Consider the following 70,948-nt stretch of genomic DNA (forward strand, 5'->3'; position numbering starts at 1 on the left):
TAGAGGTGCTGCTTTCCAGACCCCCATGGGATGGAAGGTGACCTTCTGCTGACATGCTCTCATGGACAGCTGTCCCCACCACAGACTTATACAGCTATTTCAAAGGTTGCTGCAGCTGCTGCAAGAGGAGGAAGAGGCAGGCACTACGCAGGAGTTGGGCTTGAGGGATGGTTCCTCTCCCCAAGGTGATGTGCCAGCCAAGGAACCTTCTCCAATGGCACTGGACAGACCATGGAGGCAAACTGCATGCAGCCAGCCTTAGCACTGACCTCAGCATGGGCTGAATCGCAGACTTCCTGGTGCTGAAGTCTCCTTGAGAGATATCTGCTGCAGGGAACAGGCCTTCCCACACTTTACCCCCAGCACTTCCCAGAAGGACCATGCCCTCACTGGGTTCTAATGATACCGTGAGTGGTGAGTGCTGACCAGGGCTGCCCTTTCCCCGGGGCCTCCCTCACCTCCCTGTGCCTCAGGCTGTAGAAAAGGGGGTTGTCCAAGGGCATCACGGTGTAGAAGATGACCACTTTGTTGAGCTACCTCAGAGGGTCTGTTCTGGGCAGCAGGTAGAAAAGGATGGGGGTGCCACAAAAAACAGTGATGATGGTGAGGTCGGAGGGTGACATGACCCTGACCAGAAGACCTTTGAACATCCAGAGGTCAGCGATCCCCATCACCGTCAACCTGAGCAGGCGCCAGCCTGTGCTGAGCTGTGCTGCACAGCACAGCGTGACCGTCACGCTTGAGCTGTCTTGCACGGATCTCCTGGCCGCAGGATAAACTCAGCCACCTCATTGCACCAGAGGAGCCTGCAGGCAGGGGAGGAACCTCAGCTCCCAGGATACTGTGGGGTGAGGGACTACAGCTGTGAGTGGGGTGAAAGACTACAGCTCGCAGCATGCCACAGGGCCATGCCTTCCTTCATCTGGTGATGTTCATGTACAAATCTTCCCCCTGTCCCTTCATGTCCCTCCCCAGACCAACTCCAGGTCGGCCTTGGCTTTCGTAGCCCTATCCCTCACCATCAGACCGCACCTCTCAACTTCTCCTGGGTCACATCCCTCTGCCCACATCCTTTGTACCTTCCTTTCCATGCCTCAGCTCAGTGAGGAGCTCCTCACTCATCCATGCTGGCCTCCTGCTGCCTTGGCTCGACTTCCTGCTTCTTGGGAGGGCCCTTCCTTGAGCTTGGAGGAGGTAGTCTGTGAATATCAAGTAGCTCTCCAGGACCACCTTTTCTCTCCAAGGCCATATCCCATGGGGTTCTTCCAAACACATCTCTGACAAGCTTGAAGTCTGCTGTCCTGAAAGCCAGGCCTGTGGTCCTGCTCTTTGTCCTGCTCCCTCCCTTCTGCATCCCCAACTCCACTATCTCATGGTCACTGCAGCCAGGGTGCCGCTGACTTCCAAACCCCCAACCAGTTCTCCCTTGTTCACCAGTGCCAGGTCCAGCAGAGCACCTCTCCTTCATGGTTCCTCCATCACCCGTGCCAGGAAATGCACTCTGCAAGTCTCCCAGATTGCTTGAGCCCTCCTGGATTGTCCTTCCAGCAGGTACCAGGGTGGTTCAGGTTCCCTGTAAGGACCAGGGCCTGTGAACGTGAGGCTTCTTTCACTCGTTTGAAGAAGGCCTCATCCACATCTTCCTCCTGAACAGGAGGTCTCTAGCAGATACCTGCTAACACGGCACCCGCCTTGGTCTGCCTGCTGATCCTGACCCATAAGCTGGCTCCTGTCCCACCCCGAGCAGGAGGCAAGTCCACCTCCTCGCCTTCCCAGATGGTCCTTCCTGAAGAGCCCGTCTCCCTCCACGGCAGCCCTCCCACTGTGCCGTCTACCCACCACACCTCCGTGGTCCCAGTGTGGTCACAGCCCTGTAATCACACACAGACTTCTGGCCCTGCTAGTGGTTCTCCACGCTGCGTGCATGAGCGTGCAGGCACTTCAGGTGGGCACCAGCTGTGCTGCTTTCCCAGGAACAGTGTGGGAGCCTCCTCCATTGTGCTGCCTGTGTGTTGGGATGCGCAGGAGTGGGGCTGCAGGTGTTGGAGCTGGGGGGGGTGTGCGGATTTCATTTCCTCCTGCCCCTACGAGCAGTTCTGGGATCATACATGGGATGTGTGTGATCCCTTTAGACCAATCCATCACCAGGCACAGGCCAGTCAGTCCGGCTGAGAATAGCCCCAGAGCTTTTATTTTGTGTTTTATAGGTGGATCTTGGCAGCTGAGAAGCCTCCCAGCCCCTCTGCTAACAGCCACTGCTACAGCCGCCGCTCCCGGCACCTTTCCCTCTGCTGCGGTACCAGCATCTAGTGCTAGGGAGGAAGAAAGAGAAATGTATGATTGTATGGACAGGCAGAAGGCAAAGAAATCCTGCAGGCATAGCTCGGGCCACCTGTGATGGGATCTGCTTGCGATGAAGCCTCAAGGTGTCTGTGAAGGAGGAGAGGCCCCTTGTGCCCAAGCCCATGAGAAGGTCCCAGGTGCAGCTGATCAGCCTGGGGCTGAGTCAGGTGGGGCCAAGACCTTGGGTCTCCTGTACAGGTGTCCCCCCTCGGGGCATGGTGTCTTGGGGCAGGACTCTGCAAGGGAAGGACATGCTCTCTGGTTTGGAACGGGGAGAGCCAGCCGCCAGAGGGATCCCTCTGTCTTCAGCCAGGACTTTTACGTCCCACGTGGAAAGCTAATTGTGGGTGCTCAGGCAGTCCCCTTGGGTGTCAGGGAGCTCCAGGCCAAAGCCAGCCTCCAGAACCTGCTTCTGTCTCGCGAGGGGTGTCAGAGAAATGCCCTCTTTCCCCCAGGGCTGCCCTCAGTGGAGGGATGGGCCTTGGAGCTGGGAAAAGCACCACCCCTTTTTGGAGATAGTTACCAGGGGAGCTGCCTCTGCTGCTCTTGACGCCGCCTGTTGTTCTCAGCGACGTGCTGGAAGATGTTCCTCCGTGCTTGATGCGGCTCCAGCCTTCTGAGGACCTGGACCGCTCGTGGAGAAAGGTGGCTGCAACAACAGGGAAACATCATCCCTCAGCCTCTGCCGGAGATCCCCTCTGCCTCTCCCCTCATGCAGCCCCTGCACCCACCCATTCCCGCGTGTACCCACCCTTTCACCTTGCGGTGAGTTTTGGGCCTTGGCTCTGGGGGTAACCCAGCTCATGCCTGTGTTAGGAGACATCAGAGGGTGTCCTGTGCAACCCCAGGATGCAGGGGTGGGGGTCGTGGACATCTCTGTGGGGTCAGAGCTGCTCAACTACCCCAGGCTGTGCCCAGAACTGGCGCACACTTACTCAGGCTGGCGTCTCTCCAGCTGGGCTGCTATTGCCATCTCCTCTGCTGGGAGAGGGTTTTCAGCCCTCCTCCACCTCCTGCTGACCTCCTTTCTCCTGGGCTGGGCTGGAGGGTGGGGAGTCCAAGTGCTTCCAGTGCCGAGTGCCTGCCAAGGAGGAGATGCTCTCAGCAAACCAGATGTCAAACAGAGGTGCCCTTTCCCAGAGAACCTCTTGAAGGAGCCTGCAGCAGGACCTGGGAGCCAGGAGTCTCAGCACCGCGTGCCCGTCATCATGGCTGATGGCTGCTTTTACCCTCAGATCCTGCCACCAATCTCTCCCTCACGGGGAGGAGCAGGCAAAGCCCTGCCCTGCAGCTGGGTGTCAGTCCTGCTCCCACCCCCTGGACACCTGCTGCCCTGGGGGCCCCAACAGAGAGGGCTGCTGCTGCTCTCAGTGGTGTCAATCACTGCCTCTACCTGGGGTGGCTGTTGGTCCTCCCCTGCAGACCAGGCTTCCCATGCTGCCCATTCGGCCTTTGCTTGCTGTTGCCGCTCTTGCCACCGGGTCTTCACTTGCTCCCACTTTGCAGACAGCTGCCAGACCTCCTGGAGGGGACGGAAACGCAGCAGCAGGCAGGATTAGTCTCAGCTCCTGGAGGGGCTTCCTTCAGGTCTGACCCGTGTTGGTGCCCCTTGCCTCAGCCAGTCGGTGGGCAGCACTTTGCCCCTAACAGATCAGGGGCCCTGGAGTCATGCCAGGCACCTCAACTCATGGCAAAGACCGTTGAGTGACCAAAGACCTCCACTGTCAACGACCTAGAAAGGACCTGCACATTTTCCATAGCCCCTGGCCCGAATAAAGTGTTTCATGACAACCCACGAGGCAAGAACAGGCGGGAAGGCTGTGCAGCACCTTCCTTTTAGTGACAAAGTTCTCAAGGAGGTGACAGACAGGTTCCAATGAAGCACCTCAAGGCATCTTTCAGGATGGCTCTCTGCACAAAGAGGCTTTTGCTGAGTCTCAAACAGCACAGTAGTTACTGCAAGGCAGAGCACATACCTGCAGCGCTCTCTTGCAGCCTTCAGAGGATGGGAGTGCGGCGGTGGGCCTGGCCAGAGGAGCTGGCTCCTGCCTGCCTGCCTCCTTCGTCCTGGGAGAGCTGCCTGGACATGGTGGGAGCACACTGCAAAGAGACAGCAGGAGGAGTCGGCATGAGCACAGGGCAGGTTGGTCTCCCACTTTCATCGGGTATCAAAGCTCCCCAGGCTGGCAGAAGAAGCGGGGGAGGTGGGGCCGTTTCCCATGGCAAGGGGGAGCCTTTCCTGAGCCCCACCAGATGGACGGGAGAGCACTGCACCTCAGCTCTGTTGTAAGGGCAAGCAACGTGATGTGGGGTGCACTCAACATGCGCCATCTTCCCCACTAAGGGGCCTGCGATGGGGCAAAGAAGCTCATAAAAACTTTCGGGCATGTGTCAGGGACCTTCCCGAGTCCCTACAGCCGGAGTGTCCAAAGGGGATGCCTCTCCTACATGGCTGCAAGGCTCCCTTTCATCCATTCCCACAAGGGTCTCACCTGGCAGAAGGCTTCTTCCCCACGTCTTGCTGCCTGGTGCCTGGCTCCTGGTTTGGCAGCACGGGGAGGGAAAACTTCCCCCGCCTCTGCAGCAGCTTGTTGCCTGCCTCCTGGTTTGGCAGCACAGGGAGGGAAAACTTCCCCCGCCTCTGCAGCAGCTTGTTGCCTGGCTCCTGGTTTGGCAGCACGGGGAGGGAAAACTTCCCCCGCCTCTGCAGCAGCTTGTCAGGATGCCCCTCTGTACCTGGGAAAGGAGGAAGCTCTTCAGAGCAGGGCTGTGGGGAGTGCATTTTCACCAGGCTGTGCTCACCCAGCGTGAGGTAGGGCCCACCCTTAACAGTAGGGCCCCGTTCCCATACCTCTTCTGATCCTGTGCTTTTCTGTAACCTTCTTGTGCCAGGTGGAGAAAGCCTTGGCCACTGATCTGCTGATCACCAGGAACTGAAACCTGGAAAGCAAAGGATGACAGAGGCTTGAAGAAGGGTGACCCCCTACCTACTGCAGCTTCCCAGCACTAATCCTCCTGATTGTCGTGCGAGGCCTCGCATCCCTTTTCCTTTGTGGCCATGCACAGGTTTTGTTGGCAATCTCCCCCCAAACACCAGAAAATGTAGCTTAAAGTCCTCTCTGTGTGCAGTTGGTTCTCTCGGATGACGGCAGGCTGGGTGTGAGAAACATGATCACAATGCCCCGTCACTCCAGGAGAATACACATGTAGCCCCAACCCAGCATTAGTTAACCAGAAACTTCAAGATCGATCTGTGACTCAACGCTGAGTGTCGAGCCCTGACAACACGCGCTCCTGAGCAGGAGCTGGGAAGCCGCCCTCTCAGTCGGTCGAGGGCTGCAGAGGAAACACACTCACCTCGGGAACGCATGGGCAGGAGCAGCCTGCATCCCCCAAGTGGTGGTTGCTCCAGTGGAGACAGCTGCCGCTGGCATCCACAGTCTCTGCAAAGTGACACAGAGCTTTTAGAAAGTTTCCAAGGCAGTTTTGTCTTGGCTCCCAAAGGAAGCAGACTTGTCTCCTGCTCCAAGAAGAAGCCACTTCTGCAAACCCGTCTTCCAAATCCTCCTCCATGAACATTAACCCTTACTCTGCTCTGGAGAAGCTGCACGACAAACACTGAGACTGTGCAGTAACACTGCCGTGCTTTTTGTAGGGCAAGAAACCCAGAAACTCAGAAGAAACTTGCTTTGCTAATGCAGAAGTCAGTGGGGGCGAGCATGGGGAAAGGTTTTTGACTGGACTGCCATGTCCAGGCTAGCCAACGGCAGTTGGGTTGCTCACCCTTCAAGAGGCTTCCCAAAGATGCTGAAGCAGCCCTCAAAACCTGAGCAACTTACGGTGTGAAGCAATGCAATCCAGCTGGCCTTGCTCTCCAGCCCTGTGACGCAGTCGTAATAAAACCACATGCACAGGACATCATCTTTGCAGGACAGAACGCCAATGTCCTTGAAGGCAAAGGAGAGGTGCTGCCTGTTCCTCAGCTGGAAAGAGTACAAGAGTATGGTCTCTTGCACACAGTCTTCCACCACGTGCCGGGGGAAAGAGGTGGCTCGTGATAGCCAATTGTAGTTCAGCGGCTTGATCTTGACATCGTCTGTCCAGGAGGAGGAACATGGTCACTGCCATAGCAGGCCAAATTGCCATGTAAGATGCATAACAACATGCCAGAGAAAAGGTGGTTTATAGAAACAGCTCTTGGGGAGGGGTTTGTTTTGGGGGAGCTCAAGCTGTTCCCGACCTTTGGAGGCAATTCTCTACTTCTCCCAGGCCTTTCCACACAGCAGAGAGCACGCACCCTGCCCCCAGACAGGGAGGGGGAAAATGGAGGGTGGCCGCTGCCTTCTCACCAGGGATAACCACTGTGGGGAACGCGAGCTCCCGCAGACATGACGCATCAATGTCCAGCCGGAAGACAGGTCTCCGAACCACATACACCTCCTCTTTGCCGTGGAATTGCTCTTGGACCATAGCGAAGGTCCCAAGTCCTGTGAGCAGGACACCCTGCCCAGGAAAAAGACAAAAAGGCTGATGAGTGAGTACTTGAGAGATGGGAAAAGTGAAAGCTTTGGAAAAGACCGATGTTCTCCAATTGTTTTCTTCCCCTCCTCAAAATATTTGCTAACATCCCTTGGCTAGAGAAGATCCCAGGCAATTCCAGCACTGGGAATACCACACACACACACACACCCCCCCGGGACAATTCCCACATTATCCTTGGCATAGACCCAGCATAATCCCCTGCTTCTCTGCTTGGTCTCTCCGCTCCGACCACAGGGAAGAGTGAAGCCCTATGGTGTGCCGAATGCTTTCTCAGACTAGGTCTGGACTTGGTTTCTCTCCTGGTTGACCAAGAAGCAGCACCAGGCACACGGCCTTGTCTCGATGTGCCGCCACGATGCTCAGGAAGGGATCGCTCCCAGGGCTCAGGCTCTCCAGGGCAAAGGAGGACCAAGACGCCGGCCCACCTTGTCCAGCTTCAGCTGTCCCAGAATGTATGCAGACACAGCATCCCAGATATCTACAACCTCTGGAAAGTAAGGGAAAGAGTTGTCAGGCTCCGAGCCAGCCAGCTCACAGCCTTCACAGCCTCTCGGCAAGCTACTAGCCCAGGGGATGATAGATGCAGGTGTCCACAAACAGCCCAGACAAACACCGCAATGGCTGCGAGGCTGGGCTGCGCCCCAATTTCAGACTGCCAGCCCTAGTCTGCGCCCAGGGCAGGGCTGGGGCAGAAATGGGGACGTGGGAAGGGCTCCGGACCAGGGCTGTGACCATCTAACCCCCAGAAAGGGATGGCACCCCAGAGCCCAGGACATGATCTGCCAGCCTGGTGGCACAAGAGGATCCCGTGGGAAGGAACAGAGGTTCTCCCAAAGGAGACTAGTTCAAGGTAAAGGGATGATTTATGGCACAGGCATTTCCAGCTGGCTCATGAGAGCCCTATGGGAGCTGTAGGACACCCCCGCCCCTGGGACGCAGGACCCTTTTCATCCCAGAGCCAGAACCACAAGAGCTCCCAGGGAAAGCTGGTCCTCAATGGCCCCTCTCGTGAGGGGACCAACCCATGCCCACGGGAGCCTCAGGGCGGGCAGCTGGGAGTCCAGGTTGCCACATTGTCCTTCAAGCCCCGTGGGACCCTCAGGCAGGGCTCTCGTGGCAGCCCACAGCCCTGTCCAGCCACCACCACAGCCCAGCAGCTGTAGCTTTTGACAATGGACTGCCCTGGTGCAATCCCTCGGGAGGGAGCTCCCGAAACCCTTACCCTTGGTGGAGAGCTGCAGGAGTGTGGGGAACAAGCTGCTCAGCTTCAAGCTGACGGCCACGGTGCAGCAGCCCTCCATCGCGCTTGCCGCTTGCCCTCAGCTCAGGGAAAGGGATTCTTTTCGCAGCTCTTTGTCCAAAACTCCTCTCCGATGTGCCCCTGCTCTGCCTGTCAGCAAGGATCCTGCCTGTCAGCGAGGGTCCCCCAGCGCAGCCCTGCTGCTTCCCAACCCACTCCTGGCTGTGGAGCAGCTCTGAAGGGCAGCAGTGGAGAGCCCCTGAGCAGTGCCCAGCAGCACCCAGGCCTCGCCGGGAAGTGCCGGCACCACCGCGGTGCTGGGGAGACCTTCCTGTGGTGTGGGGCATCCCCCTGTGACATCAGCCCGCGTCATTTGAAGGTGCATTATGACACCAGCAGGGAGACAGCACAACTGGGGAGAGAGTCGATGGATTTCCCTTCGTGTCCTGGGAAACGGTCATCCCCTTTATCCCCAGTCCTTTTCCAAAAACCCCATCCGCCCCCTGCACCAACACGTCTCTGCTACTGGGAGTCCATCCAGGCAGGTGGGCTTTGGGGGTTGGCTGCGGTTGAGCAGTTGTAAGAGATGGGATCGAAGGCCTGTGGGATGCAACAGCCCCTCCAGTGTGCCCAAACACTCCTCTCTGCTGTGTGTTGCTTGCGTGGCAGGAGTAGCATGGGCTTTACTGCACTCATTTTCGCTGGGATGGAGTTAATTTTCTCCATAGCGGCCCACAGGGTGCCTTGTGTTGGATTTGTGACCAAAACAGTCTTCATAACACACCAATGTTTTAGCTATCGGTCAGCAGTGCTGGCACAGCATCAAGGCCGCCTTTGCTTCTCATGCTGACCCACCAGCAACTAGGCTGGGGGTGGGCAAGAAGATGGGAGGGGGCGTGGCTGGGACAGCTGACCCCAACTGACCAAAGGGATATTCCATACCATATGACGTCACGCTCAGCAATAAAAGTTGGGGAAAAAAGGAGCAAGGTGTTTGGGGGCTGTATGTTCGAGGCTACGGTGTTTGTCTTTCCAAGTTACTGTTATGGGTGATGAAGCCCTGAACATAATGAGTAGCAAAAGGTCCAATTGCCCTAAATTTTGGCATCTGCTGTCATTTCAGCTGGCCAAAGGAATTTTCCCAACAACCTCCAAGAATGTGCCCCCGGATGCTGCCCGGTCTCTCCGAGTTGCTCCATTAGAGCTTGTAGTTGCCTGCACATACCCTGGACCATCTCTAGTACCTTACAGGTCGCCAGGTGTTTGTGCCAGAGCAGCTCACTGCTGCCCTCCCTCTCCATTAATTAGCATCAGAGCTGAGATCAGGACCTCACATGCAGGTGGCCATTTTGTGCACACCTGAACTGAGGCAAAAGGAACTCCACCTCCTTTGTGGGATTTGTGGGTTTGTGGTCTGCATGGGAGGGAGCCGACTCCTTTTGTGTCTCCAAGACTGAAAACACAGGAGGAGGTGCCTCAACTGATTCAGCTGAATCCCTTTCCTCTGCAGGGGTAAAGGAGATCCCTCCCTGGCACTGTCTGGGTGTCCTGCCTAATGATGGGACAAGTAAAGGCAATTGCCATGCCCAGGCTTTTTTCCTGATATGAGAAATGACACTGCTGGAAAGAAGTCTCTATCCCTGGCTGAGGAAGGGGACATCAGTGATTCCTTCTGCCAGTTTCACAGCAGGTTCCCCCGGAGCCCCAGGGACACCTGAAGGGAGCCCAGAGGGGGAAGAAAAGGTGATGCCTTGGGCTGGTCCTCTGCTGCTGAGATCAGCCGGCTCCTGGGATGGAGGGAGCTCCTGGCAACTGGGCAGTGCTGGCAGAGGGACAACTCTGCCAAAGAGCAGCTTCTCTGCAAAGCGCAGAGGGCTGAGGGCACTGCCTGCAGGCACCGAAGGGAGGGAAGCGAGGCAGAGAGAAGTTAAAGGCAGTGTGGAGTAGGATGATACTGAGAGCTGACTGGGGGAGAAACGTAACCACAGAACTAGCTGAAGCTAGCAGATGCAAGCAGAATGAAGAAGAAAAGTATCAAGGACACAATTCCAAGAGAATGAGGAAACTTCAGAAGGCGGCCAGCCCAGAGACCAAGAAAAACAAGACGAAATCAAGAGACCATCGACCAGAATTAAATGATTGGACTTGGGGATTGGGTGATGGGTGGGACGTTCCGGGAAATCTGTCTGTAAATGTATAATTGGGGTGTGCGATCTGCCGTAGGTGTCCCTCCTTGGAGGCACCCAGCTTGAGGTGCTCCGCATGTCGGATAAATAAACCACTCATTTACTCAGCGGATTGGAGACTCGTCTTCTGGGAGCAGGAACCTAGGGCCGAGCACTGTTGAGGTGGCACCTGCATAATTCCTACCATGGCCTAGGTGGTGGCTGCATAATTCCTAAAACAACAAGCCAGGTGCCTGTTTCTGCCCTGTCACCTGCTCAGGCACATGTGGCATCACAAGAAGCTGCAGAAGCCAGCTGCCTGCTCCTGCCCTAAGAGCTACAGAGCCACCAGTGACATCACAAGCACCTGCACAAGCCAGGTGTTCATTCATACCCAAACAGCTACTTAGCCACCAGTGACATCAGAGGCAGCTCTACAAGCCAGGTGCCTGCTTCTGCCCTATGGCTACTCAGGCGCCTGTGACATCACAAGCACCTGCACAGGCCAGGAGCTTGTTCCTGCCATATGAACTTCTCAGGCACTTGTGACATCATAAGCAGTTGCACATAGAAGGTTCCTGCTCCAGGCCTATCACCTGCTCAGGCACACGTGACATCACAGGCACATGAACAAGCCAAGTGCCTCCTTCCACCCTATCACGTACTCATCCACCTGTGACATCACAAACAGATGCACAAGCCAGGAGCCTGCTCCTGCCCTGTAACTACTCAAATACATATGACATCACATGAGCCTGCACAAGCCCGGGGCCTGCTCCAATTCTAACAGCTACTCAGCCACCAGTGACCTCACAAGCACCTGCACAGCAGAAGGGGGATTTGTCCTCACTTCCAACACCCTGGAGTTTTCCCCTCCATCTCGGTCTCCCATCTCCCCATGCTCTCCTTGCTCCCAGGCACCTTTCTCACCCACTCCACGACCTCCCAATGCCTCTGTCTCTCTTTGTGTTTGTGTGGCAGATGTTACCTTGGAAGCACTGTCCCAGCCGCCTCACCCGCATCTCCTTCTCGTCCTCCTCTGCTGTCACCATGCCTGCACCAGCTGTCTGATGCACTTTTGGACCTCATGGGCTCTCTTGTCCTGCCTCCCTTCTGATGTTAAATCCTGTTCCTGCAAGAGAAGTGACAACCAGTCAGTACCCCATCTGTCACATCTTACCTGCCTCTTCCTGAGCTGGACGGCTGGTGGGAACCAGCAGTCCCAGAAGTCCCAGAACCCCAGCAGTGCCTGAAGTCTTCTGGGGCAGGCGCAGCTCTGGGTGTGCTTGGTGTGTAGCGTGCTTCCTGAAGGAAAACAGCAACGCTCAGAGTAACCCCTGGGCAACGTCCTGCTGGGAAGAGCCGATTTGAAGGCAGGTTGGCAGCAGACCCCGAGGCCGTGCCGGGGGTGGGCTTCTTCCAGCAGGATTTGGGAAAGCCTGTTCCCAGCTGTGAGCGCCAGGCCAAGGGCACTGGGCAGAAACAGCCCCCACCCCCGAGGGCCCCAGCCCCCAGCTGGTCTGTCCCCAAACCAATAACACTTCAAAATAGGCTCTCCCTCTAACTGAGTTATGTTCAGTTATAAGAGAAGAAACTGTACGCTTCCAGATTAAGTAGTCCAAGACTGTTAGAGGGCAATTTCGGTCATTACCACCAATCTGAAACCCCTCCAAAGCATCATTCACTGAGCACCCACACTTTAGTCCTTTTGCAGCAAGGCCTCTGTGACCGAGCACATCTACATGGATATCTCTGCCTGACAGGAGATGACCGGCCCAAAAAAAATACCTTGTCTTGGCCTCTAGTGAAAGCAAAGAATTTAGAATAATGATACAAACAAATTTAAGAGAAAGCAGGAGAGCGGAAGAGGCAGAAAAGGTGATGTGTCTCACCCACTTCTAATTGCAGAAGAAGTTTCAAGGGGGGGTCTTTTTTTCTTTTTTTAATCATTGCCTAGCACAAGTGAAAAAACACCCACCTGCTGTTTAACGAGAACTGAAACTACAAGAATAAGGCTATCGAGTCTATGTAATTACTCTTCTTGCCAGGTCACATTGGACTTTTTTTATTTTAAATCTCGGTGGAGAGCTTTAACTTAAAATCACTGAGTTCTGAGATGAGAATAGCAAAACATCCTCTGCAAATCTTTGAAAAGAACAGTACATTGAAGGAAAACGGCTCATATAAACTGCAAATGACACATTTCTGCTGTCAGAGGTTGTGACGCTTTGGAGTATCTTCGCCATCTTCATCTTCGTACTCTTCACTTTCTTCTGATGACATTCTAACTACCGTACCTCAAGAGAGCATTAAACTGTTCAAGTACTTTTGCAAATCATATAAAATCCAAGATGCCTACACAGATGCCTGTAGGTTTTGCTGGTACCATCACGTTAACAACACAATCGGTCCTGCCAAACCTACAACCTGCAAAACCTGAAGGCAATCAGCACACAGACACATACACATCGATCTTGCTCTGTCCTTGCCAAAACTGCTGGTGACCTGTCATCAGCCTCAGTGACTAACAGCAGGCAAGACTCTCTCATCTGGCTTCGCTCTGATGCAGCTCCTAGGAAACCGTTAATATGTTAGAACGGTATGACTAAGCATGGTAATCTCGCTCCAAGTCCTAGCTCTGCCATGTGTAACCGACCTGCTCATTAAAGCAGATTAAATTTTATTCCTTGGAAAGCACCACTTTTTTTTACCTTTTTTTTTCTGTTCACAAAAAGAGTGGCATTCTTTCCGAATGCAAGGCCACTCACATGCGGTATACAGACAGCCCATGGAAAACTGAGAAATGAGTCTGTGATCACTTCCATCCCCATTCCTTGGCACGCCAACGCTCCTATCGCACTCCTGTCCTTGCCAGTGGTCAAAGTAACGCAGTCTGCGCAACATGTACAAGATGCTGACTTTGCCAGGTATTGCCCAAATCATCTCTTATTCGAGATCTGATCAGCTCAACTACTTCACTTCACACACACAGTTAATACGGCCTTTCATGATTCAGCCTCCTTCCTCGTGTGACTTCCCACTGAGTACCAAGATGACAGCTCTTAGTTATATATCCTGTAAGCAGCTTCCACTAACTGTCCCCTGCTACACACCAACAGGAACAGACAGCACTGTCCTCTCCCCTTCCCATCCCCACACTGGGGAGGAGCTGCTCACACACCCCTGCAGCCAGCCTTGCTGCCTGAAAATTCCTGCTGTGCTGCTCAAGGCTATGAAAACTGTCACGCTACGGCTGTACCCACATCACTGTTCCTCGTTCCGAGTGACACTGCCCACTTCTGTGTATTCCCACCCATCTGCAGCCAGCTGTTGCCTTCTGTCTTGTAGGCGTTTTGGAAACGCACCTTTTTTTTCCCTGAATACCTTCTTTGACCTCACTACAGGACAGGCCCAGAGTCCATGACTACAGCTGGTAAAGTCCATAACCATACAGAATTGTGCAGGGATGACGAATAGCCAGTGGTTCAGCTCATTTCAATTGTTGAAGACAAGGCTTTTGGCTAGAACACAGTTGAGAAAATTGAAAACCAGTACTCACCTACACTCCCTCCTTGACTGGCTGCTCTTTCTTCATCAGTTCTTTGCATTTCTTTCTCCCTCGGGAGTACACTGCAAGATTTTCCTTAGGAAAAGAAACAACAAACATCAGTCACAAATATGCAGAAAACCGGACATCCTCATACTTGCTGCCTACGCAGTAACATTATCAAGGCCCTGCCTATACACAAAAGATTAAATTAACGTACCGTTTTCCTACACAGGAAGCAATTATGGATCAACTGAACACAATCATCTGTTGTTACCTATTTTCACAAGAAGCACATGCTGCTTCAGCTTCTGTCTTTCAGTCGGTTACCTATAAGAAAATGGAAGCATGCTTTATTGGAAGAGGAAACCCCGAGCTGGAAACTTAGTTGATGGCCCCAGTTGCCTCTCTATGCACATATCCAGTGAATAGCCCAGGAAATGTTACAGAAGCGATGAGCAAAGCAAACCCTGGACACCTCAAGAGACCCCGTAACTACACGAGTCTGTCTTTCCTTTTCACCCCTGAGGTCCCAAAGCACCAAGGCAGGAGCAGGCAGGGCAGGCGTGCGCTCAGGTCACACCGGGGAGGAGAGAGCAGGAACAGCCCTCTGGCACCCAGCATTAGCAACTACAATTTCTGCTCTGAACTGGGGCCTGGTCAATGTGCAAGACAGTACTGAACCAGACATGAAACTGAGGGTGTCAGCTAAGCCCGGGCACCACATCCACTGGACCTTCTCCCATCGCCTCCTCTCGATGAACTGTTTTCCAGTCTCTTCCACCTCATCCCAGCTCAGACACCTGCACTCTGGCTCAGGACTGACTGGGGGCTGGTGACCCTCAGGGCAGCAGCAGGAACAGCTCTGACCCTGGTTATGGGGTTCTCCCAGGGGCTGAGCACTCGGGCCCAGGGCTGCTGAACTGGGCCACGGCGAGGCCCGTGGGTGCTGAGGTCTCCAGGTCCCCCCACAGGCCCCGCCATGCTGGGAGATACCTGCTCCGGCACCTGCAACACTCCTGAGCCTGGCCTGTGCCTGGGACTAGGCCTGGGCCCGGTCGCAGTGCCAGTCGCGGTTGCAGTCGCAGTTGCAGTCCTAGCCCTAGCCCTAGTCCTGGTCCTGGTCCTGGTCCCGGTCCCGGTCCCGGTCCCGGTCCTGGTCCTGGTCCTGGTCCCGGCCCCGGCCCCCCCTCGCCCCGGCTGCCCCCAGCCCCTACCTCACCAGTTTCTCCTCAGGCCCATCTGCCTCTGGCCCCTCTGGCCCCACCCCAGGCTGGCTGTGACTGACAGGCTGCCTCTGGCTCCGCTGATTGGCTCAGCCGTGGCCAATGGTGCAACTGTTGCCAGGTGGGCAGGGGCAGCCCGAGCCTCTCCTCACAGAGCTGCCCCCAGCCACTGCAGCTGGCTCCTCAGCCAGCCGGGACACTGGGCCTGAGGAGAGACAGCCTTCAAGAAGTGCCATTGCACCTGGAGCTGTTCTCTCAGCAGTGCAAGGTGTGTGCACAGCTCTGCTGTCCCTCGGTCCGCTCATGGGGTCTGGGCCTGCTCAGGGAGGGAGGGCAGGGAAGGAGGGAAGGGGAGGGGACATGGCAGGAGGGGAGGGCAGGGGACAGGAGGGGATCTGCCCTAGATTTGCTATGGATCGGCAAGTCTTTCCCAAAATGCGGGTCTTTCGGCAATGCCAGCCACAGCCCTGGGCAGGAGGAGCCACTCGCATCGGCCAGGCCGGCACCTGGCCGGAGACAGGGCTCTGCCCCCCGGTCGCACTGCCCATGCTGAGCCCAGCACCCAGGGCCTTCCTCAGGCCTCACCTTCCGCCAGGGCTGAGGAGGAGAGACGCCCTGTCCTGGTGTGGCCCAGGGCATCCTCCTGCGGCCAGAAGGAAGGACAGAGCCCCATCCCTCTCCCCACAGCGGCTGACCGCTGTCCTTCCCTTCTGTCCCCAGGGCTCCCCAGTGCTGGCAGGCCCCGCAGGGCTTCAGGGCCAAGCAAATGTCCAGGTGCCAGGGGCTTCGGGATAACTCAGCACCTTTCTTTTTCAACTCTGTGCCTACACTTTTCCTTTTTTCCACCTTTTCTTTCTTCCCTGCTTCACCCCAGGTCCATGCTCTATTAAAGGTAATTTTGATTTGACTTTCTGCACTGCTCAGGGAGTAGGTAGATACAGGATATAAGTATAGGCTGTTCTATACCTTCAGAGCTGTAGGCTGTAGACGAGATAGATATGGGCCATGGGTAGAGTTCCTGTTTGCTAATTGTAATTTCTTTTCCGTATGCTAAAACAGGCAAGCAATGGGACAGCAGTGTAGTCCTCCTACTGAGAAGCTGGGCCCAGTCTAGAATGACAAGAAGCCCACCCTGACTGATAAGGTAGGAAGGGAGACAGAAAAGGAGCACGGTCAAGAGAGCTGTTAAAGTAGCAGCTGAAAGCTGGTCGCTGCTGCATACAAGGTGGGAAAGTGTGGGCTGGAGAGCCGGAGGGCTCTGCTGCTAATGCTGGCAACAGGTAAGCAGCAGGTCCTCTTCAGAGAAGGTGACATGCATTGGACTCTCTCAAAAGGGCCTTTGTACCTCCTGATAACTGGGGCCCTGTGACAGTGATGGTAAGGTCGTCAGCCTGCAGCTCTGCAGCAGTTAAAACTACCGCTGAAATAATTCTGATGGTGGATGCTGTTCTGTGTGTTTTGTTTTGGGTAGTCATTTCATTGAGCTAGAATTATTTCTTTGCAATTAGGTGACGGGGATCTTCTTGCCCTGATCTTCTCTTTCTGGAGTGCGTCCTGACATCCGCTGTCATCCAGAGGTTTCCCCTGTGTGGCCAAGAGGAGCGATGGTTGTGATGTGGACTGCTGTGAGTAATGACTTCAGCACTAGGCTTGGATTTTCTGAATTGCTGAAGAGAGCCAGACATGGCAGGTGCTCCATCCCTGAGTTTTGATGTGCTTAAAACATAGAGGGAATATGGGGATGATTTGTCCTCTGCTCCCTCCTCCTCTTCCTGTTGCCTCTTGTTGCCTCCTCGTCTTCCTCTTTCCTTATTTTGCCTCCTGTGTCCTCCTCGTCTTCCTCCTCCAGTTACTTCCTGTTGTGTCTGTGCCTCCTCTTCCTCCTCCTCATCTTGCTACCTGTTGCCTCCTGTAACCGCTTCCTCCTCCTCCTGTTTTCTCCTGTTGCCTCCTCTTCTTTCTCCTCCTCCTCTTCTCCCACCTCTTACCATTGCCTCCTGTTGCCTCCTCCTCTTCCTCCTTTTGCCTCCTGTGGCCTCCTCTTTTCTCCTCTTTTCTCCTCCTCCTTCTCCTCCTGTTGCCTCCGGTTTCCTTCTGTTTCCTTCTCCTACTCTTCCTCCTCCTCCTCCTGTTGCCTCCTCACCCTCTTCCTTCTGCTGTTTCCTCATGTTGAATCCTCCTTCTCCTCCTTTGTCCTGTTGTATCCTGTTGCCTTCTCCTGTGGCCTCCTATTGCCTCCTCTTCCTCCTCCTCCTCTTTCCTCTTGTTGCTTCCTCTTGCCTCCTGTTGCCTCCTCCTACTCCTCATCCTATTTTCTCCTGTTGCCTCATGTTTCTTCCTCCTCCTATTGCCTCCTCCTCATCGTCACCCTTCTTCTCCTGTAGCCTCCTTCCTCTTGTTTCTTCTTGTGGACTCCTCTACCTTTTGCATCCTGTTGCCTTCTCTTGCCTCCCCTCGCCTCCTCTTCTCTCCTCTTCCCACCTCCTCTGCTTGCCTCCTGTTGCCTCTTCCTCCATCTTTTGTCTCCTGGTCCCTTCCTCTTCTCTTGCGTTCTTTTGCCTCCTTCTTATTGTGGCCTCCTCTTGCCTCCTCCTCTTGTTGCCACAAGTTGCTTCCTGTTCCCTCCTCCTCCTCCTCCTCCTCTTCCTCCTCCTCTTCCTCCTCATGTTGGCACCTGTTGCCTCCTGTTTCCTCTTCCTCCCACTCCTCATGTTGTCTCCTACTGCCTCCTCTTGCCTCCTTTTCCTTGTCCTCCTACTGCCTCCACCTGCGTCCTGTTACATCCTCCTCTACCTTCTCCTTTTGCCTCCTCTTTCCTCCTCCTGCTCCTTCTCCTTTGCCTCCTGTTTCCTCCTCCTCCTGTTGCCTCCTCTTCTTCCTCGTCCTGTTCCCTCCTCCTCCTTCTGTTACCTATAGCTGCCTCCTGTTGCCTTCTGTTGCTTCCTCATCCTCCTCCTCCTCCAGTTGCCTCCTGTTACCTCCTGTTGCCTCATCCTCTTCCTTCCTCTGTGTCCTCCTTTTGCTACCTATTGCCTCCTGTAACCTCTCCTCCTATTGCTTCCTTTTGCCTCCTCCTCCTGTTCCCTCCTTTTGCTTCCCATTTCCTGCTCCTCCTCTTCTTCCTCCTCTTGTTTCTTCCTGTTGCCTCTTTTTTCCTCTTCTTCCTCCTCCTCCTTTTGCCTCCTGTTGCCTCCTGTTTCCTCCTCCTCCCCTTTCTCCTATTGCCTCCTTTTGCCTCCTCATCCTCCTGCTGTTTCCTCATGTTGAAACCACCTCTTATTGGCTCGTTTTGCATTCTTTTGCCTTCTCCTCCTGTGGCCTCCTGTTGCCTCCTCCTTCTCCTTCTCCCTTTTCCTCCTGTAGCCTCCTTTGCCTCCTCCTTCTCTTCCTTCCTGTGACCTCTTGTTTTTCCCTCCTCCTCCTCCTGGCTGCTCATGGCTTGGACAGCCATACTCTTTACTGGGTAAAAAGCTGCCTGGATGGCCTGGCCCAAAGGCTTGTGGGGAATGGAGTTATCTCCAGTGGATGGCCGGTCACAAGTGGTGTTCTCCAGGGCTCAGTATTGGGGCCAGTTCTGTTTAATATCTTTATCAGTGATCTGGATGAGGGGATTGCATGCACCGTCAGTAGGTTTGCAGACGACACCAAGTTGGGCGGGAGCATTGATCTGCTTGAGGGTGGGAAGGCTCTGCAAAGGGATCTGGACAGGCTGGATCGATGGGCCGAGGCCAATCGTATGAGGTTCAACAAGGCTGAGTGCCAGGTCCTGCACTCGTGTCACAACGACCCCATGCAACGCTACAGGCTTGGGGAAGAGTGGCTGGAAAGCTGCCTGGTGGAAGAGGACTTAGGGGTGTTGATCAACAGCCAGCTGATTATGAGCCAGCAGCGTGCCCAGGTGGCCAAGAAGGCCAATGACATCCTGGCTTGTATCAGAAACAGTGGGGCCAGCAAGACTAGGGAAATGATTGTACCTTTGTATACTCGGCACTGGTGAGGCCGCACCTCGAATACTGTGATTAGCTCTGGGCCACTCGCTCCAAGGCAGGCACTGAGGTGCTAGAGTGAGTCCAAAGAAGGGCAACGAAGCTGGTGAAGGGTCTGGAGAGCAAGTTCTACGAGGAGCGGCTGAGGGAACTGCAGTCCTTTAGTCTGAAGCAAAGGAGGCTCAGGGGAGACCTTATCACTCTCTACAACTACCTGAAAGGAGGTTGTAGCCAGGTGGGTGTCGGTCTCTTTTGCCAGGTAACAAGTGATAGGACGAGAGGAAACGGCCTCAAGTTGTGCCAGGGGAGGTTTAGATTGCATGTTAGGAAAAACTTCTTCACTGAAAGGGTTATCAAGCACTGGAACAGGCTGCCCAGGGAAGTGGTACCTGGAGGTATTTAAAAGAGGTGTAGATGTGGCACTTAGGGACATGGCTTAGTGGTGGACATGGCAGTGTTTATTTGCCATTAGACTGGATGATCTTAAAGGTCTTCTCCAACCTAAATGATTCTGTGATTCTATGATTCTGTACTATCTGAACTGTTGGCAGTACAGAATTAGACAAGTGGACAAACAAAAAGGGTGGAAATGGGGCCAAGCTGACGAGCTGCAAGAACATTACTCTGAGAAAAAGACTTCTTCCTTAGGAAAGTTGTCACATTTTTTTCTTCCAGATCATCCCATTTGCTGACCTCTTCCTCAAACAGTTCCACGCTGTCCAGCACAGCTGCAAGACATCCCTTCATTCCTGCATTTCTCATTGATTCCCATTCCCTATTCACCCTCAATACTCAAGACAGCATCATGCAGGCTGCGAGGAAAAAAATTACCTGCATCCCAGCCAGGCCCAGTACAGAAACCCTTCTGTGCCCTCTCACAATTTTTATTCCTATGAGAAACCCATGTAATATAGGACATGTGACTTCCTGGGGAGAAATGTGAAAACGCTCCTGATCTGTGGCTGGCATCTAGCTTTCCTTGCATAACCAAGAAAGTACACACAAGTCTGCACGGTTTCTTCTGCACCTTGGGAAAGGCCTCTCGTGCCTGTGTTTCCAAGGACAACCTCCCAAAAGTGGCACTGCAGAGGTATTCCTCAGCCTTGGTAACTGAGAGCCGCCAGCAGCAATTTCCTCTTACTAACATCAGGCCCAATTTGCCCTCCCCAAGAAAAAAAAGGTAGATTCAGGGACATCTGGAAAATAAGACACGAAATAGAAAATTCCAGGTGCTCAAATGCACATTCATGCTATTACGTGAGCCCAACAGTCTAAGGCTGCTAGATGAAATGCACAAATCACATCAGTTTTTCCCTCCTTGCATGTTTCTGCCATGCAGACCTCATGAAGGTCTAGCCCTGCAAGCTGGACAACCCCAGCTCCTGATCAGCCGTATCACGCAACAGCACGTATGCCAGGCGCCAGGAGCCTGTATGATGTCACAGTGCGTCCCCATGATGAGTGAAGGCCTCTTCCCAAGGCCACCTGGCAGCTGACAGCACAGCCTCTCCTGCCCGATCGCTGCCTGCCCTCACCCTCACTGTGCTCTGCAACCGAGAGCTGCAGCAGCCAACGAGCTCGTCCGCACCCAGTCCGATGGCCAAGGCTGAGAAAGGTGACGCGTCGCTGCTCCTCCCGGGGAGGTTTCACACCGGACCTCTGTCAGAGAAGCCCCTCAACAACTCTCCTGCTCTTGCCATAGGCTTTGTAGCCACCTCCAAGATGGACGGAGCCTGGGTGGGCACCTGGAGACCTCATCGCCCACGCGGCCCCATCATGGCCCAGTTTACCAGCCCAGGACCCAAGTACTCAATCCCCGGGACCACAGGTAAAACCACCATACAAGGGGGGAGCGCCACATCCACTACCTCCAGGGGACAAGTAGCCACTGCCCCGTTCCCCTTTGCTCCAATCCTCCATGTTCTCAGCTGCAGCAAGGACACAGGCCTGCCAGAGGAAGCTCAGGCTGCTCATGGGAAAGCCCCGGAGAAGAGCTGCCTGGCTCTGCAAAGCCCAGAGGTGGCCTTAGCAGCCCCTTAACGCCTGAGTGCACAGGAGGAAGCTTGTTCTGTATCTTTGCCACAAACTTGTTGCTCCCACTTCACCCTTTTCTTCTTCTCTTCTTCTCCTCCTCCTCCTCTTCCTCTTTTTCTGCTTCTCCTCCTTCTCTTCTTCTCCTCCTTCATCTTCTCCTCTTGTACTTCATCTTCTCTTCCTGTTCTTCTTCTCCTTCTTTTTCAACTTCTCTGCTTCTTCTCCTTCACTTTCTTCTTCTCCTCCTCTGTCATAGCAGTAAAGTTTCATTTTCTTTTCCATCAGGGCGCTGGGAAAGCAAAACGTCACGGAAGCGATCTTTACGTTTGCTTTAAGTTAACTTAGCAACTGTTGTGGGGGTTACTACTTCATAACAATAGCATTTTGGAGATATGCTGATTAATTGCACAGTGCCTACATTGTTCTTGCTGGAGGTCGTTGTACCATTGTATTGGCCTGCTGGTATCCTCCTTGGAGGAAAAAGTCACACAGGAAGGGACTTTCTTGAGGCCGGCAACTCCGACTCCTCCACTTAGAAACTAGCTTTAAATAGGCAGTTGCAGGCAGGTGTCCTTTCACAGGCTTTTCTTCCTAGGTTACCTGGCTCACAATCCCAGCAAAACCAAAGCGCCTGCGTACACGTTTCAAGGGGCCAAACGTCCCGTCGCAGACAGCTGTTCTCCGGGTCCTCGGTACTATGTCCAGCCCTCCATCACCAGGAACGGGAAGTACGTGGCTCCAGCACACCACATGTGCGGACTTCCCAAGATAAAGACCGAGGTCACCCCTGGACCGAGTGAGTACCATTTCTCCAGCACTTCTTTCAGGCAAGACAAGCACGCCTTCCTTTTGCCCTGTGCTACCGGGGTACAAAACCATCAGCTCACGCCCTGAAGGAGCTTCAGAGGTTTCCAGACAGAAAGCAAACAAGGCTGAGACCTCCACCTGACCCTTCCTCTTTGGCTTGAGGAAAAGAGCTCAGCTTCACTGCTTTTCTCCATTTCTCCTCTGCCCTAGGCGACTACTCCACCGACAAGGCCAACAAACACCTCTACAAATGCGCGCCGGCACAGTCCATGGCCTTCCGGCACAAGGCTGTCAAAACCGACCAAACTCCAGGTAGGGGAACTTGGGGAAATACACACACTTGCAGCCTGTGTGTCCTCCCAGGAAAATCTGCTGGACAGCTTATTCAACAGGCCTAGGGAAAAGCCTGCACAGCAGGACACAACGGCCTCTTGACAAGCTTGCTTGACGTCCCAGACCACCTGTTGCGCTAAAGGGCAAGGCAATTTGGCAGAAAATAAACCCCCTTGCGTTCCAGCTTGTCCTCAAATATCAGAGGGGCTGGGGGCGGCGAGGCTTAGATTCTGAGTGATGCCCAATGCTCTGTGTTACAAGTCCGGTCGCGTTCAATGTATTGAACTCTCACGATTATGGATGCACTCGTAACACCATGCACTTTCAGTCCAGTCGTGTTCCATGACCTAGCATGGCCACACTTAAGGGATTTATGGCGTTCAGTGAGAACTCTCACGGCTAGATTAGTGAATAGTGCCTTTCCGTAAAATGCGAATATACATCTAATTCCTAAGTTACCTCCAGCAATTATTCCACACCACCAACTTCTCTCATCCCATAGAAGAAGCGGCAACTCAGGCTTGGAGCTGCCGACACATGCCACGTGTGACCGAAGACGAATACATTGGGAGGAGGGGCAAAACATCCTTCCTGCTCCTGGCAGCAGCCTTGACAGGCTGCTCCTCTCCCACCCCAGCGCTGCTGCTCTCCCCGCAGGAGTCACACAGGCGTTCTTCCCATTCCCCTTCCAGGTCCTGGCACCTACACCCTGCCTCGGCTGGTGGGACCCAACACAGCCTACACCCACGCCAGCCCGTGCTACTCCATGAAAGGGAAGAGTAAGCACAATGGCTTTGCTGAAGACCTCTCCAAGGTGAGCTATGCTTCTCTGCTCTCTCGCGTCAGCAGCTGAAGCTCAGGTTAGAAGGGCTCCAGCGCCTGCTGCAGCCTCCCTTAACGCGCACTTCCCTGCACCAGCAGCAAAACCCAAGAAGCCTTGGGTCCCCTGGCTCTCCTGCTCTTAACAGCGGGAAAGGGGAGGCTCTGCCGACACCTGCGGTCCCTCGTTTCCTAACACTAACGGTTTTGGTGGGGCAAAGCTCATCGGCACTAATGGGAATCTCCCTCCTCGTCTGGGAAATCTGCCTCTTGGCAGGTTAAATGGAGGTTCCCTTGTTACAATCGCTCCGTGCCTCTCACACCACTTCTCTGGCCAGCCAGCTCAAGTAGCACAGCCCGTGTGGGCACCCAGCAAGAATCAACACCCGCCTTCTGTACCCAACAACCTCCCTGCCTCTCTTACAGACGCCAGGTCCTGCTGCATTCCCCAAGGTGGAACTGGACGTCTACAAAAAAAGGGCTCCCGTGTACACGATGGGAACCAACAGTAGACTCAGAGGCGACAAAACAGTGAAGCCGGGGCCAGCAGACTACCACCCGGGAAAGGTAAGGCAGCCTGCCCACCTCTCCTCCTCCGCTTTGCAACAACCAACCCTTAAGCATCTCCCCCTTCCGACGGGGCTTCTGAGAACTCAAGACCACCTTACTGGAGTGACAAAACACAGGACAGCAGGCCTGCTCCCTGGCCTTGGCCCAAAGCCGAGCAGAGGGAGGCCAAAACCCCCATCTTTGCATCTCCCCTAGCTGAGCCATTCAATGCTGATAGGCGCTCACACATCACAAGCTCTTCAGGAGGACACACCGCCGCAGAAGGGACGAGCAGACCCAAGAGCAGACCTTTCTTATGCACTGGGGATCAGCTGGGAGGGCAGGGGCATCTAGCAAAGTCTGGCTGGAGCTAGAAGGACTCTGGACTTGGAGCCAGTTCCGGTGCCAGCTCAGCTCTGGGCAAATGCACCTACATCAACTTGTTATGCCAGACGGCCTTCTCTGAAGACAAGTCTTCTTAAGAACAAGGCACCACGGTCACCCTTTTTTTTCCTCACTTTTCCCCTTCCAGGTGACGCTGATCAAGCCCCAGGCACCTGCTCCCACTTTTGGACTCCGACATTCCCTCTACACAATTCCTCTAATACCTCTGATATGAGACTAATAAAACAACACCCCCCGCAAAGACCTTGTCTGGTCACCTTCAGCTGCAGGGAGAGGGCATGTGCGTGAGTGAGGACGATCAGCTCCCTCCATTTCATGTCTATGCCTCAGCCAAAACATTGCAAGACAAGGACGAGAGGAGAGCACCGAGATCAACAGCATAAGCAAGGCAGAGAGCTCTGACAGCACCGTTTCACCTGACCGAACCTAAACACTGCCCCGTGAAAGCAGTCCAGCCCTTCCCTACATGCTCTCACCCCATGGCCAAGCATCCCGCAGGCACAGGCTTGCCCCCAGGGACACAGCCTGTCTCGGCACCCCCCCTTTTCAGTGCACGCAGGTGGCTTCTCTCCAGGGTGGGGCCAGAAACACAGCTGCTCTGCGTGACCTCTTGCCATGGGCTAAATGCCACAGGCAAGTCCCCAAAACACTGACCGTTAAGGAGAAAGAATCCAACAGACAGGATGATGGTTGCGTCCTCCAGGTTGCCTTATAAAAGCTAGCTATCCACTAAGGAATTGGCAATATGGCAGGATGAAGATGGTACAGCCCCTCTGGGCAACCTGCTTCAATGCTGGGCTGCTCCAAAGGGGAAGAAGGTTTTCCTTACCTCTAGCCTGAAGCTTTCATATTTCAACATCGTCTAGACTATTGTCTGTTTTCCTCCTGCCAAGCACCACAGGGATGAATTTGGATCCATTTTCCTGAAAACCTCTGTCTAGGGACTGGCCAGGCTGCTGGCAGGGTCCCAAAGCCCTCCCATTCTAGAGAATGAAAATGCCCTGTCCTGCAGCATCTCCTTGCAGGGAAGTGCTCCAGGCCCCGAGCATCTTCATGGCCCTCTGCTGATCTTGCTCCCACTTATTAACATCTTTCTTGTACTGGGAGCCCAAAAATTGACCCCGTATTGTGCATGTGGTCTAATGAGTGACGAGTAAGGGGAGATAATCACTTCCCTCCATCTTTGGGTGAGGCCCCTGTTCATACAGCCCAGGACACTTCTTTGCTACCAGGGCACACTGCTGGAAGGTGTTTTGTCTTCTGTCACCCAGGAGCATCAGGGTATGTTCCACAGAACTGCATCCGGGTCAGATGATCCCCAGCCCATATCACTGGAGGGGGCCGGTCTGGCCCAGGTGCAGGACCCAGTGCTAGTTCTTGTGGAATTTCAGGAGGTTTGTGGCAAGGCATCCCTCCCACCTGGCAGGGCTTCTCTGAATGGCATCCTTAAGGCACAGGAATGCTCCTCCCCATTTGATGACATCAACAGACCTGATGATGGATGCGTCCTCCAGGTCGCCTTATAAAAGTGCACCTTAGAAAGTGCACAGGGCCCAGGAAAGACTCATGTGCTGCAGTGGCACCTGCATCTGCAATGTTACTAGGAATGGATCATCCATCTGCAAAGGTATCTGCATCGACATCTGCACCTCCAGGGGTATCTCCTTCTGCGATAGTGTGTTCACCTGCAGTGCTCTCTCTCTCTTGGTATTTGCACGCGGAATGGCATCTGCAGTGCCATGGAGGACAGGTGGAAGGTTAGGGGCTTCGAGGGAGGGTGCTAGGGCTTAGGGGTTAGGGGTTTATGTTAGCAGCTTGGGTTCGGGCATCTGGGGAGAGTTTCTGCTTTGGGCTTTGTGCTCAGGGCAGGGCTAGGGCTGAGAGCTCCCCTTTTAGGGTTAGGGATCAGGGTGAGGCTCAGCGTGAGGGTTTGTGATTCTGCTTAGAGCTTCTTGTAATTGATTTGAGCACTGACTAGCTTTGTGGGTTGAGGGGTTGGGTTAGGGCTAGAGGTGAGGGCTGCCATTAAGGCTAGAGGTGAGGGCTGCCGTTAAGGCTAGCATTTGAGGGGTAGGGACCTCACAGACAACAAGCAAGTGCTGTCCCTCTCACATGCCTCTCCTTTGGCCTACCCCGTTGTCCCATCTCTCTCTTTGATGTCACTCACAAGCATCCTCACAATGCTGCTCCTCACCAGCCAGCTTCCTCTGGCAGAAATGACATCACAACCTACTCTCCGGCAATGTCACCTATGCCTTCACCTTCCTCTTGCCTAACCTCTCATCTCATCTCCCTGGCCTTTCCCTTCAGAACCTCACAATCCCTGCCCTGCTTCTAGATCCTGGGAAACATCAGTTAGGCTTAGGAGAGGGGTTGAAGATGAGGGAGGGTGAGGGACAGGATTAGGGAGTTGGGTGAGGGTTTAGGCTTCAGGCATCTGGTGAGGGGTTCAGCTTTGGCATTAGTGTTAGCATGGGATGATCTGTCATTCCCTAACAGCCCTGGAGCACTCCTTATCAGGATCGTAACCCAAGTGGAACGACACCACGGTTACCGAAATGCCATCATTTTACTAATGACTAAAGCCAATCATCTTGCAAACCTACAAACAGCGGTCCCAAGGGAGGCCCTTTGAGCTCTCCTGGACCGCAGCGGGCTGCGACCAGCATCTCCCTCCAAGTGGGACGCCTCTCAGAGTTCGCAAACTCTCCAGTTTGTGAAATTTGGAGGACTGCCACCGAAAGCTGGCGACGAAACCTGGGCTGAAACCCTCCCCTCCTGGAGGCTCAACCCTGGCCCCCTGAGAAATACTGAGACATTTGAAGTGAATATTTCACGGAACTCGAGGGGAATTTTTAACAGGTATACCTTTGTATATGTATCTATAGCTTTATGTCTGTGTGCGTGCGTGTGTGGATCAATCTGTAATCAGGCTATTGTTGTGATTAGCTCGCTTCAGGCTATTGTTGTGATTAGCTCGCTTTGTAAATCCTAAAATTAATCCTTGATTAAGTGCTACCTAAATCTTATAATTTACCTCAAATGGTGAATGAACCTCAAATTGCTGCTAAATACACATAATCCTTAGATGAAACGCATTGACCAAGTCTGGGACTAGGATTACACCTAACCGCACCTAGACTGCTCTCTGAGAAGGAGCTTAGAAAGCAAGGGGGTCAATTCCGACCCTCGTGACTCAACGGGAGGAACTCTTCATCCCTTGTACCTTCTCTTTTCCTTTAGAGAGAAAGCGTTGACCAAGCCTTGGAATGAGTCTGGGTTCAGCGGCAGCTAATCTCCTCTTTGAGAAGTTTAGAAAGCAAGGGAGTCCATTCTGAACCTTGTGACTCAATGGGAGGGTCTTCCTTATTCTTTACCCCTTTGTTTCTCCGCTCTCTCCCTCTGTATAAATCATTCTGAGTTGATTCTCATTTGATTTCCCTTTGTATGTTTTAGTAAGTAGTAGAGTGAACCTTGCCATCGAATTCTGTTGAGTCGCATTTTTATAAACTTCTATTAAAATCGCTTTTCCCAATACCCTTGATGGTGATTCTTTAAGCGGCCTAAACCACTCATTTATGAGAAGCCCTCAGCAGGCCCTACTAAACGTCCAGGACACTTGATTCCTGCTATGGCCTTCCACGCTCAGTGACTTTCCCCTGGGAGATGGTAAGTGTGCAGCAACGGTAATGAGTTTATTCTTGCATCTCAATTTCAGCGTGGTTGCAGAGGGACTTCCAGGAGAGACCATCTTCTAGGAAGGCTTTTGCTAAGTGTGATGACGTTAACAAGCACCTGATGCCACACAGGTTCATTTCTTTCTCAGTCCTAACTCAGGAATGCTTTGAACATTGACTGTAAAATGTTCCCATGCAACACCCCACCTTCATTTGCTAGAGGTGGGCATGGGATGAGGAGGCACAGCCAGCCAGGTAGATGTGACCACAGGTGGATGGGCAAGGAGATCACTAGAGACACTTGCTTCTATCAGTTTCACTTTTCCGGGCGTGATTTACATAAGACCCCAGCAGCTGTTATTCAATGATACACATACTCTGTCCTGTACTTCTAAAAAGTGGTCTAGGGCTAATGGATTCTATATTACCATTTGTGATAATAATTTGATTTCTTCCCGTAGGGCTGTAATGCTAGCTGTGCTTTCAGTAATGGCTTTTTCTAATTCCCTTGACACATTTGCAATAGCTCTTTCTAGTTCTGCAACCCCTAACTGTGGGATAAAACCTGTTACAGACAGGTGGAACTTAGTGCCACATGCTATCAGAGGGCTGTAACACTTTTTCTTGTAGATAGCAGTAGATAGACCCAGGGGTCTCCTTTCAGACTAGCGACAAACCCTTCTTGGCAGCAGGGTGGTATCCTTCCTTTCTTCAGTGAAAATTCCTAACGTAGATGCCCGTCCTTGTACCACTGAGAATTCAATGGGACAGATACCCAGGGGAGTTGATTTCTGGAAGAGGATGGGCTTTTAGGGCATATGCAACAGTCGGGCTTATTTGCCTCTGCTGCTGTAGCTGGACTGTGGCTATGGCCGGATTATGGAACGAGTATGTATAATCCGTATTCCACCACTGGCTTTTAAGCAATGCTACCCTATTAAAACCTGGGCTTCCAAACCACTACGAACAGGAAAAACAAACAGACACAAAGAGCAAAACCAACTCTCCCTTGGATATAGAGGACAGCACTGAAATCAAAAGGCTTTCCTGACTTAGGAAACACAAAAGGCATTGAAAGATCTAAACTAAGCTGTCGTGGAAGCTCGTCCTCGTTAGCCGAGGGCCCCAGGAAAAGGCCGCTGCATCTCCCCAGGCTGCCTTGCCCTGCCTGGCTGCTGAGAGGAGGGGACAGCGGGTGGTGCCAGCCTGGGGTGACAGGAGGGACAGCGGGCGGTGAGAGGCCTGGGGGGTGACAGGACACCGGGCGGTGATGGGCCGGGGGGCAGCAGGGACACGAGCAGCCGGGGGCAGTGACAGGCCCGGGGCTGACGGGCGGTGACATGGACTGGTAACGGCCCTCCCCTGTGGGGCGCTCAGACTTCGGAAGAAGATGGCGGGGCCGCCGCGCTCACGTGACACGGGCCTGTTGTCAAAATGCACTGGGTGCGGGGGGCTGTTGTGCGTGCGCAACGGTTGTCGGCCCAGAAACCCCTCTGCGGAATGTTGAGGCAAGGGAAACCCCTCTGCGGAATGTTGAGGCAAGGGAAACCCCTCTGCGGAATGTTGAGGCAGGGGAAACCCCTCTGCGGAATGTTGAGGCAAGGGAAACCCCTCTGCGGAATGTTGAGGCAAGGGAAACCCCTCTGCGGAATGTTGAGGCAGGGGAAACCCCTCTGCGGAATGTTGAGGCAAGGGAAACCCCTCTGCGGAATGTTGAGGCAGGGGCGCCTGAGTCGCCACAGTGAGCGGTTGGGCCTGGAAGTGCTGTGTGCGAGAGAGGGAGTGGGTCTGAGCTGGGGCTGCAGAGGCCTCTCCCCGTTGCCTGACGCCCGCCTGGGCTGCGAGGAGGAGCTCGACCTCAGGGGGTGCTGCTTTCCCCGACCCCCTCAGTGGGCCCTTCCTCAAGCCGCCAGCACAGAGGTCGTGACACGGTCTGCCGTGGTAGACACCATCGCAAAGCAGGCACCGCCTGGCCCCGACCATGTCGTGCGTCCATTATAAGTTCTCCTCCCAGCTGAACTATGCCACGGTCACCTTCAACGGCCTCCACATCTCCCTGTGCGACCTCAAGCGCCAGATCATGGGCCGCGAGAAGCTGAAGGCGGCCAACTGCGACCTGCAGATCACCAACGCCCAGAGCAAAGAAGGTGCGTGGGGGCAGCCGGGGGGGGAGTCAGCCTGGGGCCCATCCCGCCGGCGTGCGGGGGACCAGGAGGGCAAGCGGCGCCGGGGCTGAAGTGGGATGGGAAGCGGTAATGCGATTCGGCCACGATCGGTAGCTGTGACTTGTGTTGGGGGCCTCACAGAGCTGTTCTTTTGTAGTTGCTCTTCCGACAGCTACCTTCAGATCTGTGTTTTAGACACGGAGCTAGGCGTAGAAGGAGACGTGGTTGACGTGCGACATGTAGTGCTTACCAAAGTTTTGGTTTCCTGGAATTCCTCTAGGTAAAATGATAAGGAAATGTGGGAGGATATCTTATAAAAACAGAGTAAGCTGAAAGTGATGCTATTGAATATCATTGTATCATCCATTTCTAACTGTGATTTTTTTTCCTGGTACTACATGCTAACCACATCAGGGCAATACTGAGGTTTTATGGCAGAACATTTACGGTGAATATATGTAAGAAATGTTCTTAGAGCAGTCATAAATTCTTTTAAATCTAATAAATGGTGCTTCTTTCTCAGAGGTGATAATGGTTTTGGTATGACATTTCAGTTTGGTAATCTGCCATCTCGGTAAGTTTAAATGTGATTAAATACTCTGGGTTGTGACTTTTCAGAAATAAAAAGACTTATAAAGTGTTTTCAGTCCTTAAAGTTCTTTTTTTTTTTCCTCCTGTGGTTCTCTGACACTCTTACAACAGCCTTTCTTTGAAATGTGGACTAGTGGTTTTTTTCCTCTTCCTCTTTGATGTATTAAAACTTAAACAGAAAAATATGTACACTGCGGTAACTGTAACTTCAGCCCTGGCCTTTCAAGTGATTGGACTTAAAGCTCGCTGTGTATCTACAGGTATTGAAACTATTTCAGGAGAATGTCTGCGAAGAGACTTAAGGGCACAATGTTAGGGGTCTTAGGGATGCCATTGCATTGCATGACATGCGTAGGCAGAGAGACATTTCACAAGGCTTGAATTTTTCTAGTAGTATTGAAGAAAATGGTCAAGACCTTTTGAACAGTGTTTAATTTGCTTTAAGGGCTTTGCTGCAGAAGGGTCTCTGAATTTTGTCATCAGTTGCTAACGTACCTCCAGCTTCACAAATGCTAGCAGGCTGAATGGCCGACTGGCTGACGTCACTCCTGTAGTAGTTGGGTCTGTGTCAAACAGAGCCTTAAAACCAGAATGCTGGATGGTAATAAACTTTGAAGGAGCCCAATTATTATCACTAGAAGAAAAAATGTTTTGAAATAGGCCAAGCACGTGGGTTCTGTTATAGCAGGTGAGGAACAGAACGCAACATTTCAGAAGAAAAATTTATGCTCGTAAATATGTTCCCCCACAAAGCGTTACTCTAATATCCATAACAGCCATTTTACAAAGTGTGTTGCTTTGTTTTCATATGTAATCCGAAGACAGTGAAGACAAAGTATCTGCTTCACTAGGTTCTGCTAAATGTGGCGTTGCCTGAAGGTGAAGTTCAAGCAGGAGTATCTTTCCTGCTTTAAAGAGCATCACTCTTGTTTAACAGCGACAAGATCCTCCTCTAGGCAGGTTGTGTTGCACTTTGACCTTTGTAAAATGAGCATAAAATCTTACGCTTGCTATATTAGAGACACAGGTGCTTACTGAAGCAAGGGGTAAGGGTGTTTTCCTTGTGAAAACGCAAAAACCCCCCAGGGGTTTTCAGAGCTAAAGCTGGAGAATACATTTCAGTGTCATCTATGTCTATGTCAAATTTTTGGTTTAGATGGGTAACCATGAATTTCAGTTGTTATTAATCAGATGTAGATGCTTAAACTCACCTTCGGAAGATAAAGGAACAAACTAGGCCCGGATATTCTGCCTAAATGGGATGTTTGGAATTCTTACATGTGGTCATGAAGTATTGGGTTTTTATAACATAATCTGTGACTGACTAAACGCTGACGTGATCTTGGAAAGAACCAAGTGGACCTTGAGTGAAGATGGCCTACTTGTTCAGATTTTTCTGAGTACTCCTCTAAGCTTTTACAGTTCAGTAACTGTTACTTTTCATAATGGAAATCTAGTCATAGAAGCAATGCTAATACAAGCTAAAAGTAAACAGGATTTTAAGTATCAGTGGAAAAAAAATTTCTGATGGACTCTTTTTAAGATGCTGGGAAAGCAAAATGGATGGTTAGGACCCATTTTAAAAGGTGGGGGGGGGGGTGTCCTCTTCCACGTTTACTCTAGAGACACATTCTAGAAAGGCAGAATTCCCTTCAAAAAGCCTGTACTCAGGAATGAGGCATTTAAACTTGCCTCCTTTGAATTTGATCTGAATTTCTTGACCTGTTTTTTATACTAGATGTTCTCACAATATAGTGGAAGGGCTGCAGACTCCAGAACTCAGGTCTCTTGAGTACTCTTTCCTGCCCTGTAACATTCTGACTCCAAGCACTTGGAGAATGTGCTATTCTGCTTATCAGGGAAAATACAAAAAAAATGCTAGAAACCCAAAAATGGGGCTCTGAACTGGTCTTCATCCAGTGGTTTGTGATCTGGACCAGAGAGAATCCTCTAGCCCTGCCAGTTTCGTTTCCATTTCAATGGAAAGCACTGAGCAGCTGAGAAGTGTGGTTGTTGATGGATTAAGCTCCAAGAAATAGGCAGCGATGGCAGGCTCTCTTCTCTGTTCTATCAGTCTGGAGCACTAGCAGCGTAGGTGTATCGGTTTTAGTCAACAGCCACAAAAGCGCTGGCGCAGAGTTTTCATGCTTTAGCTAAGTGCCTGTTTTGTTGCGGGGCAAGCTAGTCAGACTTTAGAGTCTGGTTTATGCAGGGGAGACTTTGCTGTGCTTTGGTTTTCTCCAAAGATCTATTGGTTTTGTAGCCTAATGGAAGCAAAAGCAACTTAAGCCAGGTCAGGAAAGAACCTCGTGCATTAGCAGGCTCTCCTTTAGTGACCTTTGAGACTATTTCGCTGTTGGCGTTCAAACTATTGTAAAAAACTGGAAAAGATTTTGCTGCTTGTGTTTGATTATCAAACCTGAAGATTTCTTGAAATGTACTGTTAGTGCGTTGAGACGGTAACAGCGTGATGTTACGTATAAAGTTTTGCTTCTGTATCCCTAAAGGGATTCTCTGAAGTGCTATATAATTGCAGATTAATACACATTCTTAGGAATTGACTCCTGTTTTTTTCTGGGTTTATGTTGTTTTCAGAATACACCGATGATCGGGCCCTGATTCCTAAGAACTCCTCAGTAATTGTTAGAAGAATCCCTGCGGGAGGAGTTAAAGCTACCAGCAAAACCTGTGTTCTGTAAGTATCCATAAAGCACATTCAGATGGGCTCTTTCTTGTTAAAGCTGCTGTCAAGTTTTGTTGTCGTGGGGTAGATTTTAATGCATCTGTCCCAAAGTAGACTTACATTTTTGGGCCTGCTGGGACACGGGGTTCGAACTCCCACATTGGTAATCTGTGCAATGATTCTTTTGTGTTTCTTCTTGGGGTTGGTTGTTCTGAGGGCCAAGTTGTAGACCCCGTTTCCTCTCGGTGGAGAGATTCCTCATTCTGTGTGTTTGTTTTTATTGCTTTTATAGTAGAGGGAGATACGCATTGTAGTGTAAACTTCGAATTTGTTGCCATCTCAGAAGAGTCTGATTCTGAGTGTTTAACTATTTCTGGCATTTGGAGGAGCAGGGGGTAGGATATGGCAGGTTTTCTTTTGCCCCAAATCTGGGGGTTTTGCATACTAGCTAGAGAGGAAAGACCAAGGTTGCCTGCTGATGAACCACGCAAACAAGAAGTGGCATTCATAAGTGATTCCTCTTAGTTTCCTAAAGACAATGCCCGTTTCAGGCAGAGAAAAAGAACAATATCCTAAAGTGTACTGCCTTTTGTGCGAGTACGATGAAGGAACAGTGAATCCTTTCCAAACCTGAAACTGCGTAAGCAGTTTAGGACCTTCCCAAATGTTACTAGCTGTCTGTCTAAGCCTGCTTTTCCCCTAAGCTGATATCTCTGCTCCAGGGTTTAATTCTGTGTTCCTAAGATTTACGGAGGACAGAGAATGGGGTATATTGATTACAATTACAGCTATGCAAATGCAATCATGACTGCAGGATTATGGCTGTCATTTCTGTATTCATACAGTCCAGTTCTGTATCAGCTACATTAGCATTGTTTGAATGGTCATGTTTTGCAGCCGCCTTAAAGATATGCGTCTCCACCACAATGAGTAGCTGTTACTAGCTTGTGGTTTTGCCACGTCTTTGTAACGTGGGTTCTCAAGAAATAAAGTAGACTGATGAGTTACAGTGTGTCTGGAAGAAACAGTACAGCAGCATCCTGGTGTTCATGAAGCATTTGCAAGCAAAAACCCCTGAAGTTATGTGGCTCTGCACGTAAACTCTGGGCATATTAGTGCCATGGTTGTTGCACTGCTTTCAGGCACTCGCTAGTAATTCTGGACGCCACAGCGTGGTGCTTATAAACATGGCCTTGTTTGGGGGATTAATTGAAATACGTATGCTTAGTGCTGCCTCGTCAGTGCATCCTCTGTTTCTGGTTGGATGGTGCCCTCTCTTGCTATTGTAATGCTGCCCTAAAATGAGAGGATAGGTGCTGCTAGCATCAAAGGTCAAATAAATAGCTGGATGTGGGGATAAGGAAAGAATGGCACCGCTGTTCTAACGTTGAAAATTAACCAGGCAGATCAACTTTCTATTCCTTCAGCTGGAAGCATTGCAGAAACAGCTGGTAGAGTGGTTAGTGTTTGGGAATGATGAATGTGTGCTGAAATGGTGGAGAGGCCTTCAAAGTGCGTTACTCCCCTTGTAGTATGTTCTTCAGGTTCAGTGGATGAAGAAACCCATGTGTGGCCATCTAAAGTATTTCCTCATGCTTCCTCGTCTTCAGGAGGTACGTGGCTGTAGCTGCGAGCCTGGTGCTGTTGTAGTAGTGGCAGGAAGCATGAGCCTTTCTATTTGTGCCTCAGTTCCACAGCAGCCTCGGAATTGCCTCTGCTCATGGGACACTTTGGACGATGTCTGAATTGTTTGTTAGCTACATCAGTGGTTGAATGTCTGATTCATGATGAGCAGCCTGCAGATACAGATCAATGAGTATGTGGAATCCCAGCAGGTTTTCAAACGCAATAAATATTTCCTAAGATACTGTAGCATGTTCAAGATTATCTTAAAGCAAATTCTGGCAATTAAGACCTTTTTTTTTTTTCCCCCACAGGGCTCCTAAATCGCACAAAATCCTAGGAGCTGCTTTCAGGTGACATTTCTACTACTATTCTTAGTTAACATAGCATATGTAACACATGTAGTATTTTGGCATTTTCATGGCTAAGTATGGTCAATGTCTGAACACAGTGCTTGGGCTTCCACAAAGAAACACTGTTCTAAAGACTATGCTGCTGACATTGTTGTTATTTCTTTGTCAGAGGACTGATTTTTTACCCTTAAGTAAACTTGCACTTCAAAGGGTCTCGACTATCCCTGTTCTTTCTTAGAAACTGAAGTGCTCTCTCTGGTGCCTATTTGTAAGACTAGGGGCATACAGCTTGGCTAAAGTTACCTTCAGATGTTGATGCTCGATTATTTAAGAACACAAAGCTGTACTACAGACTTCATATTTTAGATACTTAATGCAGCAGAGACAAAATATCCGAGGACTTCCTCTTGCACTGTTGTGTTCTAGATCTGTAAGTCTTAGAGGAATTTGTGACAAAGTAGAAATGGGATTTTGGGTGGTTTTATTAGTGGCACTGAGTGTTATCAAAAGAGAGAAGAGTTTATGTATATGAATAAATTTCCATATTCACTAGACTATGAGAAGATAATATTTCTGATGTTGTGGTTTTACAACGTGCTTTCACTGCTCGATGTTGGGTACAAGTGCTTTATTTGAAGTTCTGATCACCTTTATTTCTTCTTCTAGAAGTCGAACTGCGCCAGCGAGCGGAACACCAAAAGCAGTATGTAAAAACACAATCTCAGGCTTTTTCCTACACACTGCACTTCATTCTAAACAATGTAGCCTTGTATTAATTTTCCAAACATTAGCTTAATATATTTTCCAGTAAATATGTTGTAAATAGCATGTCCTTGATTCAACATAGTAAAAACTGAGTCATGCCATCATTTGCACAGTTCTCATGGGAATCTTGGTATTTGTGCCTAGTAATGCATTGTATTTCATACTGACTATGCCAGAATATTTCCTGTGTGACTGTGTGTTGTACAGATAATGTATGATGGTTTTTAGAACGTGTTAGAACATGGCGCCATGTTCTGCAGCTGTCTGTCTACTGCTAGTACTCTGGATGTTTGTATCGGGTGTTGTGTGCTTTTTCTTTCTCGCAATACAAATTGTTTGGAGTGTATTTTTTGCCATTTTCACAGCCTATCACTTAGCTGTTGTTTTTAAATACTTTTTTTGCCTAATGGTTCTTGAAAGTGTTATCAAAAACAGCTGAGAAACCATTCTTGTTAAACTTGGTACTCTTTCTTAATTTTGACTTGGGGCTTCAAACAAATACCAAAACCAACATATCCCGTACGTTGTGAGGACAGTTCTGTGCAGCTAAATGATTCCTTTTCAGGTCCGTAAATACTTGGGTATTTGTTCCAAAAACTGTATAATTGAAATGATATTGTTTGGGCCCCTCTGAGTACGTAAATGCCTTTAATAGATGGCGGTGAATTTAAATAGCATTGCTACATAAAGTGGTATTGTCAAGTTCTGCATTTGATCACTTCATCTGACTAATCAGTTTAGTTTAATAGTTTGCCTGCAAACGAAAGCATCTAAAACCCAGTGTACAAATTTTGGCACAAAGTTAGAGCCTGGTGCATTAGTGGGTGTAATCCCTGTCATTTCTCTTAACTTCTGCCTGCAGTCCATTTTTGGATCTGGGTGACTTCAGGGTTGGATGCTGCTTTAATTTCCCAAAGGTTAAGCCCTTCTTTAGTATAGCACCATTCTGAATTTACATTTGGAAAAGGGGCAGCATTTTTCTTCAGGTTTGAAAACACTGTCATTCTGCTGCTAAATTATAAATAAGTAATAGAAGGAAATACTTGACTGGTAGTGGTCTAGATCTTGATTTGCCACTTGGCTCGAATACGATGTGTAACTCTGCATTTCAAAATATTCCAAATACTGTAAAAATTTCCATGTGGTGTTTTTAATGCCTCTCCTTGTGAGTTTGAGTTAGTTTAACTGGCCCAGTGACCCTAGTAGTCAATGTAATGCATTTATATAAACCACGTTTATAGTATTTGATCTAATTCTGATGGGTTTTTCTTTCCTGAAAACAGTTATTTTTCTCTTTGTATCCTTGCATGTGTATAAACACAACTCAGGTGTTCAGAAAAAAAACATTCTTTTAGCCTCGTGTGTTCCTTGGCATGTCTGCATTACATTTCTAAGTAGCATCTTACCATAAGCTAACATAGATGTCTCAAAAAACAAAAAAAGAAAAGTAAAAACCCTGAGGTGGGAGGGAAGACTAGTTAGAACTAATCAAAGCAAATGAAATTCGAGGCAAAATCATTCCCTTCTTTACTCTGACTGTTCCTGGTTTGGGTTGTGGGTAGCCACAGGGTGGGTGGAAGCCTTGCATCTCTCCTTACAAGCCCTCTCTCTCTCTCCCTGTCAAAGCACAGCAGCCTCAGATGCTTCTAGCGCTGGAGACACACTGAGCTCTATTCTTAAAGCTAGCTCAGGTCTTGGTCTAAAGGGTGGGGGGTTTCTATTGTTTGGTTGGGTTTGTTAATACACGTATTTCTGTATGTATTTCAAAGCAGAACCTGGATCTTAGTGTGGTGGGAATAAATCACTGGAAAGCTTGGCAATTGTTGTTGAACAGTAAAGCAGCAAAGTGAAAATGAGTTAACATTTTTTTAAGAAGGATGCACAATAGCTTATACTTTGACTCTTCATTGTCTTGCTCTTATGTTAGCTGGCAACCTAGACTTCCACATTTGTGCTGCTGTCCTACTGTTAACTACAGCCAAAGCAAGAAAGGGGATCCTTTTTGGTTTAGGATTACAAGTTCAGTAACTGCAAGGAGCTCTAGTTGGTGTTTGTCCTTAGAGGCTGCAGAAATGCAGAGAGTTGTGCCCATTGATTTAGCACTGTCAAGCACAGCTGGGATCCTTCCTGGCTGAATTTTTAGTTTAGCCAAGCTATCAGGTTTTAGAAAACCACTGTAATTTAAATGTGGCACTCCAGCAGTGAGAATAGCCTTTTCCTCCTATTTTGCCTCCCCTTTCCCACTTGCTTTGTGTTCGTTGCTGTTTAGTCTTCTGTTTGAAATGGGAGTTAATACATTGACTGTCGAGTCTGGGGTTTTACGTTTGTTTGTTGGTTGGGGTTTTTTTTCCCAATTCTTCTGCAGTATTATCTTGGGGTTGTATACAAGTTTCATGGAGATGTTGTTTCAACGTGACTGACTGGAGGGACTGGCAGGATATAATTCCATGGAAATTTAAAGGAAAAAACAAAAGACCCACGAATGTTGGATCACTGGAAGATGGTTGTTGCGCAAACGTTCTAAATAGCACATTAATTATCTATTGGCTGCTTTTGGTAACTGTTCAGTAGAAAGGAGTGCTATCACCTCCTCGAAGAAACGAGACTGTTGCCTGCAGGCCAGAGCATAACTGCTTCCTGAAAAAATACAAGAACTCACTAATAGTTTATTAACTGTTATGTTTCAGTTACTGGTCAATACTGGACTGTTTAATGCAAGACTCCAATCGAGAGGTTTCCTAATTACTCGTTGGGTTCTGAAAAACCACAGAATGATAGTGGCTGTGCCTGCCAGGAGAAAACATAGGCCTGTCTTTCCCACATGTAACAAAGAGTGGCATACGGTGCATGAAGCTTCAAAGTACTTGATCAGGCTTCCTTTTTAACAGAACTGGGTGCAAAATGTTCTGAAAAGAAGGAAAGGTGGATCTTCTGGTAAGACTTGCAATGGTCTCTTTTCCCAGATCGGAGTGCTCCTCTCCAAAGGCACATTTTCCTTCTCAAATAAACTTAAATATGTTTTTTAATCCTTTTAAGCAGAAAATTGACAGATTCCTTACCCCTTTGACTTTTAAGGACTTGTGAGCATTTGACAAGGGTCCCTCTCTGATATACCACAGAGCAATAAATTGATCTCAGGCGGGTTTGGTTATTTTAGTTTCTTCTCACTAACCACACAGGCACTCTTAAGCTGTCATGGGTTTGGACTTTGTTTTGAACAAGTACAAATCACACTAGGTTGGAAATGCCTCTTTCAGGGACACTCAGAGGATACAGTGCAGACTTTCAGGCTACAGTAGAGGTTAACTATTGCTCTGTTTTGACTGTAGAACTTGAATATGTGTTTATTTTTTTGTGAACAGATTGATGACCCTTCTGCACCTCTTTCGCTGGCCCAGCTTATTAAGGTACATACATATTCTCTTCAAACAACATTTGCTTCGTACTTTTAGACCTTATACTGTGATCTAGGGCTGGATAACCTTTGTAATGTGAGCAAAGCTTGAATTTAATTTTCAATAATTTAAAGTATTTATTTTAACTGTAAAATGTCTGTATGTTCTGCTACTATCCCGTAAAGAGTAGTTGCCAGTTTGGGAAGATAGAAGGGGAGTACCTTTCCAAGCTCAAGGTAACGTTGCAGTATTACTCATCTTCAAGACACAAAGCAGCAGCACTTCAGAAGCTGTTTACTGTTTTTCATACGTTTCACTAATTTTGTGTTGGAAACTAACAGGATTTTCACAGAAGAATTTAATTGGCTGTAAGTTATGGACATTTCAGGGGGGTTTGCAAGAGCCAAAATAGAAGCGTTTCCGGAACGTGGACAATTGCATGGCTGTTTTTGGATTTCTAGTCCTTACAGACTGTAGATCCATTCTTTGAATGCTGCACAATTTCTTAAATTGTAGTATATAGAGTGTGGACAACACAATCTAATTTGCTTGATCGCAGACTGTGTAAATTGCATAAATGTACCTAATTGTTTAGAGGAACATACCCAGGTGCATGTGTGGCATATTAGCAGATGTGAGCTTCTGAAACTGCTGTAATGCCATGTTTTGCTACGGAACTGCTTGCATTTTTTGCTCAACAATGGGTAACTTTGTCTGGGAAAGCACTAGCGATCGTGCTTTGTGAAAAGGCACAGTGCTAGCCAATGAAATGCCTAGTCTTTAGAGTTACAAAGATGAGAGAAGGCAGGGCCTAATGCAGAGGAGCTAGTTCTTTCATCTGAAAAGTGAGGCAGGGGTTCATTTCCAAGAAAGAGAAGTCTCTTCCCTCTGGTAACTTCTTCCCACTCTCAGTGCAGAAATTAAATTGTGTACATTTGGCAAAAAAAATCCAAAAAAATTAGTTTGGAAGGTAACCTCCAAAAGAAAGCGGTCTCCATTAGTGCTGTCCCTAAACGTGTCCTTGGTTCTGTAAACTCATGTGAAGTTTTACTCTGAAATGTGAAAACCTGTCCAAGTGGAGTACACATTTCAGCTTTTGAGAAAATTCAAGTATTTCAGAAAAATGCAGGAACATAACCTAAAGCAGCTCAAAACTATGACTTCCTCTAACCTCTTTAGTGCAGGCTGGCTTAGCGTGGAGGCAATGCGTTGTAAGAAGTTTTCTGTTTTATTCTTACTGTGTATTAAATGCCATATTGGAGATTTGGTCTATTCCTAGGAATGTTTTGTGGGGTTTGGATGTGTTTTGTAAGCCATTTGGGTTCAAAGAAATTAGTCAAGTATCTGTAAAGTTTTCTCTATATGTTAATGGAGATGATTTCATAGATGTCGACCTGGATTATGTTACTATTGAGAAAAAACTGTGTCTGTGAAACTCCCATTTAATAAAACGTGGAAACTAGCTGGTTGCATGCCTAGAAAAACAAAAACATGAGAGGTTGATCTGAATGCTAGGTGCTTGAAGGTCCACATCATTTACAGTCACTCCCTTAGACCCTGCTTGTGCCTGGACCAGTGTGTAATAAAAAGGTTTGAACAAATACTACTGAAGAACCATCAGCTGGCTTCATTAAGTTGAAGTTCTAGTTCTGCATAAGGTTTAGATTACAATTTGTATGTTAAAAGGCCACAGTCATCTGGAAAAAAGTGCAGGTTTTGCTTACTGTAGTTAAATCACTTTCCATGAAGAAGTTAGGAGGCGGGGGGGGCATGCAGTTGTGACTGCCTGCTGCACATGATGGTCAAATTTCTACTGGAAAGCATCTTTTGTCCTGCTGAGGGATTATAAAAAGCTGGATTCCTTTTAAGGCGTCTGTGTCTGAAGCTGACTTTCAGTAAGCAGAAACAACTCCCCCGACTCTTGTGTGTCCTTTAGTGCTGCAAAATGTAAATAATGATACTTGCATACATCTTTCTCAATTAAATGTCCAGTGGACATCTTCCCCTGCACATAGTCTGGAGCTTAAAAATCAGTTTAAACATAGGGGATAGTCTCATTTTTTCTACACATCGCTTCAGTCCACTTGGCAGAAAATGGGATTGCTTACAGGGGTCTTTACATAAGGTCCAAACAGAGCCTAAGCTTTTGAGTGCCCAAGAATGCTCTTTTCAAGTAGGTTAAGAGGCACATAAACAGCACGGAATGGCATCAGGACTCCCCAGAACGTCTTCAGGGCAACTATATTTTATATAAGCAGCTGTTTTCATGCAACCTCAGCTAGCGTTGTGCTGCTCTTTACAGGACTGGGTGAGCGGTGGTGTCTTTGGCTGGGTGGGCTTAAATGTGTTTCTAACATGTGTGTCCAATAATTACCTCTTGGACAGACCGCCGATCTGGCTGAAGCCAATGCTTCTGAAGAAGAGAAAATAAAAGCTATGATGATGCAGTCTTGCTGTGCATATGATCCAATCAAGTAAGTGTTGATAATGTCAAATCTGTCCTTTGAAGCTGATGGAAAAATTGTAGAGATGTTTGTTTCAACACGAGAGACACACGCATACCTTGTTCTTTTTTTCCCCAAAACCTTTTAGTTACATGAAGAAACCCTTGGCTCCACCTCCACCATCATATACTTGCTTTCGTTGTGGAAAACCGGGCCACTATAGAAAGAACTGCCCAACAACTGGGGTAAGATTGTGGGGGACTTGTGGTGTGACTTAGTTTTTCATTTTTTTATCTTGGCAGTTAGGTAACAAGTCCATGAACGCTCCTAGGAAAAATTGTTTCTCTTGGGGTGAAATATAGAGGTTATGTGGCAATTTTGCAAAGCCCTTCAAAATTCAAGGGAAACCTGGAATCACAAATGTGAAATTTTCTTTTTTCGAGGTCATAGATATTAAATGTGTGCATAGAGCTTTCTCTGTGAACTTTCATGCATATTTTTATATATTGCAATATTAGGGGAAATTTTTATGCTTTTAACTCTCTTTAATGGCAGTTCACAGTTTGCAGTATTTCGTATAAGAATAGGCGGTTTCTGTTGACCCCATCTATTGAATATTTGCATGTGTTAATTACACAAGTGAGTGTTCATGCCATTTAATGTTAGTCACGGAATGTATGTGCTTGAGCTATGAATTCAACCTTCCTGTCTAGGTGGTGAATGTAAGTTTCTCCAGTGACTGATTCAGAGCACCAAATTAAGCTCTCGCTCTGAATTGCGCTGTGGAGGAGCAGCGGGTTTGTGTCTCTTCTCTGAATGGATGGTGAGCTGAGGGATATTCACCCTTAAGGAACCTGAAGATGAGCCAAAGAATGTCAATTGAGTTCAAAATGCTGCTCAAGCCTTTGGAACGTCTTGGCTATATTCATTTAGGAAAATCAGTCTTTTAGTCAAGCAACCCTTACGCTAGGCAACAGGAGAGGATTACAGGCTTTTGCTGCTTCAAATAATCATTGAAATGCCATTTTACGTGTGGGTCTTAAGATGAGATATGTCCGCATTTCTTTTCTGAACAGGACAAAAATTTTGAGTCTGTTCCCAGAATTAAAATGAGCACCGGAATTCCAAGGAGTTTCATGATGGAGGTGGAAGATCCCAATACAAAGGGTGCTATGCTGACAAGCAGGGGAAAATATGCAATCCCAACGATTAATGCGTAAGTATGGCATTAATTGGACTGACCAAAAAGTGAGCGAGAGAAACCATGTGTAAATGTTTGAGTGGCAGCGCAACCAAGTTGGCCAGCGTACTACTGTGTGCTGACAAGAGGGGCTGTTTGAAAACGCACTTGGTAGCATTTCTGGTTTTCTGTCATGGATCTCCTTTTGTAGAAGCTGTAACACAGACTTCTTCCCTTTATAAAACGTAATTACTCAGAGACTAACTTTCTCCTGAGCCTGCAATTTACATTTACCCTCTGGCAAAGAGAGGTGAGATTCATTTCACCTGCTTTCTAGCTGTCAAAAAGGACTTGTCTAGTCTGAGCTAATGTCTTAGTTGATCCAATGAATGGCAGAGTTCTGCAGAAGGAAAATTGTCCCCCCCTCCCCCTTCTAGTGTGGTGGCTCGAGGAAAGTAGTTTAAACTAAATGCCTACGTTTTAGAAGGCAAATGTAGAGTGAGGACAATTCCATTTGTTATCGTCCTTGGATTAAATCCAAAGCTCGGAAAAGTTTTCCTTTACCCACCTCTAACTGTTTTCTTTTTCCTTCCCCACCCCCCCTCCAGGGAAGCTTATGCTAGAGGAAAGAAGGAAAAGCCTCCCTTTCTACCAGAGGAGCCCTCCTCCTCCTCCTCTTTCTCCTCCTCCGCCCTCTCAGATGATCCTCTTCCAGAGGAGCTGTCATGTGTCATTTGTAAAGATATCATGACTGATGCCGCTGTTATTCCCTGCTGCGGAAACAGTTTTTGTGACGAATGTAAGTGTTACTCCCATGTTTGTTAATTCAAAACATCACGTCTGATCTTCTCAAAGCAGAAAGAGGCGATAATGAAATGACTTTGTTCCCAGTTCCGTTTAATACTTAAGTATACCTGTGGTAGTGCATGGCTCCCCCCCACCCCGTCATGGGCCGCTCTGACCGTACCAAGCACTGCTGTTACCTGACCGAGGCTGGTAGCGGGAGCGGGAACAATGGAATAATCAGTCACTCCCCGACAGCCCTGGACATTCCTTATCAGGATCGTAGCCCAAGTGGAATGACACCACCGTTACCCAAATTCCATCATTTTACTAATGACTAAAGCCAATCATCTTGCAAACCTTTAAACAGCAGTCCCAAGTGAGGCCCTTTGAGCTCTCCTGGACCACAGCGGGCAGCAAACAGCATCTCCCTCCAAGTGGGACGCCTCTCGGAGTTCGCAAACTCTCCAGTTTGCGAAATTCAGAGGACTGCCGCCGAAAGCTGGCGACGGGATATGGGCTGAAAACCTCTCCTCCTGGAGGCTCAACCCTTGCCCGTTGAGAAATGCTGACAAGTGAATATTTCATAGAACTCGAGGGGAATTTTTAACAGGTACCTTTGTACACCTCTCACTCTCTATTTGTGACTGTGTGCGTGAGTGTGTGAATCAATTTGAATACCCGGTAACAAGCACAGTATAAATATTACCATTTCAAATCTGTAATCAAGTCACTGTTGTGATTGTAGTAAATTCTATTAACTCACTTTGCAAACGTTAGACTCATCAATGATGAAGTGCTGCTAAAATCTTGTGATCTGCCTTAAACTGTGAACGAACCTTAGATTGCTGCTAAATACATAGAATCCTTTAGACATGAACCATTGACCAAGTCTGAGACTAAGTCTGGATTCAGTCGCACTTAAACTCCTCTCTGAGCAGGAGTTTAGAAAGCAAGGGGGTGCATTCTGAACCTCGTGACTCAACGGGAGGGTCCTCTTTACCCTTTTGTTTCTCCCGTCTCTCTGTAGAAATCATTCTGATTTGATTCTAATTCCATTTTCCTTTCTATGTTTTAGTAAGTAATAGAGTGAACCTTGCCAATGAATTCTCATCAGTCACCTTTTCATAAACTTCTATTAAAATCCCTTTTGCCAATACCCTTGACGGTGATTCTTTAAGTGGCCTAAACCACTCGTTCGCCACAATACCCTGGATAGGAAAGGACTCTTCTCATGGAAAGGAAAAAAAAAGGCAGAGAGCTTTTTTCCCTTTCTGCGTCTCTAGTTAAATCCTCTTTACGTGCAGAAGAACGAGCGTGAGAAGAGTGCAGAATTGTGCAGGTGATTACAGTGTTACATATCGAGCACATTTTGTTTGTCCACAGCCTGTTCTCTCATACAAAATTATGTAGCCAGCTCCGGTGACTTGCTGTGGTCTGCCACAAATGGGTGGTTAGGCATTTAATCCACATTCTTCTCCACAGGAGAGTTGCTTAAAACCTTCCCAACTCAAACCTACTAATGGCTTTTTGAGATGTGTTTTATTCATGAACGTTGTGGTTGGTGACTTCTCACTGTACTAGGTAGTGTGAAAAAGGCTAGTCGAAACATCAAGACATCTTCAAATGTTACAATAGTGAAATATCAAAACTGTAGAGTCATTTGCTGCATACTAGAAATCTTTTGCACTCTTGAACATTTAGAGCTTCATGTTCCTTCAATTCAAGACCATATTCACCCATTAATCATATGCGTGTTTTTATAATTGATTAGAACCCCCCAAAATTTCCTTAGTTTGGCTGAAAACTATTTTGACGATTCTAATGATTCACAGGTATTAGAACAGTGTTACTGGACTCTGAGGAACATACATGCCCAACGTGTCATCAGGCAGATGTTTCTCCTGATTCTTTAATTGCCAACCAGTTCCTGCGCAAGGTAACCTGATGACTGTTACGTAAACTGTTCGTAGGAAAAGTCTCTGTAAAAAGCGGAAAGGGAAGAAAATAAGAATTTCCATCTCCTTAAGCAAGGCTGAATTGAATGAGGCTCAATTTACTGCTCAAATACATTATCTGTTGTCACAGAAGCTTACAACTCTAGAGACAATCTGGCAAATTCAGGTCACCCTTTTGTTTGACATGATTGCCTCACTTTCAAGTTTGGGGTTTACACAGAAGTACTTTAAATACAGATACTCTGAGTTACCAATCATTAATATCAGGGTTTAATGTGATGTGTTCATGTATCTGTATGCTGATTTATTTTAGGATTGGTTGCATTTACCAAGCAAGGACGCAAGGAATTTTACTCTGTGCAGGCTTTTCTCCGTCTGTCTACTGAAGTTTCATACTACCTTTCTGTCAATGTTTTTCTGCCTCTAGGCTGTGAACAACTTCAAAAATGGAACTGGCTACACAAAAAGGCTCCGTCAGCAGATTCAACAGCCACAGCAGCCGCCACTGCCGCCACCTCCACCACCGCTCATGACTGTTATATCTCCTGCTGCTCTGGTGAGTGCTGCTGAACGTTCTAAATCTTCCCCTCTGACAGTCAGCAGTTTGTTGGAAGAGAAGGGAAGTTGTATCTCAACACACGCAGTCGTTCTTGTATTTTAGTAGAGCTTATTTCCCAACTCTTTGCATTGATTCACAAGGGCTGTCGGGTTCCCAGACAACCTGCGTTACCAAGTCTTCTGGGCCCCCGAGGACAATCCATACCCACAACTGGTAAGTACCTGTAACCGCAGAATTTCTTTGAAGAAGCTATCTTCAGAGAAACTGAATGGGATTTTTTGCTTTTTCCTCTCCCCACTCCAAAAGGTCGTCCAATGAGAGCCAGTACAACTCGCTCAGCAGGTGGCAGACCAGGCTGGGAACTGTAAGTATTCCGCAGACATTCAGTATCTTACTACTTGTAACCTGTTAAATGAGGCGGTAACACATAACTTACACAACAGCTGATTTATAATGAAATAAGTGTGCACAGACTGCTGTGGAGAACACAAAGGGTAATGAATTTTTAAATGGCTTCATTTGAATTGGCGTTAACAAAGGGGATCGGCGCTTGCAGTAAGATTATTGAAAAACCACCTCCAGTACATGACTTAAAAGAGGACTCTGAAAAATGAAGGCTTTTTGGGGAAACCGTAATTGCATATAAAAATGAAATACAGTTAAAGGATCAGGTGGAAAGCCACCCTTTGGTTACTGGCTGAATAGGGCTGGAGAAGAACTTGATTTCCCAATAGGAATCAGCCGCCAACACTCTTTTTTTAACAACTCAGTTGATACTGATTGACCAAACTATTGGAAAAGTCAACGCTGTCATTTTATGGTAAATCTGAATTTCTTCAATTTAGTCATCTCGCATGGCCAAGCTGCTTTCTCTCAGCTGGCGAGAGAGGAGTCTATTGTAGCTATTATTGCCGTGTCAAGTTAGTCCTTCCTTTTGGTATATGTCCGTTATACATCGATTGTCAGGGTGCATTGTGTTTATAAACTCTTAAAGATAAATCAAAACAAAACCCAGGACCCATCCCTCGTTTCCTCCACCACCCCATGCACTCCTCTTCCGCTGCGGATACCACCACCACAGTTTCCTGCTCAGTTTCCACCTGGTCAGCCTCCATCTGCTGGGTACACTGTCCCCCCTCCAGGAAATCCCCCAGCTCCTGCAAGCATGTCATCAGCTTGGCTACCAACAGCAGTACCAACGGCTCATGCAAATACCATCCCAACGACACAAGCACCTCCTTTATACAATCACAGGATCATTTAGGTTGGAAAAGACCTTTAAGAGCATCGAGTCCGACCGCAAACCTAACACTGCCAAGTCCACCACTAAACCCTGTCCCCAAGTGCCACATCTAGGCCTCTTTTCACTACCTCCAGGGATGGTGACTCAACCACTTCCCTGGGCAGCCTGTTCCAGTGCTTAATAACCCTTTCAGTGAAGACAATTTTTCCTAGTATTCAATGTAAACCTCCCCTGGTGCAACTTGAGGCCGTGTCCTCTCGTCCTATCACTTGTTACGTGGGAAAAGAGACCAACACCCACCTGGCTACAACCTCCTTTCAGGTAGTTGTTGAGAGCGATGAGGTCTCTCCTGAGCCTCCTTTGCTCCAGACTAAACAAATCCCGTTCCCTCAGCCACTCCTCGTAGAACTTGCTCTCCAGACCCTTCATCAGCTTCGTTGCTCTTCTTTGGATGTGCCTCAGCACCTCAATGTCTTTCTTGTAGTGAGGGGCCCAATCCTGAACACAGTATTCGAGGTGCAGCCTCAGCAGTGCCGAGTGCAGGGGGACGATCACTTCCCTAGTCCTGCTGGCCCCTCTGTTTCTGATACAAGCCAGGAGGCTCTTGGCCTCCCTTATCTAGGGAGGAGTTTTACAGAGAAGAACGGAGACTTAAAGAGGAGTAAGTGTTTGGCTCAATCAAGTTGCATTGGGTTTCATTTTTGTATTTCAACGGTGTATCGGACTGCAGTTACACTGAAGTGCATGTGACATAAGCAAAAATAACACAGTGTTTTCTCCACCGTGCTTTTGCATTGCAGATGGTAAACATCTAAAACTAAACCAAGACAAACGTCATTCTACCACTTTCCCTAAAACTTGTAGGAATTCTAAACTGTTTTTGCTTAAATTGGATGTTCACCTTCTGCATTTGCATGCAGCATACATATTCTCATATGGGCCATGTTTTGTTTCTTGGTGTCTGCCTGTAAGAAAGGTCAAACTCTAATTGTAATAAAGGTCAAACTTGTTTTAACAGGGAAGAGAAAAAGTCCAAGCCTGAGGAGTTTACAGGTGATTTTGCTAAGGAGCTGATGGAATATAAAAAGATTCAAGAGGAGCGCAGGCGCTCGTTTTCCAGGTAACTGCTTTGCACGTCTGTAATGGGGAAGCAGACTGTCGAGAAAAATCGGGAGGAGTTCCACTCCACCCCTCTATTGTTAGGTGGACTGGATGAGTCAAGGGATTAGCAGTGATAGGAGTTTCATATTCCTAGAGGAGTGATAGGAGGCTCATATTCCTAGAGGAATGGCATTGAGTCATAGTGCAAGAGGCTGAGCTCAGAAGCTTTTAGATAGGACTTTTCTTGAAATGCGGTCACTATCCTTGGTTAGAGCCAGAGGTACGTGCAAGATATTGCTAGGATGTCTGGCTAGAAGTGTTGATTAAATAGTCCTGTACGTAGGATTGCAGTACAAGTATTTTGCATCCTGTACAATTTGCCAAATAAGTAGTGAAGGTAAATAGACTAAGCTGGCATTTTAAAATGGAGTTTTACTCTCTTCAGGCTAAATGGCGTTTTCTTGATGTTTGAAAGGGCACTGTAGCCACTAAGACTTGCTCTTTTTGCATCTTACTGCAGCAAAAATGAGTTGCACCCCATGTCGTTGCGGAGTAGTGAAAAATGTGCGTGTTCACGTACCAGTAGAGGCCAGGATACACCACCTGAAACCAATCAATAGCTGTGGGAGTTTCATGTGCTAGAAGGGAGTGGAAATAGCCTTACCCTTCCTGTTTGTTTTCACACTACCAAAGCAGCAGCTCTTCTGTCTTGTAAGCAGAACCTTTTACATGTGATCAAGATCTTCAGTTTGCAGGAGCATTATGGCAACAGCTGAAAGAAGCTTTGACATAAGCATATGGAGAGGGAGAAGAAAACCAAACCAAATTTGGGAAGGAAAAAAATGGGAAGAGTGACTGTTTTGAATTAACTTCATTTATGTTTCTTGTGGTTTTTTTAAGGTCCAAGTCTCCCTATAGGGCTTCATCTCCTAAGAAAGGCAATATCAGAAAACGAGCTGAAGCTTCCCAAGGGAAGGCAGAGAGAGATTGTGAAAAATCTTCTCAAATGGAACCACCTGTGAAAAAAGTGAAGGGGCAGTTGCCAAAGACAGGCACTGTTAAAACGTCTTCCTCTTAAAAGGATGTTTACCGTTTTTCATATGTTTTGTTAATTTTGCGTTAATTTAACTAAGACAATGTTCGCAGAGGATTTTAATTAGCTGTAAGTTATGGACATTTCAGGGGGGGTTGCAAGAGCCAAAATAGAAGCGTTTCTGGAACATTGACAATTGCATGGCTGTTTTTTCTCTTTGTTTACTAGCATGTGCATAAACACAACTCACATGTTCATAAATAGAGTTCTCATTCTTTTGGACTCGTGTGTTCCCCGGCACATCTGCATTACATTTCTAAGTAGCATCTTACCAATACTGGACTGTTTAACGCAAGACTCCAATTGAGAGTTTTCCTAATTTCTTGTTGGCTTCTGAAAAAACACAAAATGATAGTGGTAAAAACATAGGCCTGTCTTTCCCACATGTAAAAAAGAGTGGCATACGGTGCATGAAGCTTCAAAGTACTTGATCAGGCTTCCTTTTTAACAGAACTGGGTGCAAAATGTTCTGAAAAGACGGAAGGGTGGGTCTTATGGTAAGACTTGCAATGGAAAGAAGGTGTCTGTTTCCAGATCTGGGTGCTCCTCTCCAAAGGCACATCTTCAAGAACTGTTGAGCTGGTAATACAGAAATGTTGTATGTGCTTTCCTAAATATATGGAGAAGGAAGGATTAACTGGAGTGAGGAATCCTCTTCTGCATGTAGGTATTTTTTCCCCCCCGAGACTGCTAAAACTGCTCCCTTGAATTCTTCCACCACATGAGGGAATAAAGGACAGGAGCTTTTTCCAAGGAGGGGTTTTAATCTCTCTGCTGATCGATTTAGTGGCCTCTTGAGGAGAGCTGTTCAGTTTACACGGTGAAATGTTCGTCTACGTTTTTGAACAACTTCAGACATAATGAGCAGCGATGTGTCTTTCTGATAATGTTTTACTAGTGTAAGCTTAACTGCTGCTGCTTGTGGCGTAATGTAATTCAATATACTGGAAAAGGAGCAAGACAAGAGTTACCCTTTTTACTTGTGGAAAAACTGCCCTTCAGCATTAGTTCTCACTAAACACTGCAGTCCATTACTAACCAGTGGCCTGAGGACTTCATTCCTGCAAGCTGTTCCAGTAGGTAGCTGGGAGGGAGGAGTGTGGTTGCAGTGGAGAAAACTATTACAGGATTGTGCTCTGAATCCATGTTTACATCATCATTAGAAATGGGTTTTGGTCTGATAGCAAGGAGAATAATATTAAGTTTTCACAATTCCCAAACAAACTGGGATAGTATGGCCTGTGGTCTAATAAAATACAAGAAACCCGTTTTCTCAGTCTTTATGGGCTACTCTGTCGTGGTAAACACCTTCATTTCAATAACTTCAGCAGTTTATTTTTTTCTAGGCAAAGTGGTGGGTTACTTTAATGGCTGATGTTTTGGATTGGTGTTTTTATTTAGGTTTTGTGGGGTACGGTGAGTTTGGCATTTTTAAACTTACTGACAGGAGGGGCAGAGTTCATGTTTCAGGGCTGATATACCCGTGCTTTATTTTGACAGGCAACTATACTGTGTTCATAAAGTACAGCCCTGTGCATTTATAAATGATGAGATATTAACTGATTAATTTACAAACTACACTGAAAAACAGTTTCCTGTAGTGATGCTTCCTTCTCAAATAAACAGAAATATTTTTTTAAATGCTTTTTTAGCAGCAAATTGACAGCTTCCTTACCCCTTCGACTTTTAAGGACTTGTGAGCATTTGACAAGGGTCCCTCTCTGAGATACTCCTGAGCAATAAGTTGATCTCAAGCGGGTTTGGTTATTTCAGTTTCTTCTCACTATCCACATAGGCACTCTTAAGCTGCAATAGGTTTGGACTTTGTTTTGAACAAGTACAAATTACACTAGGTTGGAAATGCCTCTGTCAGGGACACTCAGAGGATACAGTGCAGACTTTCAGGCTACAGTAGAGGTTAACTATTGCTCTGTTTTGACCGTAGAACTTGAATCTGTGTTTACAATTTTGTGAACAGAGTGAAGTTCCTTCCCTGACTGCACACGTTCCCACCCACCCGGCTGTCACCAGTCCCAGTTAGGGCACAGAGAAACACCCGTGTCTCATGCACGTGCCTGCACAGAAACCCTCGCAGAGGGAAAAAATTCCCTTGGGTATCAAATACAGAAATCGCACTGAAAACCTTGTCCTCTGCTAGAGGACATATCCATAAGTCTCAAAAGGGGGGAAATCGCTGTGACTGGGACCAGATTATAGCAACGGAATTCAGGTATCCCTGAGGACAGGGACGGAGACTCACCCTGGTCGCTGGGATACGCGTCCTGGCGAAGACAGCGGTGCTGTGCGAGGGCCTTCGAGTGGGCAGTGACACGCGGAAACAAACTTCACAACTGACAGAGAGTTATAAAGCAGGCATGTTTATGGCGGCGCCGGGTGCAAGGGGATTTCTGCTCCTAACATGCACACCGGGTTAAAATCATGATGGGTATTTAAAACAGTTAACAAAGTTAGTTACACCTCCTGGTTCTACCCCTTAATTAACTCTTGGTTAACACTTTTCTGACTTCATCTTATAATTACAGTTCTCTTTTAATTCACCACGCATGCTCAGAGAGTAGGCGGCTTAATTGGGTTGGGGCTTTTCTAGCCAGGAGGTGTGTTCCTTAGCATTAGAATGAGATTATAATGAGACGAGTTAACTCTAGGGCACTATTTTGGCAGTCCATTCTATTTTTCTAAGATTCGTCCTTGCGCTAATCATTATTGCTAGTTAGCAGAGAGTTAGTGAAGACAGTCTTTATCTCTAATATGTCTCAGCACCAGGCACAGTTGTTATGAAGTATCTTCTTTACATTCTTCTCTCTTAATTTTAACCCTTGTTTTTCAACGTGTCCTGTAGCAGCAACAACCTACTGAGTGTGTGCGATGGCGTGTGGGGACGTGGGAGTTGTTGTGGAGAAGGAGTCTGGGATTTCGTCAAGACTGGGATCCTAAACTATGCTCAGTTAGTGATTTTTAAGAGTAAAAAATGCACCCCTCGGAGGAGGTTTTCGATGCAAATACAGGTCCACCTCAGTGTAACGAGTGACATTAAAATGAAGACAGGCGCAGACGGACTTTGGTGTGAGCGACCAGTCCGTGACTGCGATGTGATTCTGTCTCTGTCGCTGTTCCCTACGAAGGACCCCCGTGTGTCCCAGGGGTGCGCTGGCTGATGGGCACTGCCCGGCACCCCGCTCTGCAGAGCGGCGATACGGACCGAGGTCTCGGCCCCCGGTGCTGACGGGCGTTGTGCACAGCGGGCGAAGAGCCCCGGTGTAGGGACAGGGACCGCACCCGCAGCCCGCCCGGCCCCGCCGCCTCCCGCGGCCCCCACCCGCGCCCCCGCCCGCCCCTTCTCCCCCGCGGGTCTGTCCCCGCGGCAGCTGCAGCGGGATGGCGCTGCTGCCCGTCCCCAGCGTGCGGGGCAGGGCTGCGCACACGGAGCCCGAGGGGTCCCGTCCCGGCACACAGAGCCCGGCGGAGACCTGCGCGGGGGACGGGCGGGAGCGGCGGCAGCGGGAAAGGCGTCTGGGAAAGGTCTTCTCCGGCACGGAGCGGAGCGGGGCGGGCGGGCGGAGCAGACGCGGGGCTGGGGAGCGGCTGCGGAAGAACCCCCGGCTGGAGGTCCTGGAGAGAAGGGGGGCCCTGCCTCCTGGAAAACTGGGAGTTTTAAGTAGTATAGATACTGAGATAATAAGGAACAAACTCGCCACGGTGACCAGTGATCTGAACAAAATACAGAACCCTTTAAGGTCTTCCCTCCTAACTTTAGGAACCGGCCAATGGCTTACAGCAAATGTGTTACCACAGTGGGAAAAGCTTAATGAAAAGAACAATGAACTGATTATAAATGCATTAGACGTGGCTCAGACTAATGTTTCTACAGCACTCAGTTGTATCCAAGCTCAATTATGGATACAGACAATAGCAGCTGCAATCATTAGGGAAGGTGAAGACGGAATCCTACCAAAAGAAATCCGAAAGGTGATTTGGAATAACGCAACGGAATTTGAAAGGAGATTCCAATCGTGGTGGCATTTGGTTAATTTTACCTTTGACCCTACTAACAACACAGCTACAGCTTTTGTACTGACAATATATAAAGCTTTAGTGTATAACATATACCCGATTGTTGCACTAAGATTAAATTACCACGGAACTGTACTTCATCCCCCAAAACATAGGGTATGGGCTATGAAAAACAGGAATAAGTGGCAAACTACTGATGTCGAGGCCTGTGTCGTATGAGACCAGCAAGGATTTATTTGTGAAGGAAACACCATCAAAGGGCAAGACATTTGTCTTGACACTGAACATAATGTTTGTCACTTTGAGGTGCATCCCAACGAGACCCTAAGAACCTTTATAATTTACAGGGGTATGGGATGTGTTTGTCGGAGAAGTCAGTGTGATTTTGTACAAGTAGATGATCAAATGGTGGACACGAGCAACCATTCAAATATTTGCATTTGCAACTTTGTTAGTCTTACAGGATGTGATTTTAACTACACGGCTCCTGTTACTACTTATCAGTTGCTACAATTTAATTATACATTGATTCAGGACAGACATCCCACCCCTATTGGAATGAATCTCACTCTAATAAGAAAACTATTACATCATGAAAATTTAAAAAGGTTGTTAAAACAAGTTGAAGAAAGTGGAAGAAAGACTTTAATTACTGTCCATCATGATGCAGATGGGATGTGTTTAGGGGTTATTCCCTGTCAGCTACCAAAATCTTAAACATAATAACCCACCCGATATTGGTGTTACTGATAGCTACGACAACATTAACAATAGTAAATCTTATCCTTTGGTGTAAACTCAAGGAACTTATTGGACAGGTGTGGACACTAAAAATAATGATGAAACATAACGAACCACTTTTAAAAGCAAAGGAATTTGCTTACGGGAAAGAATGGAGTGTTTCTCAGCATTTCCAATGGACACTTTGCCTTTTTTGGTGCTTTTTCTTGATGATTGGACTCGGAGGTTTTTTCCGCTTGAAATCCCGATGCAATAAACAATTCAGAGCGGAGCAGAGCCGTCATGGCAATTTAATGATAATGTGTTTTACTGCAAAGAATCGGGACTATGACATTATTAAGGAGAAATTGCACCCCGGCCGCGCCCGCCCCCCCGCCCCGGCTCCGTCCCCCCCCGCCCCGTTATTCCAAACTGCTGCGAAAGGAGGAAAAGCAAATGCACACGCGGGTGCGCGCGCGCGCTGCCCACCCGGGACGTGGGGGGTCGCCGGCGGGACGCTCCCCACCCCGCTCCCCGCAGCGGGGCTCGGCGGCGGCGGAACCGTCTCCCGTGGGAGCTGCTCCGCGTCCCGGGGCTGGAGCCCGCCGGGCGTCCCCGGCCAGGGCCCCCTCGGCCCGGGAGCTCCTGCGGGGGGGCGCGTGTGGGGTCGGCAGCCGGGGGCCTCTTCCACCCGCTTCGGTGCCGCCGCACGGGTGGGCGTGGGGCAGCAGCCCCGGGACAGCCGCTGCGGACCCCTCTGTCCCGGGAGGGGCGGGGAGGGGCGGGGAGGGGCGGGACCGCCGCGCCTCTGTCCTGCGCCCGCCGGGGTCTCTCGGTCCCGCCGGCTGCCGCCCAGCGAGGGAGGTTCGGCGGAGCTCGGCAGGGGTGTCCCGGCACCCGCCCGAGGAGAGCTCCTGCGTGGGCAGCGCCCGGGCCGGTTCGCCTGGGCGGGGACTGCGGCACCGGCACCGGGCCCGGCCCAGACCCGCCCCGAGTCCCGCGAGTCCCGCCGAGTCCCGCCGAGTCCCGCCGAGTCCCGCCGATCCGATCCGAGCGGAGTCCAGCGGAGCCGAGCGCAGCCGAGCCCAGCCGAGACGAGCGGATCGGAGCGGAGCCGAAAAGACCCGAGCTTAGCCGAGTCCCGCCGAGTGGTGTCGAGCCGGGCGAGCCGAGCCCCGTCAAGCCGAGCCCAGAGCAGCCGAGCCGAGCCGAAACGACCCGAGCTTAGCCGAGCGCAGCCGAGCCGGAACGAGTCCAGCCGAGCGCAGCCGGGCCGAGCCGAGCCCCCCCGGCCGGTCGGGGCGCAGCGGCAGGGGCGGGCGGGGCGGGCGGCGCTGCCCACGAGCTCCTCCCGCCGCAGGCGATGGCGGGCGGGAACCGGCCCCTCGGCACCGCGCACCGGGCGCTGCAGCTCCGCGTCCTGCCCCGCTCCGGCGGGGGTGGGGGGGCGGGCGGGGCGGGACGCCGAGAAAACACTCTCCTTGAGGTGCGCAGTGACAGGACAAGAGGCACCACAGCAAATCTTGATCAGAAATCAGGACAAACTTCTTCTTTGGAAAAATATCCAAATAATGGCAATGTATGTGTACTATGTGTTATGTAGCTGAGAGCAGACGCTCTAAGACTTACCAAGTCCCACTAAAAGCGAGACCTTGTAGCTTAGGGAAAACTATTGCAACTTGTTAAAATTAGAAACTCAGATGAAACTAAAACAAAATCTTTCCTCAGTTTTCTACCAGCAAAAACTCCAGTACTCTTGCTGCTGCTGCTGTTGTTGAAATAAAGAGATCTCAGGAGCACAAGAACAGCGTGGGGGTGGATGCAGAGAAAGTGGCAACCATAGACACAACTTCAAGCAAGCAGGTTCAAACTTTAATGACCTGTGTAGGAAGATAAATGAGACTTCAAGAGAAAAGAGCACTGTTAGCATGAGGATGTTGTTAGGTACTGAAGGCAAGCACTCTCAGTGCTGATGAATTGGTAACTGACAAAGAGCTACATCTTATAATGATAACTGTGTAAAGCCATGATATATTTTTCCTGCTAGTTTTCTGTCTTTCATCACATCCGTTTGAATGAATCCTTAATGAATATCATGTTCTGTTTGAAATCAGAGAGGAAAAACAGCAAGCACACTATTGCCATTTATCAATCACTTTATTTTATCTGTCAATTATCCTTAATTTAATAATTGTATTATTTTCACTTCTGTTTCAACTTTAAGGTCTTCTATTGCAAATACTGTATTTTTGCAGGTGGTTTAGGTTACCAGCAATTTTCAGTAAGAGCTCTTTTCCGTCTTTTTTCTTCTTCTTTTCTGAAAGCTCTTCTCTATACCATTATTTTCTCTAATCATCAGCCTTCCTGGAAATAGTAATCATTATGTCTACTAGACTTTCAGAAAAACCTGCGTCGAGTTTCTTCAAATTGCTTCTCTGTTTATTTTAGCCACAGTCTGAATAAAATTATTTGAATAAACAGGTCTGAAGCATGTCCTGAATTGTACAGTTGGGATATGAACCTGAAATCCAACATAATTCCTGGCATTATAGTAATAGTATTTAGTAGAAAGAAAGAATTGTATTAAATTATAAGTGCATGTGGAAAGGAATTCTGTGCAGCTAGCTATATTTTCCATAGTAAAATATATTTTACTAGCCTTTCTTATACAGAAAAGTGTGAGTCTAATCTAATAAGAACTATGAGAGTTTTGCCACGGCATTTTTTGGCTAATCATATACTCCATCTTTTGCATGTCATTTAGAACTACTCAGCTGAAAATATGGACTTACTGACACTATGATGTGAAATTCGGTGACATCATGTTACACAGAAGAAGCAACAAGTTTAAGATCATAGGATATCTAGCCTTAAAAATCAACTGTCAAACTGAGCCTAAATACTACAGTGCTTTGTGGGTCATGGCACTTCAATGGCTAAATTACCTATGTCCAACTTATTCCAATTTAGGCCAGAAGACTGATCACAGTTTTGAAGCTCCAGTGTGAGGTTTCTAAACCCTCTCATTTACCACCATTTCTTCACAAGACATGGCATGAGGCTCTCTATGTAAGCCTGTCACAGATGGATGGACATCACCTTGATGAACAAGCACATGTGGTCCTTACTACTTCTCCATTTCAGACCCCGAAGAGAGTTTCTGCGTTACTGATTTTAGTTTTCATTTGGTCCTGTATTCAGCAAAGTGCTCTGATCTAAAACTTTGTATTCTGAAGACTCATATATATTTATATCTCCACAGGGACAGGAGGTGTTAATGAGAGCACAGTTGTAGTTCTAGGAGCTCACAAAACTTACATAATTATTTTGGCGGTTCAGGGAACACACAAGGACATTTCGAGATATCGCTAGATTAATACTGCTTGGCATGGAAAGTGCTTTGACTACTGGTCTGTTTATGCAAGTGGCTCAGCCTGCTCTGTATAAGGGATGAGCCGGATAGAGTTGTGGCGAGGGTACCCACACTTATTATTAGGCTTTAGCTATTGCCTATAATTAAAAACCAACTGGCCTGATATATGTCTCATGAAGTAACAGCCACAAAAGCGCTGGTACTAGCAGCTCACACACAGTATTTACTGTTTCAAATTTTACAGGTTTAGAAAACAAAAGGGTTGGTTAGCTAAACAAAACCAGTGTAAGAAATAAGCCAATATATTCTGAATAACAACAGCATAAAACCAGTTTCGTTGAATTACAGAATAGCTTCGTTTTGCTCATTGAGTGCTATTGATTTTTTGGCGTGGAAGAAGGAAAAAAAAAGAACAGATGGTGAAAGAAATAAATTAAGCTGCTGGTGATGGAATACAATATCACACTGAATTACAAAGAATGATGAACAGAAATCCCTTTAAACAGGCACTTATACTCAGTATAACAGGTTCATATTGTTGAAGTTCATATCTGATTATTTTGGTTTATTTTCTAGTTATTAGAGCTTTTACTTTCAACACAAACTCTAATATGAATTCAAAACAGAAATCTAAGGCAATGTACAAGAGATTCACTATATTCAATCATAAGCCAGAGCTTCTAGTAATGTTCTAAATTGTACAGTATTGTAAAACCAATCAAACAAAAACTTTATACTTTTCTTTCTCAATAGTCCTTATTCCTTATTGCGGATTTGAAGGAGTGTGTTTATGACCAAAGCCTTGACTACATTTTCCAACTCTTCCAGTTTTAATAAAAAAATGTTCTCTCTCCTTTTGAGATCTTGCTTTGTTTGTATCCTTAGACCTTAAGAACAATAAACTGCTACTGTTAAAAATCAATGCATTTACAAACAAAAAAAAAAAAGATGTGTTGATGTGAGTGGTCAAGAACTGCTGTGCATGGTAACCCTATTTTCAGAAGCAAAATTACAAAGCCAAATTCTGTCCTGGTAAAATGACTACAATTCTCTTCATTTCTGTAGAGACGCCTAACTTTTCAGGAATTCTCAGTTTGACTCTTCAGTGATAACACTCCTCTTTTTTAATGTGACCTAATCAGCATTTGGGTCACAGGCTTATTAGCAAATGTGGTGGAGAGATTTATTTTCCACATACTGAAAATTATTTTGCCTCACAATGCTCTCATCTTTCTGTAAATTAATGTTCCCCCAAGCCACAACACTATGTGGTAAATAGAAGTCTGTAATTGCCTCAAGAGAATTATAACTCTGTCATAAGTTAGTGAAGACAAATCCCCTGTAATGTCCATGGCTATCAGCCATTATTAATAATATCAATACTTTTCATCCTTCAGCCTCCAGACATGGTTCAAAGATGATTTGGCAGCACTAGCTCCATTTAGCAGTTGAAGCATGAAGAAGTTTAATTTGGTTTTGAAGGTACAAATCATGGTTGGGGACTAAGCTCCTCTTACTGAAAACTGGTCTGAAGCCTTACGCTCCACTTCTGTGAGATTGCTGCTTTAAACTCTATGGAAAAGTCACTTTGTCAAGCCCATACTCTCCTTTTGCACTTGCTTTTTATAGAGATGTGGAGAAGAAATGGAATCAAAATGTCTGGATTCACTTTATTATGGATTTTTAAAGCATAGGGCCATATTCTCAAGCTTTACACTATCCACTTCTACTTAATTTGTTTATTTCAAGACCCATTTAGAGAAATTATATTCACATCCCTAGAAATATTTTAGGCCTGTATCTTTTACTACAGAGCACCAGTTCCCTATTCTACTTCTTGCCACGTTTCCTCATGGCCCACAGGGATGGGATGATCGATGTTAGTCAATACGTATTGCTAGCCCTGACCCTTCGTCAACACTTACTTCATCAGACCCCGCCAATAGATGCTGTTGATATGACTGGAATAATTTCCAAAACTCTGGGCCTAGCATGCCTGTCTCCAGACAGAACACTTTCTCTACAGCTGAGCCCTACAGCGGACAGAGCTGCTTATTCTTGAACAATTTGTATGGTGAAAGCATACTGACAACTGCATTAGCCATCTTAGCAAGCTCAGAGTTGACCTTTGAGCACATTTTGTGGATGCACCAAATGGAGCTGGCATAATGCCATACATTTCTTGGGGGGTTTGTAATCACAGAGAATAGTAAGCTTTGGCTTACTAAATGCTGTAACATACCTGTATATGTTTCCTACCAAGCACGACAGACTAACATGTAGGGTCATTTTCTACCATTCATGCAAGGAAATGTTGTTCACTGCATATTCAGGATCTTAACGATGGCTTGAGTGGATTCTACATCAAACTGCTTTCCCAGACCACTGTAATATGCAGGTTTCTTCTAGCAGCCCTGCCTGGAACCCCTGTGACCTTCATACTCACCTCAGTCGTCCAGCAAACAAGCAAATAGCCACAAATCCATAATTGTCATCCAAGTTGGGAAGCTCCTCTAAGAAAGGTAGCATGATTAAATAGGTGACATTCGGATTATGCAATGCAACCACTTTTAACTTCAGTACCCGCCTGGTGCCACTGGACTCCTGTCTCTCGATTGACCAAATATGACCTTGAGCCAAACCTTCAATGGAAATAGAAATAGACACCCGTATTCTAAGGAAAAATGTGCCGAATTCATTGGGGTCATCAGCAGCAGGAGAAAACAAATATCTGCTTGTTTGACATAATTACAACCTGAGGAGTAGGTGAACACTGTCACGAACAATTAAGAAACCTCTGCACTGAATAAACTTTGCAAAACCTTCAGTCCTTGAGTTAGAAAGCATCTCATATCTGAGTTTTCTGACAACTAGATATCAAATTCTGTTTGCTCTCATCACTCTTCGACTCTGTCAGGGTACTGTGCACCATCCTTGAAAACGTTGAACAACTCTAGGATCTTGCCAGATCTCTCTGATAAAGACAGTAAGATGATCTCACCTGAAAGATTCTCAGGCAAACAATCAAGATGACAAGACAGAAAATTTTAACTTGAGATGCAAATAGAATCTCATGGCAAGAGAGATGAGCAGCCCTCTGATCCAGTGGAGTGAAAAATATCAGAAAAGTGGTTTGGCCTACTTCTTCAGGACAGTGAAAACCACTATGCTAAGTAAAAGAAACTACTACGTAAGAAAAAAGATTGGGTAATATGTTTCCAAGTCTGGAAAGTTTGGCTTGGATTTCTGACAAAAAAGTCAAGTTGTTTTTTTTTTTTAATTTGTTTCTATCTCTCTCTAGTAACCAGAAGACATTATCATATAATATATTTGCAATATTTTTATCTTAGCCTATAATACATATATTAGAATGTACACATGCATATATATACTAGAAATTACAAAGACTACCTTCACATCTGATTAAAAGGGATCTATGAACTACGGACATGATTTAAAAAAATGTATAGTGTGGGGCAGAGATGAGAAGAACACAGCTTTTAAAGGATGAATGAGCAATATTACTTTGATTTGGCTTGTCTCTTTTAAAAGACAGTACTTTCAAAGGTGTTAAACATCCAACACTTCTGCTGACTAGCTACCTTTGAAAAATCGAGGTTCAGAGCAACTTCAGAAATATCAAAGATTATAGATAAAACTGACTATAATTTGAAATCAGTCAATCAAAGGATCTAAAAATTCATTATCACTTTGTCCTGGTTTTGTTTAGAAGAACTGTAAAAAGAGCTGCAGAGGTACAATGGCAGAAAACAAAACCTAGCGATAATTGGCAAGGAGTTGGGCAAGTTCATCTCTAAAGGAACATGGTAACTTCTCGCCTTCTTCCATAACACGGGTTGGATCATGATGGTGGTAGGGAGAATATAAAAAAGGAGGAAGAGCTGGTACAGGTGTACTCTGGAACAGAACTGTGCAGGATTCAGCTCCTGTTCCTGCTGAAATGCTCTTGTAATCTGTTGCTAGGCTTGAAATGATTCAGAGTGAATGTTGTTTTAAATGCCTTCTTTTGCTTAGATCCACAGTCATGTTTGGTTTGGAAAAGCCCAATATACTGATACTGTCTTATGATTACAAAAGAGAATTTAAAGACTTCATTTGCTGAAAAGAAATAAATACAGAAATCCTCAGCATTTATTTTCCTTTTTTATCTCTCAACTCTTTTTTCTCAGCTGTCAATCTCAGTAGCATCTGCTAAAGCTCCTCACTTTTACTCCTCAGAAACAAAATCAGCTAATACCTTTTTTTTTTAGTTTTTCCTCATTCAAAACTTGGATAATTCAGGACTGATGTGGTTGTGTCCTTTTCCCAAGTCTCCCAAAAAGCCACAGTATGACCTTGGCCTGACCACTTATCCTATGGTGTCTCAGTTCCCTGCCTACCTTAGGGCTGGCTTGTTAAATGGACTGTCAGGTTTTCCACACAGAAACACTGTTTTGCATTGTACAGTGGCATCCAGTCTTCATGGGGATATTTCATTTCTCCTGTCATACAAATAACAGTACAAAAGTACAGCAAGGAACGGAAAAATGACCAAAGCAAAATTAATATAATCTCAAAAAGGTATAACAAACACTCAGAGCATTGTCTTCCCCGAAGTCAACAGATTTTCTCCTCATACTAATCTACTTCTGCTTATAATATTATCTGTTTTGTGCTAGAGAGGTCTCCAAACTATTGCCTTGGCAACCAATAAACATTAATCCATGTGAGATTTTCCTCTTGAAATACTTTCTATATTGGAAATGTTATGTAGGAGGTAAATTTCACTGGAACTGGAAAAGATGTGCTGATGATTTAATTCACATTTTTTCTGGATTTTGCAACAAAACACAGTCCTGGATATTTCTTACGTGAGAACAAATTCACTATCCGTCTGATGGGATTGGCTCTGGTGGGCACGCCTGGACTGTATATTTATCTGCCCCAAAAGACTTGCAGCACCCCGAGCAGTCTAACAAAAGACACGATACAGTTTGCTCAGGGCCCAAAGTAGTTTGTGTAACACCAGGTCCTATGCTGCTTTATGTTACCATTCTTAATTCTCAGTTTTCATGCATATTTAATAGTTCAGTTTCAAGGGACCAAACCACGGCTTGCATTTAGCTGGCAAGCGCCCATGCAAAAATTGACCCTTGCATCATTCCTGTATGTTAAAGCACTTTCCAGCTTGCAGAGCAAGATCCAGCGCTGTTGACGTACCACTAAAAAAGACTTTGTCAGAAATCCCGGGCAACCAAATAACGTTGCACCTTGGCCTGTCCCCTCAGGTAAGGCCAACTGTTGGGGTTGAGCTCAGAAAGAGAACTCGTGTTGTAACACCAGCTGTAACCAAAGACTGTGGCCTCGTTTGTAGGCCACCGAGATCAACAGGAAGACTCTTACTGAATTTAATAGGCTTCAGATTGCACTTCCATAGAGCAATACCGAGGACGTGAATTACATCCAGAATGTCATACAGACCAAGGCAGTAGCAAGCAGGCACGACCGGTTTAAAGGACTGATCAAAGTCCGCTGGTGTCTTTCCAAAAGCTTTGAACAAGCGCCACAGAAGGGAGAGGAGTAATCCAAGAGGAAGGTGATAGAGGTTTAGGATGACTGTGGTGAGGCCCACATCCTAATGCTGTTGCACAATGCACACTCGAAAGTCAAGTTACATGGAGAATATTTTATTCATAAGCGCAAACACTTTGGAGCATTTGTCAATGTGAAATAACACATTGCTCAGGTCTCTGAAGGCATGATGTGAACCATAACGTGTGTTACTTCAAAATAACACATAGCTTGTCACTTATTATTACTGTAATAATCTGTATTTGAATGAATCAGCAATGGCAGTGCGCACTTGCATCAAGGAAGGAGCAACTCCAGCAAAGGAGAAATTCTGGTTTTATATTCCTTATGGAAAATAAAGGAAACCTGTTGTCAATAAGGACCATTGTTCCAGACTTACCTCCTGAAGAAAGCTTAAACCCCTCAGAATGAGTAGATGGTTTCCTTAACATTCAAACACAACATGGGATTAACTCCTCAGAAACGTTTTCTATGCCTAGTAACACCCATATATTCATCTATGCCAGAACCTAGGGGACTGCACAGCTTGTTTTGGAAAACAGTGATTCTTCTTGTGTGACACCTGGAAGTCCCCTGATAATCTATAGTGTTCCAGTCGACTGATATAACAAACTACACCTGAAACCACAGATCAAAAATTTAAAAAAAAAAAAGAAAAAGAGGGGAATGCACAAAGAGTTTCAGCACCAATCAGAATGAAAATGAAACCGCTGCTCCTCAACAGCAATGTGAGACAAACAAGGCTTTTCATATTGAAATGAATGTATGTAGCAAACCTGAATAATTTTGCAGCCTTTATATCTAGAGAACTGCATAACATGAAGATGATGATATGTAAGGGAGAAATTTTGAAAACTAAAATTGTCAGCTTTTGAATTTTATATGTAGTGGAATAATCACTTAAAGAAACTTTTAAGAACAAGAGGAAATTATAAAAGTGATATTTTTAAGTAACACCTTTTTTTCCTCCTTCTAAAAGGAACTAGCCTCTAAAAAAATTCATTTCTCAGTTGCAAAAGTCAGAAAGGTATCTTTCAAGTGACTAAATTGCTTGGGTTTGTGAAATTAGGCTGGATATACTGTTAAGGCATTGTTCAAAGTTTTTTTTTTTTTAATATATTTAATTTTTTTTATTGCTTTCTTACCAGAAAGCAAGAGTAAGGCTTTTTTCTTGGTACTCAGACGTTTGTTTGAGCCTTGAACTAAACACTTGTGTTATTTATCAGTTGTACTACTTGTTCTGAAAAGTCCAGATAGAATCTCATTGCGCAGAAACAGTCCTTGCCTCCAAAAAACATGCAATGTCAATGGAAAATAAAACAAATGTGTATAAAAAGCAATTACAGATTGGAAGCTGAGGCACAGAGCTATCATCTCACGTCACATAGAAAGTTTGTGTAAGATTCTGGAATTGAAGATCATCTATCAATTCAGAGTTTTAGCCACAAGACCAATCTTCCTGACATTATAAACATCCTTGAAACGTGAAGGCAAACACATCTCAACTTATCAATGTCTTAAAAGCTTTGTTCTTTAAAAGCAGAGCAATAGTTCTGTTAAGCAAACTATAACCAATAACAACACTATTTTTTTTAATAATGTATTAAATTCTATTAAAGAATCAGACATTAATTTTTAACGCTGTTTTTGCTGCAAGAAATGTTGAGGACTATGTCTGGACATTAACACATAGCTGTATGTGTCAAGATGGTTTGGAGCTTCACAACTCACACAGGAGCTTTATGTGGCACTGTTTTTCTGGGATGACACAGTTTCAGAGCAGGAATAAGTAAAGCCGAGAAAAGCAAGGAATTTTTTTTGTCTCAGGGGCAATTACAATCTTCCAACATCTGTTTTCAAATGAAGACAAACAGTCAAAATGCTGAACTTGTCACAGAATGACAACTTAGAACAAAATGAAATCCAGCAATGTATAACTTTTGCTTTTGATCATTTTATTTATGTCTGTTCTGATCTGGGTGTCCAGCTTTCTTAGGCTTTGATGGGGAAAAACAGGGCACGTACTCCACAGCCCAGACATGGCCAAGCCATATCCCCAAATCGAGAAGTCTGGAAACGCTTCTGAGTGTGTCCTGTCTTACATGGCATCCTCTGAGACTGAACTGCACCTTATACAGAGGATAAACATGCTTCATCCCCAATTTGGACCTGTTGGCCAGGATTTGAGACTGGGCACTGGGCTGTATGTTTTATGCTGTCCTGCTATCATATAAGCCTTATTCTGATTTCTGAGGTACTCGGAAATATTTTAATGGGATTTATGGTCCTGTGCAGGGAAGAATGGGGAAGAAAGCAGCAAAACCACACGAAGCTCTTATAAACCTCGCTGTTACCCTAAACACACAGAGGTTAATGTCAGACGAATACAATATTATGTGCCTTAGGTCAGCACAACGATCCAAAGTAATGTTTTCATTTGGATAGAACTGGTGGAAAATTTTGATTAAATGGAAACTTCCTTTTTCATTGACAATTCATTTTGATGGAAAACGCCTGCCTAATCCTTGTAATACACTACCAGACAGTCCCACAAGGCAAATTCTCTGTTTATGCATGACTTTGAGAGAACGGTCATCAGCCAGGTTGCTTCAGTGCTTTGCCATCACAGCTCAGCTCTGTCTTACTTGCCAGCTCAAACCTGGGGTGCCTATTGTGGTGGCTGACAGTGTGAACTGGTCAGTCACTCGTTTCACACACGCCACAGATCAATTCCTGTATGATGGCGCTTTTTCATTTACCACATATGCTGAACTGCATTTGACCTGGTGGTGAAAGGTTTCATTTACCATTACAGTCACTTCAGCTGTGCAGCCTCCAGTCTGTACACTGATTTATGGATGGATGGATTTGCATATGGCAAGCATCCACACAGCTTTGTAAGTTTGCATTTATGACAATAAATGTAAAGTCAGGGCTATGATACTAGTATGAGTAATGTTTTTATTAGAAATAACTCTGTTTGGGATTTTTGCTGTTGTTGGGGTTGTTGTTTTTTTTATTTTGTACTTTTTTTTTAAATGCATGTCTGGATAAAATACCATTCCATTTCCAGTTTAAGACACAGGGACACTGCTAAAAAACCCAACCCTTTATTTCTTATTTCTTTCTTATAACTGTTGCTTAGCAGGTATACATGGGGATCAACTTGTCCCTGGGGGCAGGACTGAGCACGAATCCTGACATTGATGGAGAAATCTCCAGGCTGATCTTGGAGATGGGAACATAAGAACAGCAATATCCAGCCAGACCAAAAGCCAATCTAATGCAGGGACTACTGGTGACCATGCATGGATGGTTAAGGAAAGAACACAAGAACAGGAGAAGACATAGATCCTGATAGTCCTTATGTCAGAGCTGAAGAAAATTGTGCTAGGTTTTTTGGGTGGGTTTTTTGGTTTGGTTTTGGTTGGGTTGGGTTTGGGCTTTTTGTTGTTGGGATTTTTAAATAGCGTTTGATCTCCTCCATACCTGGCCTAATTAACTGACTACTGTAGAAGGCTCATGTCTGGGTCAATTCCATACCAACATACTAACACCCTGTACAAATACTAAAAGCTAACGTCCTGGTTTTCAGAAATTTTTACTGTAAGCAAGCTGTCATTCTCTCCACAACGTACACGTGCATCTTCAATTAATGTTAATGCTGTCTTGATGAAACATCATGACAAATATTCATTCATTCTTTGTTTCCTGGTATGAGCAAAGGAGAAAAGATCCACCTCCCACCCACATTCTGTAACAGATTTAGGAATGCAAGACCTTTCATGCTTAAATCATCTACTATGCAACGCATATGTTTATACCCACTGAAACACAAAACACATCATTCATTATTTTGAAACTTAATTTTGAATTAGACATTTACATTGAGGAACAGCTAAAAATAACTTGCAGCAGGGCGTGGCGTAATTTTGCACTGTTAATGGATCTGGTCCAAGTACCGGTGTGTAAATAGCTTCATTATGTTACCTACATTATGTAGGTAAATGCATGCATGCACCTAAGGATACTTTCAGAATTCAGAGAGTTTGGGAAGTTTCTTCCCTTAGCTTAGCTTCACAGAGGCACAGGCTGAGCTTAGCCAGACACAAAAATCCCTTTGGAAGAGCAGTTGGGTGGAAGAGAGCATCTGGTCTCAGCAGGACAAAGGAGAGGAAGGAGTTACCCGTGTTGCGTTTATGCTCCACGTACCCTGCCACTGTCTAGCAACTTTACACAGATGTCTGATGTCTGTGTGTCCTTTAGTTATCACTTGAACAGGACGCAGAGACTTCTGAGTAAGTGGCCTTCTGGGTATATGAATCTTTTGTATATAGGTTAATATAGAATGCAATTTCTAACTTTTAACATCATCCTTAGCCAGCATTAGAGAAGTATTAGGATGCGTCTGTTCCACGACATCATAGACCTGTTTACTAATGAGTTACGCTGTGGGTTGTTCTCTGACTGCTAACATAGTTTAAGTAACAGCTCCAATTAATTAAATCGATGCCCCTTACAGACTAGTGAAGGACTTCACAGACAACTGCACCAGAGATCAGAAGTAGAGCAAATGTGTTTCCTATTGGATTTTATGCCACAAATGGTTTCTGCTCCTATTTTTAATAGAAAACATTCTTTTTGCTTCCTTCTTTAAATGTGTACCTGTCATAAAATGTGAAAAATTTTATTGCCCCACCACCCCCTACTGCATTTGAGACTTTCTGCATCTTCTTAACATGTGACATAGGCGACAATAAATTTTAGGATAATAGAAGTGTCTGCACAAGTGGCTACATCTGAGTGGCTGCAATTTGAGATTTCTCTTGCTGTTTTGCAAAGAGCACTGAGAGCCCACAATAAATTTTAGGATAATAGAAGTGTCTGCACAAGTGGCTACATCTGAGTGGCTGCAATTTGAGATTTCTCTTGCTGTTTTGCAAAGAGCACTGAGAGCCCATTGACAAGACGTCTGGGGCGAGGGAGCACATGGCCCCGTGCTCGCTGTCCCACTTTGTCAGACTGATGTTTGAAAAGGAGCAGGGATTCCTTGCTCTCCTGCTAGCACTAGCAGCTATTTGGAGTGGCAGGAAAGCAGCTCTGGAGTCTGCTGCTGTGGGGAGAGCTCCTGGGCCCTCTCCAATGAGCTCATGTGCGAAGCAGGCAGTAGCAACTTTCACTCAAAGTGTCTGGAGCCATAGCTACAGTAAGGAAGTAAGACTCCAGTAAGACATAAAAATTTCCACAGTGCTGTGCCCTTTTTCGATAGATATGGGAATGGTTATTGAAACAGAACAACTGCATTATGGAACACCTATTCCAACTTGCAGTGTTACTTATCTAAAGTTACTGTGCTCAAATCTGTGGAATTGCTTCAAGGCTGATTTGTGTCTAATGTGTGCTCTGTGTTACATTCAGGGGAGGTTTAGGCTGGATATTGGGAAAAATTTCTTTACTGAGGGAGTGGTAAAGCATTGCAACAGGCTGCCCAGGGAGGTGGTGGAGTCACCATTACTGGAGGTGTTCAAGGAACGTGTGGACGTGGCATTGCGGGACATGGTTTAGTGGGCATGGTGGTGTTGGTTGATGGTTGGGCTTGATGATCTTACAGGTCTTTTCCAACCTTAATGATTCTGTGATTCACACAGATGGACTTCTGCACAGAAGGTTTCAGTGGAAAGACCTGTTAACAGGAGGACGTGGATAAGATATGACATTCCTTTGCGCAAAAACTCAGTTTAAACTTGCTTGGGCATTCAAAAATACCTGATCGAATTTCATATTGATATGCATCCTTAAAAGGACTCAAAGATCCACCAGACTGAGTGAGGGTCTTCCGTAGTGACTTCAATTGACATTGTATCATACTGGACATGAGGATGCAATGAACCACAGCAAGGCAATGAATGCTCTTCTTGTGGTAGAGCGCAGTGGAGCCATGGGATAAGCAGGATCAAGGGGGATTGTTACTGAATGAAAAATTTAATCTGGGAACAGAACAGTATTTTGAACAGATTTTGCCTCATTTCTTCTGAAAACTGGGCAGAGCTCAGAAATTTCAAGTGATCCTTACAATTGCTTGGTGTTGTTGGTTTATTATTTCATAAGTGAAGAAGAACTTGTATAACCTCCTAAAAGGGCACTTAACATCGCAAGTGCCATGTACGTTGCAGTCAGTGGGACTCATCATGTGAGTAGGAGTTTGTTCGATCAGTCCTTTTTTTTGTTTTTAATCTCCTGGTAAATACCAAGACAAATCACATTTCATTACAGGAATATTAGTGTGATTGAACAAATCCCAGAGCCTTTGAATAATTGCCCTTTATAAATTCAGTGAATGAAATTGCATCTAACTTTGTCTCTGTGAGTTCTTTTCAGCATAATGTAACCAGATCAAATTAGTGTGCAGAAGCTTTTTGAGAAAGAAAATGTGTGCTGTAAACGATTACAAGGGTGGCACAAGCTATTTACAGAATTATGGAGCTTGAATGAAATATACGTCATGCTATTTCGAGTTAAGTAGATGGAAACTACAAAACAATATCGAGGGAAATGATATCGATAAACTACAGCAACAACCCCACGTTTTCTCATGATTAAGAAGTAGGTAGATAATTCACATCACCTTTGGAGGTGAACTTTACTTTGGAAACATATTCTAGTCCTTGCCTGATCACAGTTTTTGGAGCTGTTTCAGGCATAAATGGCTTAGTAAATCTTTCTCTCTCCATATATACATATGCTAATTCTATCTAAGCAGACACGAGGTACAATAAAACATGTAGAAAATTGTCTGGCTCAGAGCCTATTAAGATTTTTATTTTACCCTGTGTTCCACATTTTTCTACTGTTTACTTTGACTTTTTCGCCTTTTTGGATGCATGAAGAACTGTATCTCTTGAAGTATACATTTAGTTTTAAACAAACACATTCACCCATTCTACCTAGTTCAGCATGTACTGGAGTACAACAGCGGAGCAGAATAGTGAAATGATGAGCAGATTCTAAGGAAGATTAAAGTAATGATTATTTTGGGTGCCTCCAGGGTCAGATACAGACACAATTCAGAATAATACTCAAATCCCTTACATTTCTTCCACTCCTATCACACTTGTCTGCCAGACTTTCAATGAAGGTCTACATCTGCTTACTGCTTAGATCGTGCGCTTTTTTTTGCTTTTTTTTCTTCCTTTTTTTTTTGGACGGGGGGGAGGGAGAGCGGCTTTTTTAGCTTATCTTTTTTGAAATATTAAAAGAAGCAGAAAATGTATAGTGGTGGGAGACCTGATATTGCTTTTTAAGATTCGCTTTTCCCCAAGTGGTCATTATTACCGCAGTTCTATTTAAGGCATGGGAGTTTCCCTACCTGTGAATAGGTTAAAGTTTTATGATGCTGCTTTTCACAGCACTTTGAAATGCAATGATCTTTGCCAGGAGCTAGCCAGAGAATTATTTACGTATCTCCCTTCCTACCTCAGCTGACCATTCACATGCAAATAGGAGCTTTGACAGCTTCTCCATGCATTTATGAAACCCAGTGATCTGTCCATTTTTCAATTCAGAATGAAGGATATGACAATGCCTTAGAATAAAGCCCTGCCAGACTCTAGATTAGTTTCTTA

At 47.0% G+C, this 70,948-nt stretch overlaps 2 protein-coding genes across 2 annotated transcripts; both read left to right on the plus strand.

The window, feature by feature from the left end:
- The first annotated feature begins 20,771 nt into the window (after positions 1–20,771).
- Positions 20,772–24,210, plus strand: LOC132320851 (outer dense fiber protein 3-like). Its single transcript, XM_059834475.1, has 6 exons — positions 20,772–20,877; positions 21,679–21,879; positions 22,101–22,202; positions 22,916–23,037; positions 23,469–23,609; positions 24,124–24,210. The coding sequence occupies exons 1-6, from the start codon at positions 20,772–20,774 to the stop codon at positions 24,208–24,210; spliced, it is 759 nt and encodes a 252-aa protein (XP_059690458.1).
- Positions 24,211–29,654: 5,444 nt separating this feature from the next.
- Positions 29,655–49,594, plus strand: LOC132320852 (E3 ubiquitin-protein ligase RBBP6-like). Its single transcript, XM_059834476.1, has 11 exons — positions 29,655–29,804; positions 39,216–39,260; positions 41,634–41,722; positions 41,841–41,937; positions 42,769–42,908; positions 43,481–43,671; positions 45,491–45,594; positions 46,095–46,169; positions 47,167–47,294; positions 48,434–48,535; positions 49,417–49,594. Exons 1-11 carry the CDS (start codon positions 29,655–29,657, stop codon positions 49,592–49,594), a joined length of 1,299 nt encoding a protein of 432 aa, XP_059690459.1.
- Positions 49,595–70,948: the final 21,354 nt, after the last annotated feature.

The sequence above is a fragment of the Gavia stellata genome, unplaced genomic scaffold (genome assembly GCF_030936135.1).
Source record: "Gavia stellata isolate bGavSte3 unplaced genomic scaffold, bGavSte3.hap2 HAP2_SCAFFOLD_34, whole genome shotgun sequence".
In the NCBI taxonomy this organism is placed as follows: Eukaryota; Metazoa; Chordata; class Aves; order Gaviiformes; family Gaviidae; genus Gavia; species Gavia stellata.

Excerpts from the sequence above, each read along its gene's own strand:
- LOC132320852 (XM_059834476.1), top strand. The coding sequence starts at position 29,655 with ATGTCGTGCGTCCATTATAAGTTCTCCTCCCAGCTGAACTATGCCACG. Across the intron at positions 29,805-39,215 it reads GCGACCTGCAGATCACCAAC|ATTGATGACCCTTCTGCACC; the intron begins GCCCAGAGCAAA and ends TTTTGTGAACAG. Across the intron at positions 46,170-47,166 it reads TTATATCTCCTGCTGCTCTG|ATAAATCAAAACAAAACCCA; the intron begins GTGAGTGCTGCT and ends AAACTCTTAAAG.
- LOC132320851 (XM_059834475.1), top strand. The coding sequence starts at position 20,772 with ATGGACGGAGCCTGGGTGGGCACCTGGAGACCTCATCGCCCACGCGGC. Across the intron at positions 20,878-21,678 it reads CTCAATCCCCGGGACCACAG|GTTACCTGGCTCACAATCCC; the intron begins GTAAAACCACCA and ends TTTTCTTCCTAG. Across the intron at positions 21,880-22,100 it reads CGAGGTCACCCCTGGACCGA|GCGACTACTCCACCGACAAG; the intron begins GTGAGTACCATT and ends CCTCTGCCCTAG.